Source organism: Salarias fasciatus, chromosome 2 (assembly GCF_902148845.1).
Source record: "Salarias fasciatus chromosome 2, fSalaFa1.1, whole genome shotgun sequence".
NCBI lineage: Eukaryota > Metazoa > Chordata > Actinopteri > Blenniiformes > Blenniidae > Salarias > Salarias fasciatus.
The window spans coordinates 15,768,018-15,840,106 of NC_043746.1; the positions used below are offsets into that span (position 1 = coordinate 15,768,018).

Consider the following 72,089-nt stretch of genomic DNA (forward strand, 5'->3'; position numbering starts at 1 on the left):
TCTAAATCAGATTGATGAGTTTGTTGCTCCTGTATTGAGTTTATTCAAATTGAGGTCACTGGCAGACTGGTGACCTGCTCAGCTGGGAGACACTCCGTCATCTGGACCCTGAACTGGACAAAGCGGAACAGAAGTTTACCTGTCAGTCTCCTGTGGATGGAGGCCTGAAACCTGGTTAAACACACTGAAATGTGAAAACGTGATGTATTGACTGAGTTCTTCACAGTATGAAGTGTACAGATTTACAGATCAGCAAACTATTTCACTCTTAATTCACAGCATAAGTTTGAATTTAACAACTAGTTATTAGCTGTTTGGCAAAAACTTGATTTCCATTTATGTGTGTCACCGAACTGTTACGAAATTTCGTCCTTTCCTGTTTTCGGACTTGAAAAGTGTCTGCTATGAGCGATCTTTTAAAACGGCTTTAACATTCTGTATTTATTTTATTACAAAAATTTCCTTTATTACAAACCATTTCCTTCACGTTTGTTTTTTTGTGTGTGCGTCAAAGTGCATGTCTCCAGTTTTACTGTTAAAGCCACAAAAACATCAGTGAGACGTCAATTGAGATTATGAAATAGGAATCGTGTGTGTGTGTGTGTGTATGAGCATATTGAAGCTGGAGATTACAGCTAATCTTGTGAGCTGGTTGCTCTTCCTGGATGGTATCTGCAGATCATCCCAGGAGAGCACTTGGAATGGGCTGGCGGTTTCCTCCTCTCTCGACGTCTGTCTGCATATCGGGGAAAGAGGCGAGGCGAAATAGGGCAAAGTCATCACGGAAACACACCCGAGGAAAAAGAGTTGCTCCCGGGGAAAACGCAAGTCGGGCTGTTTCTTTCCTCGGTCCACGCCTAGTTTCAGCAGTGTGACAGGGATGAGTTACTCACTCCCAGGATGGGCTATTTCGGGAGTAACTGGCTGAGTGGGGATGAGTCGAGTCCTTTCCTTTCATTCCTCACAACTCACTGTCATCAGCGGTGTTTGTGTCTCAGCTTGCTTTTATTGTCATGGCAACAACGGTTGAGGGAAACCCGTAATCGGCAGACGAAATATGACTAAGAAACTCCCTCAGTGCTCACGACAGCAGACCGGCGGCGTCCCGAAATAGATGCTCCCGAGCCTCGAGGCCCGGTTTTGGTCCCTCCTCTGCTGGAGCGCGGCGTGGGAAGGGCGCAAGGTGCGAAATGCGCGTAAAAAATAATGCTGTGATTATACGTGATCGGACATGAAACGCTTCGACGCGGGGCGTCGGCGGAGAGGGAAACCTTAAAAAGCGGCGATGGAAGTAGGTCACGCCCTGGTCAGCTGTAAAAATCTAACTCAGCACAGATGTGTGTCACCAGGAGTCCTGGCACAACTTCTTTCAAAAAGAAAAGCTGGACGGAGTTGATCCACGCTCGGTGCCTGGTGGCTATTGTCCAGAGTGTGTCGGTGAGGCCCGTGTTGGCGGCCAGAAACACTAATTCCACTTAGGCCCTTTGAAACAAGCAGATGGATTATTTCTGTTACTGCAACGGGCCCAGGATGAATTAAACCTGGCGCTTTTTGCAATCGCGTACTCGTTATGCAATCAACTCAGTGAGAGCGGTGGATTTATTTAATCTGATATAACCCCGGAGTGCGGTTGAGATCGGGCTGATGTGTGCAGCTGTATAAATAGCCGGAGAGGCCTCCAAGCAGTCAGGGACGTCAAACTCCCTCCGTGCGCCAATCTGGAAGAAACGTAGAAAGCAGCGGCCCGCCTGGGAAAAGACGCAGAATTCACTGCACAGCGTGGAGATGCAGCATCGTTTCTGCTTTATAGGAGCTCGAAGACAAACTACTGCAGATACGACTGACAATGACAGCCTGTGCGTCTGTGGCTTTGCAGACATGTTTTCTACGTCATCATTTTATGTCAGATGTGTCAATAAAACAAACAAAAAAACATGTATATTTGATTTGTAATTATTAAATGGCCAAAGCATTCCAGCTTTATCACAGCAGCATTTCAAAGTGCTTTACAATGGGAGAAAAAAAAATAAATATTAATGAGAATAAACTCAAAGCACTTAAAAAATATATTAAAACAAAAACATTAAGAGGAGAAGTACATGCCATCTCAGAGTTAAAGGAAGAATGCAGCATGAATAGCTTTCCTGAAAGGCAGTAGCAAACAGAAAAGTCAGCGATGTTTAAAAAAAAAAAAAAGAAAAGAAACAAAAACACAAAGTTGAAACCATCCCGCAGGTTCTGAATATTAACTAGACGCGGTTTGGTTCTGACTGTGGGAACAGAAAGCAGGTTTGATCCGGATGGCCTGAGAGGTCCGGACGTTTCATAACAGAGCAGAGGAGTCAGAACAGCACGCCGAGCCAAAACCATCCAGCCTCTGAATGACTGTGATCAGGAGGCATAAAGTCAGTTATATTGCACTTTTCAGCTTGTGTGTGTTTCGCAGGTGATCAACTAAGAACAAAACCTTGAACATTAAGTCCTGATTACACAAGAACAGTCTGCTGGAAACTTCATTGTTCCTAAACTTGTTTGTTTTCAGCCTCCATAGAGATAAGATGAAATGATGAGTCACGAAATGTGACAAAAAAAATGAGAATTTTTCAAAAAAAAAACCTGATTTGTTGTCAAAAGTGGGAAGAAGAGAAAAGGAAGATGTTCCAATAGAGTGCAAGAACTATAAAGAGGTACAACACAGAAAACACTGTACTTTATTCATTTGTCTGTTAATAAACTTAATTCCTCCCACTATCGCGTCTGATCTAAAGCACACAGTGGGTAATGTGCACATAAAATCAAAATTGTGCCCGTTTTTAAATGCAGGTCAGACTCTCAGAGCTTTGGAGACTGACGTCAATTGTCCGTGTGACTGAAAGCCGGTGCAAAGAACGTGGAACTGAAATAAAAACAAAAAGTAACTTTTCATTATAAGATAAGATCGAAAAGACGCTTCGAGCCATATATGCATGGAAAATAGCATTTAGAAGGGAGATCAAAGTCCAGACAGGTTTGTGTACACGTCTGTGCACTGTGCAATTTACTGCAGTGGTGTGACAGTACATGATTTCGGGGGCTGAAACGTCTCAAATTGTAAATAATCAAACTGTCACTCCTGTTTGGGCCACCAACATGCAAAAACACAAGTGACGTCTGGAAGGAGATGTTCTAAATTACAGACCCTCGCCTGCCTTAAGGGAACATTAATCCATGTTGGCTCAACAAACCGAAGCCCCGGAGGAAGCGCTGGACGCTCGCGTCTGCGCGGAATTATGAGATTTCCCTTAACTCCAGGCGAGCAGATGTTCCATCGGAGTGGCAGACGTGTGCCGACCGTGCACAGACTTTTATTATGTTACCTTCAAGAAAAGACAAAACAAACACAACATGCAGATCCCTCCGTGAGTTATTGAAAAAGAATTGCCGTGTTGTGGATTTTTTTTTTTTTAATTCTCTCACTCAAACGCATGGATTTATCATAAATAAACCAAACAATAGAAAGTATAGTCAAGACCAAGACCTCTGAATTTTAATTTGTTTATCTGGGTTCCAGCCACTTTATCCTCAGGGTATCTCTGTAACCTTTACACAATTATTTACAAAGTTAATTCAGGTTATTCAAATATTTCAGGCATTAGTCTTACATTTTCCCGTAACCCTAAACTGTTACAAAAGCTACATATAATAATGCGCTCTTGTTTGTTCACAGGTGTGGTTATACCAGCATGTTCCTCTCCAAAGCCACCCAGACCGATCTGGATCTGGCAGCCATCTTGAAGTGAAGCAGGTTAAGCTGATCCGCGGTCGGTTATGATGCAAGTTGTTCCTTCAAAGGCTGAAGACCAAAGCGCTAACACCCCAACACCACCAGCCGCTGACCAGCACGCCGCCGGTACAAGAACCAGTCCAGATTCGGCTAATCCTCCAGCTTCGGCTGCAGAAATAGCACCGGTTATATAACTAAACCTGGTCAATTCAGTGTTTCACACTGGAATATTTATAGGGGGACTTTTTCATACTCCTGCCCAAAGTTTACACTCTTCTCTGCCATGCTTCTCCAGTATATTGTGTGTTCTGTTTGTTTATTTGTTTGTCGAAACAAAGCTACATTTCACGCATAGTTAGTCGGTGACTCATCCCGGTTTTACGCGCCGAGGCCTGTTTCGCCGGCGTTCGACATTATCGGTGCGTGCCGATGATGCAGCCGCAGCCAGCGAGAACAAGAAGCGCCTCTGTTGGGTTATGAAAGCACTTCTACATGGGCGAAGTCCAACAACACGCAGTGCCATTTCCAACAAGGATGACATTCTGTGCCGTCGCTCTCTGTGACCACATTTGTTCTGCAGCAAATCGGCCGCATGATGTAGGTCGCAGACACTTTTTACTGGGACTCCGCTGCAGCCTGACTGTGTCAGAGCCGCCGCTTAACTTAAATGTGATAATTAGTTAAATGGGCGAGAATAAAGCAGCTCTGAAGCTGATGAGAAAATGCTCTTTGGGTACAGCTCAATCTAAAGCTGCACACAAACGCCCTCCCTCCGCACTCGCCGCGTCTCCGACTCATTAAAACCGCCTTCTGCCAGTTCAGCAGCGGTTTCCATTCACTGGCTTTATGGGTTCGTAAATGAGATCCACGTCGCCGTGTTTGGGATTCTGAAACTTTGAGGTTATTTGAGTTAAATCTAAAGGCATGGTATCATCTTTGAGCATCTGCTGTTTTATTTTCCCACAAGCAGTAAAAAAAAAAAAAAAATTTAAACAGAAGTATAAAACTGGCCATGCATTTTATGCTGAATTTAACAATAATGTTTCTCCTTCGCACGGTGACATTTGTTCTGCCTAAAACCAAAGGAAAAGTGTGAGAAAGTGAACAGGGTCACGTCATCAGCCATATTGGCGGTGCATACGGGGGCTGGGGAGGCCCACAGAGCGAGCGCCGCCCGGGGCTGTTTGTTAGCCTCATGGGAAAATGTCACAGTTATTTACAAACGAACTTATTAGCGCTGGTGATAAGCACATTTCACCGACTTAAAAGAAATAAACTTTCCTCTGATCCGCTTTCAAGTCTCAGATCAGATTACACACAGAAACACACAATATTGAAAATGGACTCCGGTGTGCCAGCTTGTAAAGATTCACCCCCAGTGGCAGCGGGGATATATTTTTCAGTCCGATGTGCTGCGATTTTGTCAAAAGTATAGAGTGAACACATTATAAAGATGGACAGGGGGAATGATTATATTTAGTTTGTCACTGATTATGTTGACAGAAAGACGTCTGACGTATGGAGGACATCACTTTCCCTGAAAAATAGTCACTTTCTTAGATTTGTACTCCGTCAGTACAGAGAAGAGAGGATTTCACTTCAATAGAACATCTACGTTGAAGAGTTCCATAGGCAAGTTTATTATTGACTGAAAAGGTTAGTATTCCATCGATAGAGAACATGCACCCCATACTCCCAGGAACTATGAGTCAAGAGAAAAACGTCCAGATTTTTCACTCGTGTTTCATCCATAACGTGTGGCGGGATAAAGACGAAACTGACCTCTGCTCTGAATGGATTATTGTCGTCTGGGGGCCGGCATTGAGCAAGCACAGACTCTAAATCCACAGATAAAGTTTGACCGGAGCTGTCGGCTGAGGAACTAACGGCGGGGCTCCACAGGAAGACGAGTGACGACAACTTATGAAACCATGACCTTAATCTGTCTATTGTAGTTGTGCCGTAGAGAAGAAATACGCTCGCACTGCATCGGCAGCCTTCAAACACATTCACCCCAACGATGGTCAGTAGGAATGTTCCGTCATCTGTGATCCGCGTGACCTAAAAAACAAACCGAGTGAGCCGGAGATTAGCATCGGGGTGAACAAATGTAGGTCAGAGTATCCAGCAACCCCAGCGAGCGGCACATGCCGAACCTTTAAGTTGAAGGGCAAAAGTTTATCTGGAGTGTTCCTGTTTGGAGTCATGCTTTCCAGATTTAACCTCAAGGCGCACGTGTCGCACGCTCACAGTGTCACTGACGCGACGCCGCGTCACACCGCCGCTCTTAGCCCTCCTTTGAATGTTGTATATGTTCAGTATGGCGATGCTATCAGCGCAGACATCTTAGAAATGACTTTTTCCAAGAACCACTTTCTTCCAGCGCAAGACTCTCAACCTTTAACATCTTGTTCCATCCATATTGATTCCTGGTGGATTGAACAATCACGATTATGTGTCTGCAAGATCAATATTTTTCTTATGTAAATTTGTATGATAACCTATGAACTCTTTAGTTTATAAGGCACAGTTTGTTTTGCTGTTGTTGTTTCACATTAGAAATAAGTTTGATTTTGCGTGGTTTAATTCAGCTTTGTTTGTTTGTTGCATCCAGTTTATTTTTTTTGTTGTTGTTTATCTTCTCTTGAGGAAGTGTACTGAAGAGCAGGTTATCACATACAGGAAGCAGCTGTCCCCCGAGCCTGGAGAGCTCTACCTTCACTTTATTGGGGAGTTAACCTACTCCTCACTGGCCGACCACTGCTTTCACAGCTGAAAGGAAATGACTGCGAAGTAGGCTACCGATCCTTCCTTTTTCCACGTTACGGGCCCATGAGTCCCTGTGGCCGCCGAGGAGAAAGAGAGCGAGCGTGTTTGTCTTGTCGGCGCGCCAGAACAGCCTTCCTCCAGGAAACTCCATGAAAATGCAAAGTCAGACCTGAATAGTGCTTTGAGAAGCACAGGCTGCAGCTGAAGCAGCAGCAGGACAAAAGCCTGGGGGGACGGGGGGGTCTTCAAATCTTTCCTCAGTTTATTTTAGCCTCACATCATTGTTAATAGATAGCTCTGATATGAGGAAGTGACGGGAATATTGCGCAACTGAAACCCCCTCGGTATGCTTTTGATGCCTGCGAGAAAGCATTTTAGTGAACTGTTGTTCTACCGTTCTTGTAAAAAACTGCCTCAGACGTATCTGGACCATCCAATCAAAGACCCTTAACATTTCATTTGACCTTGTTTGATGATTCCGTACAAACACGGGTCCTCTGGGGTTCTCCATTGTGTTTCTCCATATGCTGTTTTCGCTGCACAGCAAATAACTTCCTCTCTTTTTAAAAGCCTCACAAACATCACAACATGCCTCGGTTGTGTTTTTCTATGTGGAGACCAAGGTCAGCTCCGCAGAGACCAAAAAAAAAAAAATCTGAGTAAAGATCTGGCTCTACATCAGGGTTTTTTTTTTTTTTTCCCAACTGGCAGCCGAGCAGTGTTTCCAGTTTCGCTGAGATCGTTTGTAAATTTTGAGGAAAAAGATCCTCCACACTGCCGCCAGTGTGGAGGAGAGTGAGCCGTCTTCCACTTCCAAAATTCATGGTTTTATCCCTTTTTTCAGAAGTGTTACTTGGCAAGACACTGAAGCACCAAAAGTTGCTCCTAATAGGAGTCGGACTGCATGCATGGCGTCACCGATGGAGTGTGTGAAGGGATAATTCAGTGAAAGTGCTGTGAAGCAGTAGAAATGTTCCATATATAACCTCACAGGAATATTATTTAGAATTTTCTCTCTATTCTCGGGTCGAACCCAATCAAGATTGAAACCTCTCAGTGAAAAAAACTTGTTTATGTTGCCTTGTTGTGTTTCTTTAAAGTGTCCTTAACTGTCTCTTTTATCACTGCGTGGCATTGTTGATATCTGGCCTTCTGCTGTGTGTGATAAACAACTATCTGTATTTGTTGGATGAATTTCAGGGCTGGGTCTTGTCCCAAAACGCTGCGGAGTCACACGCAAGAGCTTTTGTATCAATAATGTATCACAAATGCACAGGCTTTAATGGCTGCAGAGGCCGGCCGGCAGAAAAGTGGAGCACATCCTGTGTGTGAGGCATTGATCAGTTCAGCCACAATAGTTGCTGCACTGATCTGTATCATATCCATTTAACTGAAAGACATTCAGTCCTGCAGAGCTGAGCACTTTTTTTTACTTTGTGTAACATTTGATAGTAAATATCAGAAAGTGTCCTGAAAAACTCGTACTCCAAGATGGAAAAACAATAAAATTTCACTGCAAATAAAGTGAAGCTGCTCTTCTTTAGTCTAAAATAACAAGTGATTACTATGTGGTTGTTGTGTTTCTGTGCTTCCTGCCTGCCCTGTGCTGTTTTGTCCCTATGTGCCCATTACAGCTCCCTCATCATGAATATGACCACCGGAGTCTCCTTAACTCCCCCCTCTCGTGTAATTTATTAGTCCAGGCTGTTTGTTTGCCAGTTCATTATGATGCCAGTCGAGTCGTAGCAGCTATTCCAGTTTTGATGGTTCAGTAATGTGTTTTGTGAGATGTTTACCTGCTCTCATTTTGTCCAATTCTTGAAGTCATCTCTTTTCTGAACATTTGTCTGCAGTTTTTTGTTATCAGTTGTAAGATTTTTCACAAAATCTGAGGTTTCTTGTTTGTTGTTCTTCAGAATTTTCAAGAAAAAAAAAGAATTAAAAACACATAAAAACACAGCATCATAAGCTCCTCTTGGAAGAGTAAATCTGTGGGACACATTACAGCAGCCAGACTTCCATTCTGCTGCTTTGATCCTGGACAGCCCAGGTTAAAAAAAAAAAAAAAAAAGTTAAAATAAACTTGGTCAAGCAATTTGAAACAGCTATTAAATGATCATGTGAAAAAAACAAACACACTGCATTTGGTGTTTTGACCCAGTTTTCCCCTCAAATCAAAGCAGAGCAGGTAGAACGTTAGAACACGTAAGCACACACACACACAAACACACACACACACACACACACACACACACACACACACACACGCACACACAGAGACTGTGTGTGCGCCACTGGTTGCTGCGTGTTGCGTGTGAAGGCTGTTGAGTCTGCAGAGCTAGACGGTCTCTGCTCTGGGCTCCGTCTGCCTCACAGTTACACAACACAGCCTCGACTCGCCACATGCTAACTTTTGATTGGTTTCCTAAACCCTCCTGATTTGAATATCTTTCCCCCCCCCCCGAAACGTCTCCAGTCTCCACTTCAAGCTGCCGAGGGGACGGCTGTTTTGAATGAATGTACTTCAATTACCAACATTTATAGAGCTGAAAATAATCCCCTCAAGAAGCCAGCCTTTTTTTTTTCATCTCTTTTTCGGGCAGCTGCACCAGAGGAGGATATCTTAAGCTTTTGAGCTTTCCTGTGAGTGAAGAAAGTGGGTGAGCTGTGAGGAGGATAATGTGGAGGAACTCGAAGCTAAAGCAACAGATTCGTCCTCCTCTGGCTGCTGCTTTTCCACATTGTAGTCAAACATGAGAGCGCTGAGCACCTCTGCGGCGTGACAAGTCAAAATTGGAAAAGCGTCTTATGTAAGATTCTGAATTCCAGGTATGCCTGCTTTGAGTTCCAAAGGTATTATTTTTCTTGTTTGGCCGAGAAAAAAAAAAAAAAAAGAGTTTCCAATGATGAATCCAGACTTGAACCCAGAGTTTCAGCAATATCTTCAACCCATAGAAAAACCCAACCTTTTCTCTGGTTCCAGGTAAAAAGTACAAAGTGATCACTCAAGTTTAAAAGATCTGCAATGCGCCTTTCAGACTGCATGTCTGCTGATGAATGGACTTCACTTACATTGCACATTTTCACCGTTTACTGGTGAAATTCTACCATTTACACAATAATATAAACGTCCGCCATGACAGGTGACGAGGACGAGGACTGGACGTCTGGCCCGAGACACTCCAACACATGGATAGGTGGGGCCGGGAATCAAACCGCTGATAAAGTGATTTGAGGACAAACCCACATTACTCCAGATATTTAATTTGACTTTCTAATTGTGACGCTGTTTATCAGGTCCAGACATTGTTCTGGTGTTTTGTGTTTTTTTCAAACAGTGGTTCGTTCCCTCTCACCTCAGACCAAGCTTTACAATATCAGTTTAAAATCCTGGAAAGCCACAAGACGCTGACACTGATTGTACGGACCCCGATGTATTGATTCCGCGTTCGGTGAAGTGTGAAGTCTTTCTTGCGAGCTTGCACTTTGTCACCTGGACGCCCAAGACCAGCAAGGCTTGATCACATGATGAATGGCTGCGTGTTACCAAGATTTCAAACAGCTTTTGTTTTACAAGTTCTCTCTCTGTTTGACAGATACACACACAGAAATCAATTCTAGTGAAGAACTGGATAAGAAAAAAAAAACAGATGTGACCTGATAACACACCTCTCTTCGATCTCATCTGATCTTCTATCCTTTCAAAGATCAGCATGCCAAAATAAATTAATAGCCCAAGGACACAAAATCAATCAGAAACTCTGATTTTCTCTGCTCCCGGTCCAGAGGTGAGTAACCGTGGAAAACAAATACAACAGAAGCCATCGGGGCATCGATGTGATGCCAAACACTGTATGTGATAAAGTCTGAGGCCAGCGACCGGCCTGGCATCACTCCTCGTACAGGATGTCTGCCGGTGAGTCCTTCTTCTTAGAAATAGCTGCAAAAATCAATCTCCAGCTCCTAAGATTTACAGCGTCAGCCATTCATTTCCCTGGAACCTTTCTCTGATCACAAGCCTGTCTCAAGATGTTCTGATCCAGTCGCCGTCGCGACACACAGGTCATAAAGCTGCCTTTTTTTCTTTCTTAATTTGTTTCCTTTGAAGCTTCTTTAGCTGCATTTTTGTGGAAAGTTAAAAAAAAAAGAAGTCAAAAGTTGTATTTTACAAGCAAATACCACCATGACAGAGTGATTGGAAATGAAGAATTTCTTCAAAAGCAGACTTGTTGCACAGAAACAAACTTCCTTCTTGAGGCGATCAGTCATGTGGAAGTTCGACTTGTACGTTTTCGTTACGACAGCTGTTTACAGGCCTTACATTTGCAATCACTGTAATCTTGTCAGCCACTGAAGTAAACATGCTGAGGTGGCACTCCGGCAGACCTAAAGAGGTCGAATCTGAATGCCGGGCGAGTGATTATAGAGGAATGCAAACAGAGTCATCTGCATCCACCTCCCTCCCTGTAAGCTGAGAGGTGGAACACTTCCCCTCTCCGGCAGCGTGCACACATCGTGTCAAGTCATATATCAAATGTTCAAGCGGTTTAATTTATTCGAAGCCAGAAGATATCTGAGTGAATGTAATTCTGACGCGGGACAATAAATTGACACGCTGAGAGACATTTTAAGGAGGACAAGTCAATCTGATTGATGGGCGACCCAGAGAGAAAGTTAGCCCAGACCTTCCTGTTGCACGAAATGGTTCTTTCATGTTTGCAGTCATGCCTGTGTTTGTGCATGTCTGTGTGTACATTGTGAGTATTGTTTGCTCTGAATTCTTTTTTTTTTTTTTTTTTTTTTTTTTTTTTGCACCTGTGACCCTCCAGCCTAAATATAGCCCCATCTGGCCCGTCACTGTACGTCCTGTACATTAGAGGCCGAGTCACATGCAGCACGGCAGAGTCCGGGTCGGCTGTATGTGCATGTGACGCTTCAATTTCTGTGTGTGTTTTCTGGACTGCGGGAAGGAAACCGACCTGCACGAAAGTAAAACATGCAAACTCCTCACAGATAAAAACGCCTTAGCAGTGGATGTTCTCAGAAAGAGGTGACCGTGCTGAACGCTGCACCACAACGTGGCCAGATGGACACAACAAAGCAGTGATATGCACCTTCTTGGAAAAGAAGGAATCATGAACTCGGCAGGAGAAAATTGCTGATCGAATAAAAAGTTTATCCTCTTTTCATTTTCATCACTTGTGGGTGGCCGTCTCTATCTGAACTCTGGGTAAACCCTGTGACACCACCACCAAGAAACTCTCCCCTTATCAGCCTCCGTGCACTCTTATCTGTGTGATTTTTTTTCATGTCACACCTTCGTCTCTTTTTCCTTTGCCAGTTGTTTTGTGCAGTTCTAGTAGTTCCTTGCATATAACTTTCCATTCAGCAGTGATCTGTGATTGCTGTCATGGCAAAACAGTGGAAGTGTGTTTTCAGTGCAAAATGCCTGAAATAGCTTTAAACGGTTGACACTAAAACTACTGTTTGACACGATGCCTGGGAAGGAAAGATGAACAGACACGGGGAAAAAAAAAAAGCCCCTGCAGCCACGCCACCTCTGAACGGTTCAACAATTGGTTGCAGTTCGTCAACGTCACTGAAAACGATGTGTGTGTGACGGCCGTTTGTCTTGCGTCCATTGTGCGTGACAGATTCCTGAGACTGACTGAGGGACTTGGAGGAAGCTGAGGTTTGACTCACAGACACCGTGACACAAATCCCCGCCGGCGAAACTCACAACTCCTGTTCCCAGTCGAAGCGATAATATGATGTTTTCTAAAGGTGTGAGAAATGTGCTGTAGGGGATCGTCTCCGCTTCACTGACACTCTCTAAACAAAGGCGTCTTTACAGCGTCTATATGATCATGCAGAGCGTGTGTACCGACCATGCAGAGTCGAACACAGACTTCTTGTTTGATGTTTTTCTGCTTTATCTGTAATTGGCGGCATAAAAAAAAGAGAGATGAGCATGTTCATGTTTGACAATCAATACTCACTGCCAGAGGTGAAAGTTAGTTCATGATGCAACAGATAAAGGAGCTGCAGCTCCGTCTGCATGAGCGACTGCTACATTAGGCATAACGAGTGCAGTGAAGACGGCTCAGCGGCCCTGTGCTTATCTGGAGTTTGGTGTATTTGCTCGGTTTCTTGTGTTTGGTTTGGGTGCAGTGGGACATTCTTGTTTACTTGTGTAGAGTGCACTTTTATTTACTTAACGTGAGTATGACTGCCCCCTGTTTTTCCCTCCATACCAGACTGATCGCACGTCCTCTCTCATTTATCTGCCCAGCGATGCAGCGGAGTGATATGCAGGGTGATAGTTTTGAATCCAAGCCAAGTTTTGTCTTGTCTTAAACTTAAATGATCATCTGTGACTGCATCGATGCCAGATATTGCATCACTTTTCAACACCTTTTCAATAGTAAAGATAAAGTTCTGGCCCTTATGCTGCTTTATTGAGCTATATAGCCCAACAATGATTATATTCTGTACTTTGCTGTATCTGTATCAATCACATGTCAACCTTTCTGGATCAATGAACATCAGCTGTGTGCAGATGAATTCCTGCTCACCTGGTAGTTATCTGTCGCCTTTGAAAGTCTTGCGCTCTGTTATGCAACAGACTTGATACGCCGGAGCATTCTTCTCTGGGATGGAGTGACCTGAAGCCAGCAGCTGGGAATGCCTCCTCCGCAAATCAACGCCTTGCTGCTTCAAAGCTCGCTGACATCCAGACAAATGATTTATACATCACAGAGGCTGTGCACACGCACTTGTCTTTATCATTAATAAGTTATATTGATAGACTCGGTGCAGGATTTGACTTCATTTTAATGTTCTTTGTGCTTTTCAAATGTCTCAAAAGCCCCAGTCTTTGCCACCTGACAATACTGTTTGTGTTCTTCAAATACTTCACATTGATTTTTTTTGCATGATTCCAAAAAAAAAAAAAAAAAGAAAATCAAGCCTGTGTATCCTTGCTGTATACACACAATGTTATTGAGCTATCTGTGCCTGGAAGTGCTCAGCAGGTCTAGTGTTTGTCTGTGAAATGATGGTGTAATTGCTCTGAAACTCCACAGTCGAATGGTACGATGTGAGCTGTTGCTCTTGCTCGTCGAGGTTGGAGGCTCAAAGCGTGAGTACATGTTCATGTTTGTGGTTGGCAATAAAACGTGTTATGTAATAAACCGGAGGTGTGAAGCGGTGCCTGTTGCGTTCACTTCAGCTGTCTGAAATCCAGTAATGACAAGTTCGCCGCCCTGCGTTTTCATTCTTCACCTGCTTTGTCATGTTTCACCAAATAGAGACATTATTGTAACCAAGAGAGGGTCAGGACTGTCCCTGAATGCATCATTTCAGACTCCGAAGTAACCACAAAGAGTATTTCGATGTCTGTTTGATTATGTCTTTGTTGTAGCAACGCTTCTTGGAAATGCATTGCATAGAACCTTTTTAAACTGCATGTGTGGGATGAGCAGCAGAGCTGAAAAGAATTGCCAAATTTCCACTGGAGGCATCAAACAACTTTTCTTCCCTCTCTTGTTTTGTGGATTGAATGAAATGCAGCCCGAGGAAAAGAATCATGTCGGTAATTTAACAATTCATTCATCCAGCAAACAGAAGCGTCGACAACCTGGCAGCTCCTCCTCTTGGCGTCTCTCGGCACTGAACGGCGTCCCCGTCCTCCGGCAGGTCAGACAATGTGGCCGTGTCGGTCTCTCTGGTATGATCAGCACGTCCAACCCGATCCCTCAAGTGCTCAACGAGGTGGAGGTCAGGACTGCAGGCACGGCGGTTAAACCTCTCCGCAGGTGGTCTCTGATCAGCCCGGCTCGGGGGGGAGGTGGACAGAGACCCACACGCTCTTCTGCTCATCCCACAAATGCATGCTCCATAAAAAATACATCACAGTTTTTCCAATAGTCTCAAAGTGTTGTTACAACAAAGAAATAATTGACCGAACACCATATCTGTCTCTCTTTGCCCATAGTTTGTCTGATTTCGTCCTGATCACGTGTCTCGTGTTATTTCGGTTACAAGCTGCAGTTCGCTTCTGGGACTGAATGTTAAATATCTGAGTCGTGGATGAAAAGTATCACGCAGCTTATGTCACAGCTGTGGGTGTCACAAAGAGGCTCAAAGGCACGACGGTGCAGCTCCTGCGTGTCAGTCGACCTGAGGGGGGACACAGACAGTCGCTGCTTCCATTACTGATTAACAAGCAGAGCTGGAGATTGTGTTAGCATAAGGTGATGGAGTGGACGGCCTCCGCACGTCAGGCCGGCCCTCACACTGCCTGCTTTTAAATCACATCTATACTCAGTTGTAATTTTAACTCAGTGTGTTTTTTATGTTAGCTGTGTGGGGTTTTTTTTTATTGAAATATTATACTTTACTGTTGTTAAATGTGCTCCAAATAAATTTGACTTGATTTGAACAGCAGCTATTTCTTTATTCTCTTTGGTCTCCGTGCATTAAAAAAAAAAAAAAATAATAAAACGCCAACTGACTTGTAAAATACAAATGTGAACTTATATTATTGAGCTTTGTTATGTGAGACAGATTAAATGTACTCTGCTAGAATGGATGTAATTGCATTTAATTACAGTGGTTTAAATCACAGTCTATTCTAATTATTTTCATTGGAAATAAACAATTACAGAGTGATTGTCTTGTTTTTAATGTGCTTTGAAGAGGGAGAAATAATTCAATCAGAGGATGAACACAAGGCTTGCTCCTCAAAATGAAGAAACTGTAGCAATAGGTGCTGGAATGTATCTGAGATGAGCCGAGAGGAGACCATGACTTGTAATTCCATGAAAAACATAATAACTCTCTGCAGCTGCCAATTCGTGAACATAAAGATGCGGCCCACAAACAATCCTCAGCAGCTCCACACAGCTGGGGATGCAGGTTAAACGGCCGTAAAGCAGTCCCCATAAAGTTCACAACCCCGGAAAACTGCAGGAAGGCCGTAAACCATCAGAGAACACGCTGTTCGCCATCCTGAAGGAGGCAGATTCCCAGCGCGGATGCAGAGCAGCTCAGGTGTGGTCTCTGTGCATTAACGCCGTACAATTATTCACCTAAATGGATATGTTTTGGACTTTTGAGGACATTCGTTAAGACATTATATTACATGATTTAAAGTGTGTCAGGAGGATGTTATTGATGGATTCCTCAGGTGTCATTGGGTCACACCTGCCTGAACATTATTTAGATCATTGTGTACGATCCTGTTGGTGAGGAGGTGTGACCGGCAGCGTTATGTAAGGCTGACAAGTCGACTCCTGTTCTGTTTTAGGGATTTCAGCTTGTCAGACACGTCTGAGGGAAGAGCGGAAAGTGGCGAGACATGTTTTTTTTTTGTCCTCTGTAACAGTTTCAATAATGAACTTTCTGCCTTCAGGGTGACTTTCTATCCATCTCACGCTATCACTTTGTTCTAATCTAAGCAGTGACAGGGCATGCTTTGTCAAAGCTGTGAAGTGTATTTTAAAAATATGACAAAAAAGATGAGTGATGTTTTCATTCAACCGTAGGATTTAATTAAGAAGCTGAGGCATCTTAAAAAGACCAGAGTTCACAGAACTACTCACTTTCTTTCAATAAATAAAGATATATGTGAAAAAAGACTTCAGTCATCATTGCATTTGATTCATTTTGAAGAGAAGCTGTGAAATGCATGTATGTTTATGCTTTAATAAATCTAAAATAAACACATACAGTGTGGTTATTTTTTGGGAAATCAGTGGCTTTTATGCCTTCTTTTTTGTTCACAATTTCCCATCTCAGTAGTGCGGACGTTTTGATCGAGATGAGGTGATTAAAATTGTCTTTTTCTGGTCTAGACAAAGTTTGTAAAGCATCTTGACTCTTTTTTCAGTGGTGAAAAATATTATTATTCTCACTGTAAAACCATCATGTTTGTCCTCATGGTCCTCTTGCATCAACTTGTATCATAGTTTAGAGTAAGAAACACAATTTTAGTAATAAAAGAGATAATTAAGTGGTTCGACTTTATAGTTTAAAAAGACAAACACAAGAAGTTTTGGCTTTCAACCATTATTGATGTCATCTATAAACTGCAACAGAAGTTTGAACAAGAGTGAAAAAAGTACATATAGATGTCAGGAATATGAATATTCAAGTAAAACACAGACAACTAAAAACTGTATTTCAGCCCAGTGATGAGATGGAAAGACATTGTTACTGTGCGCTTCTGAAAAACACAGTGATACAGTGAGAATAAAAGCTGTGGTGACACACATCTCCCTGGGGCTTTTCTTCTTGTTACACATCAGAAGAATCCATCAGACCGAGGAGTCGCTCCGAAGGTGTTTTATTGAAGTCCGGCCAGCAAAGAAAATATGTGACGGCGATAAAGGCTGGCAATAACTCTCCTGCAGCGACGTGTCTCGTGGCTTATTGTCTTTCTTTACAAAGTTTTTCACAGTGGAGATCCCACCTTTTAGCCTCACCGCTAACAGCACAGAAGTCTGATTTACAGTTGTTGGCTTGCTTTTAGGGTACATGAATGTGTCAGAGAGGCTCCAGCGTCGCTGATATCTGATACGTAACAGCAGGAAGAACAACACCAGAGCAGATTTGATTACAGTTTGCGTGAGCCGGTTTGCAGCTCTCCGCTGTGCTTCACTGACAGGTAATGAAATGAAGGCATCATTAGCCGTGTCAGTCACACCTGGGCTTTTCTTGCTTTGACAAGCCAGTATGTCAAAAGGTCACCGGCGCTGACGGCTCCACGTCAGGGAGAGCAGCTCACCGAACCGGCTCGCAATCAGCACCCTGCGGTTGATTCAGCCAGGAGGCTGCTCGTCCAATCACGGCTGGGAAAAAAAAAAAAGCAAAAATGTAAACAAAGAAGCATAGAAATGCACCTGATCTGCATTCTTTGAGAGCGTCTCATCCCCCATGCATCAGAAATATGAGTAAAAGTTGCATGGTTCAATGAGCTGGTACATACTGTTGATACTATAGCATTTTATGCTTAAAAGTTACATTGTTTTCATCCAGTTTTACAAAAACATGTATAATATTGATGACAATTATTTGTCTTCTTTCACTTTTTTGTACTCAAAACATCTGCTGTGGTGTTCCTATCGCTGTTCACTCAAGTGTCTCCAAAAGTTACTAAAGGTCTGAATACTGGTGCTTTTCAAAACAATCATAAAAGCAAAGGAAAAGTTTATTTTCCATATTATGTAACACAACACCTTCTGTCAATAATTTCAAGCTTTGCTTTGTGAGATCTCTGTTAATTGATCCACTCACACGTGGGAATAAATGTGAGTGTGTGACCCTGGGATTGATTAGAGCTCCTGCTTCCCTACATCGATCCGAACAGAAGATGGATGGATGGATATTGTTAAAGTAACAGATCATTTGTGTTCAGATATTTGTTCCCACCATGCAAGTTTGTCCCTTAAAATGAAGTTTGTCTTTTTCTCTTCAGTTCTGTCTTAAGGAAGACGATGTTAGCTTCTAACTACATCTTTTTACAGCGGATGTTTGTATCATGCTGTTCTGGAAATTGACCAGTTAACCTTTGCTAATGACAAGAACAGTAATGATCTTGACCCTTTTCCACTGCTCTGCTGTGTGTGTGTGTGTGTGTGTGTGTGTGTGTGTGTGTGTGTGTGTGTGTGTGTGTGTGTGACAAGCCAGATCTGACCATCCCATTAAAGCCTGTGCATTGTATTAAAAGTATTTTAAAAATTCCACGTTTCTCCAGCGTTATGGTGTAAGCTTCTTTCCAAATGTGAAAATAATTATTTTAAATGACGTGACTTAAAATAAACCCAACACTAATATCTTGACCGCTCTAATGCTTTTAACACCTTTTCAGTTTCCCGTGTCGTTTTCAAGGTTGTCTGGAGTTTTCTTCCATCTGTTCTGCACTTCCTGTTACCCAGTGACCGCTTCCTTTACACGAGCCCGAACTAGAACAGAGGATGAAGGATTTTTACCACACAAAAGGAACAGTCGCATATACTGTATGTGGCACAAGGCGGGAGACGCAGGGTTACATAATTCTGCCGAAAATGCTTGTTGCAGAAAGTAAGATCCTGCAACCTGTTTCATAAACTCAGCACTGGAAATAGTTTCTAACTGGCTTTAAACATTTGCAGGCATTCAATAATTTCTTTGGTATTCCCTCTCGCTGTTAAGTTAAAGTGAAGTTGTTAATTCCTCCCTCCTGCCCCAAAAACCACATTCATCCTCATGTTTGCATATATTCTTCCAGCTTGTGTCACCGCTGCACAGGGAACCTAAATATAGATGAAAGCCGGGCTTTTTCATAATTACAGCTGCATTCCACAGTATTTTTTTTTCCTGCTGTGCACTTCAGTGAACTTAATTTGTATTTACTGAACCTTTGATAAACTGTGCGTAAACACAACCCCACCCACCGCCTCATGCACACCAGGAAAACACAGACTTTCCAGGATTATTGAAAGTAATATTTTTTGCACAAACACCATCTTGCATCTTGCGGTCAGTCAGAAATTTACCCCTGCCCGTTTCCTATATTGTTGCTGTTACGCAACCATCCCTCATGAGCACTGCGCTGCATGTGTCATGTGCTGCAGCGGAGGGTTAGCGGGGGCTTTAAGCGAAGTTCAGGCTCCCGCTGTGCGGCGGTGCCATGAACGGCAGGATCACCGTGATTCGATGACTTCTGACCTTTTGTCTCTCTGAATAAGTTGTCCTGCCCCGGCCACATTCCTGGAGTGACTTTGATCAGCTGGAACAGTTGACATAAACGTGGCTGGAAACAAACAGGCCCGCATGCGATCGGTAAAAAGGCCCATAGTGTTTGCTGCAATGCATGTTGTTGTTTTTAATGTTAAACCAGCTATCAGAAACTAAAATGTAACAAGGTTTTTAGGAATGACTGAAAATTACAGCAAAAAATGACAACATTTAGTGACTTGCAATTTCTTTGAAAGTACTATATAGTACAAGAGTAAGAGTAGTGCTACATTAGTTTTTCTAATAATTTTATCATCTCCCTTCCTGTCAGAGCATCTGATTTGTGCATTCTCTCTGCAAACATAATCTCTGTTTTTAAAAGCATTCCTGCAGGTATATGCTGGAAGCTTCACTGTCAAAGACGGATGTCAAAGATCTACACAAGTTTCTAGTTTGTCATACAGAATGTGGCACTTTTCAGCCTTTCATCTCCACTCATCTCGGTTTCAGCTGTTTTTTCTGGGCCAGTGTCAACCCTCTGCACTGTGATGACAACTCTCTGCATTATTTTTCAACGCGATGATAGCACCCTGAGCTCCTGTCCCATAATAGTATAAAAGGTTTGTGTCTATATCGGAAAGATTATAGACCGGAAGGATAAAATGCCACTATAGCGCAAATCCTTCTGTTAGCAGCGGCGTGACGAGCAGGATGTCATTGAAGTTTGAACTTCACAGCACAAAGGCTAAACAATGGAAGATCCACGGTTACATAATTACAACATCCGGTTAAAACATTTTTTTTCAAAAGACCACATTTACATGGTCAGTGGGTTCTATTATTTAACCCCAGCCGCAATAATCTCATGTTTAGTTGTATCAATTTAAATCGCGAAATATCAAGCTTAACTGCTTCAATTTTAGTGATTATATATATATATATATATATATATATATATATATATATATATATATATATATATATATATATATATATATATATATATATATATGTATACATATTTCTAGCATTTCTATCAAAAGGACCCTCTCTTCATTTCTAATGATGACACCTTTGTGGATATTTCACTTTGCCCGTCGTGTCACAAGTTGATAAACACAACACCGGGTGTGAGAGGACGAACGTCACACACGCAGGGTCAAAGTTCGCACTATTCAAGGTGTAACCAACTAACTAACCCACCTGGCGTCCCGCCTGTCTGAGGTGAAATACCGTCCCTCTCTGGCGGTCTGGACTTTGTACTGAGGAGGTTGGCGCTTTGGGCAGAATGAAGGACTCTGAACAACGAGAGAAGCACGTAGTGACTCACTGTCAGACGACGGTAAACTGCACACACACACACACGTGTGTGTGTTTCTACAACATTACAAATCTTCACTACAACCCTTCAGTCACCAATAAACCCCTGAATGAACATGTGCTCTCTTTTTCCATGAGTGGCCTCCGTTTGGAACCGAGCGGTCAGCGGCACCTCCCACTTCTTAATAAGGTTACACCACTGTGTCATTGCAATAAAATGATTGAGAGGTCAGTGAAGTCATGTTTTCAAATATTCTGAAATTTGCCCTCGGTGCTTGTAAACAGTTTTGCTCTGCGAGAGACCTTTAGTGGCTCTTTGCCTCATCTTACATAACAATCTGTCATCTGCAGTTTGCAACTCATTTGAATCTTTTTCCCCTTTTGGATGAAGCGGAGGAACTTCTGGTTCATATAAATGGAAACAGGCAGTGCATGCTCCTGCATACCACCATCATATAATCCCAGAATCTGACATTTGTTTCTTTCAGCTCCAGCTCTAACGTTGGCACGCTGACATTAACCAGACTCGTAAGTTTGAAAATCAGCCGGACCAGATTGCTCCCCTGCATGCGAACCGAGCCACAGTCCCCCCGATCCCGGCGCAACACCCCCGAATTTCCATCTGAAACTGATCTTCCTCTTTTTTCCAGCATTGCTTTGGATTGCATAACACGCGTAATCCAACACAGGCGCTTGTTTTAGCCGCGCGGTTTCAGGGAGTCTGAGAACGAATCCCACACCGAAGGCTCTTTAATATTTAACTCCTGTTCAGGAAGTGATGTGGGACCGCTGGCGCTCTGACACAGACTTTCTGTGTTCCTGCATCGATTGAGAAAATATCTGGAGGAGGTCGGTCATGGATGTGAGCGCTCAGTCATTAACGAATGAGAGCATAGCTCAGATGTCAGCCAGTTGATTTTTACCGAGCCGAGATGAATCATTCGGAGTCGAGCTGTCTGGGTTAAAACCCTTTTATAACATAACGTTGCTTCCTCCATACAGTGTCGACGATGGGAGTGAATTTGACCCTAATCAATCTGATTAATTGTGCTATATAAATATTTCTAACCGATTAGACGGGCACTATTACAACGAAATGAGTCTGGGATTGGTGGATCGGAGCAATCCTCGCCGCTGCAGATAAGATGCTCCCAAACATGTTATCATCTGCCCTCGGCCGAGTGTGTTGCCGTTTTCATCCTCACCGGGCAGACTTTCAGATAAAGCTGCATGTGGGATCATGCGTGCACGTCACAAATGGCCAACACCACAGCGCACAGGATTATGGGATTGATCGTCTGTAGGAATCAGATCATATTCCCTGTATAATTCTGACTGGTTATTCAGAGTGAATGTAAATGGGTGAATTCACAGCTTCGGTTTTGTTGAGGTTTTTCCGTGTCAGCTTCTAGTTTTCCTTTGTGTGCAACAGTCAGTAACACGACCGAATAAACAGACGTTTCACTCTTATTGAACCCTGCAGTCTCTTTTCATCAAAGTATACAAGGATTAGGATTGAAACAACAAAACCTGACTGCAGCTATCTATCACTAAAGATCAATAGACACGTGTCTCTGTCCTCTTCAGTCAGTAACTTTCCAGTAATTAAAAGCAGAGTGCATTTCTGAGCCGTCAGCGTCACGCAGAATCGGCGTTTTGACGCAGAACACCGACAGAAAGCGGGTTTTCGAGTGTGAGAAGAAGCGTCGGGGTCGGTATCGTGTTGACCAGGGTGCCATTTGATCTGTGATCGTGGTTCTGAGCTGAGCTTCCTTGTTCTCAACAGTAGATGGATGTGAGCCTGGCCTGCGCGCCAGGGAAGCCACACACACATATCCAGTTACACACAGGCTGCGCCGACTGGCTGCCAACCCGTCTGGAGGAAAGAGCTACGAGGACAAACTGTTTTTTACTCCCCGCCAGATCCAGCACACAGGAAATCTTGCTCCCATTACTCGCTATCATTAGCGGTTGTGCTGTTTTTGACTTTGGGGGAAAAAAAAAAAAAACAAATTGTGGATGCAGTCAGTATTTTGAGGGAGACTTCGAGCTCGATCAAATCACACAGAGCTCATCAGATTGACCCTGTAAACACAAACATGGCCCCCGCAGAATACCCACAGACACTTTTAGGAAGTGGCTCAAACTTCCAGGAATATGAAGCTCGTGATGAGAACAAACTAAAGGTTTGAATGAAAATCCAAATGATGGGGATCTTCAGAACTTTTTCATGCCAGGTATTGCTGTTAAACACTTTATAATCCAAATTTCAAATGAATGACTCCCTTTATTTCCAATGCAATAAACCGATTCTGTCTAGACCTCCTAATAGAGGCTGCAATTTAATGAAAACTAACAGGAAAACACAAGGTTTCAGCTTTTAATGTCAAATTCGGTCGTGTATTTGAAATTTTCTGGAACCAGCTGCTGAGAGTAACATGGTTCTCATGTGCACCAGCCCTAAGTGACTCATGAAGAAAAGACCAAATGCCGACATGGTGTATTATGTAAACATAAGGTTTATTGCAAATGTGCAGTTGTATCCAAACACCATAGTGAACAACTGTTTTCAGGATACTTTACAGCAACAATACCATTATCTTTACAAAACATAGAAACTTTAGCGCTACCTACAAACACTTCTCCCTGTGAAGCTTTTACACATGGTCCTGATATTCTCAGCCTCTGTTGTGAGAAAAAGGAAAAAAAAAAGAAAAAGGAAAAAAAAAAAAGGCAAAGTCTTTGGTAGCTGGAAAACAACAGCAACATCTGAGCTCAGTGTGGAAAACGCGTTCCTCGGTTTCTTACAGGCACTGTTGTCATGCCATTGTTTTCAAGTTGGCGTCTGAGCGAACAAAAAAAATGAAAAAAAAAAAACGGACCAGAGGCTGGATGATGATGCCGAACCCAGGAGTGCATCTGCAGCAGGAAATGCAAGCGTCTGCTCACTAAGCGTCTCCATTAGGCTAACCTCAGGACATCTGCTGTCCTGTGAAGAGTCGGAGGCAAACGGCGAGGGGCAGATACGCCCCGTTACATAACAAACGCTGTACAGTGCTCTTATTTTCTTTACAAAACAACTGATTTTTGTTTAGAATCACTAACAAAAACAGAAGATATAGCACAATTAATTTTTCCCCCAAAAAAGCAGCAAGCCCCAACTGCAGAGCAATACAAGATTACATGTTTATGAATCATTACAGTATACTGATCAGTCTACTGCAGCGGTTCACCAGCTCCATTACTGTATTAACCTCCACCTCTGCTCATCCGGTTTGATTATTCTTGTTATGCTTTTAATGTACAAGAGCAATACACTGTAGGTACAAGAAGGTCCTTGTGACGTGGCTGAAACGTGCAGCTGGAAGTCCGTGAAGCTTGTATTTTGCGATGGGACAAATCCGCATGGAGGGGCTGTTCTCGTCGAGACTTGGAGGACCGTCTCGGATGGGTCTCCTCTGGGTCGGGCGGTGGGGGAGGAGCAAACTCCCCCCCGCTTTCCAAGTCAGCACCTGCAGGGCCAGCCCAATCAACACCTCCTCACCCCCTCTCTCTAGAGCGAAGGGCGTTTGCTTGAAGGGTTCGGCTAGGCAGGGAAAGCCCCCCCGCTGTCTGAAAGCGAGCGCTCGTCTGTGTCTAGTCGGCCTTCTCTCTAAATCGGAACACTTTAAGTCTACAGACACGGACTAGGACAAAGAGTTGGACGGCATCAGAGGACGGGGCCTGACGCGGCGCCGGTCGGAGTTCTGTTTTGTGCTTTTCAGTGTCAACAGTTCATTTGTGTCCCATCGGTCGTTTTCAGCCCTGAGGCGTCGCCTTCGTTGTTTCGAAGGGTTCTCAGCGGCGGCGATTTAGTAACGCTTACGTTTAATCGGAGGTCCATTACTGGAGAGAGATAGTGGCTCTGCCCGCCCCAAGGCAGAGCCACTTATACAGCAGAGCCAGCGGTGCAGGTCTGCTGCTGTTGGTGCTGGTCCGGGGTCATCTGGTGGCCTTGATTGTCCAGAGGTAGCAGCACATCTGTGGGGATGCGAGACTGGAACTTCTCCAGTTGCTCTGGACTGGCCAGGTTCTTCAGCAGGTAGTTCTCCCTCTCCAGCTGGTTGTTCTTCTCCGCCAGCTCTTTGATCTGCTCTTTGAGGATCTCCACCTCCTCGCGCACCGCGTACATCAGGTGGTTCTTCACAAGGTCCTGTTACGGCACAGAGGGAGACATAAAACCATGAGGGCAATGTTTGGACGTGCAGGGCTCACCTGGCCCGCTGCTCACCAGCCAAGTTTTTATTTTATTGTCTGTTGTGTAATTGCAGAAGTATTTATCTAGATCTCTTGTGAAATGAGAACATGCTCACATGTCACAAACGTAGCCTGTTTGTAACCTTTCTGTTTCTTATAAATGAGTCTGTTTATCAGAACTGTGGAAATCTTCCATGCACTTGACATAAAAACTTCCCAGCGCACTAACTGAACAGGTTATGTGCAGGTTACAAAGGAGGAAGTTATAATGGAGGCAACCAGCTGAACTACTACATGCTGTTAAATAAGGGCAGAAACATAAACAAACTACTTCTGCAATAATAAGCAAGCTTCTATTCTCACTTCATGAGACACCAGTGTTTCACATGTCGTCTGCTTGTTCCTTATTATTTGTGAACATTTGGTTTCTGTTTAGGTAATCCTAGCAGTGAAGTTAATTTTTTTGAGTGTATTTATATATAATAAGCATTTATTTGGCTACAGCAGTGTTACAGCGAGTTACTGTGACCTGTATCATATACTTGTTTAGTTTTCTGGCTGAAACTGGGGTTCAAACCCCAGTGCCACACACGTCTGCATACAAACTGAAGTAAACTGAACAGATGAGATATGAACATTGTGTTCTTGAATTGCAGTCTGCAGCAGGAAGCTGTGGTGTGTTTGTTATGTCAGCTTACCATTGCCTGTTCAATCTTGTTGTCAATGGCCACCACGCTAGCACCAGAGGCACTGCAGAGGAGGAGAAGAAGAACCCATAAATCAAAAGTGCACTGCAATAACAACTCTGAACTCGTCACACACTTTCTGAATGATCAGCGAGAGAAACACTTTGGAGCTGCAGAAACAGAAAGGAAAACTCTTCACTCTTTTGTTATCTGGTGTGTTTGCGCAGTGTAAATGATGTGGGTTTTCTTTTTCTTTTTCTTAAGTAAACAGAGCTGAGTGTACAAGGCGTCAATAAACAGCCGTCAAAGTACAAAAACAGAACAGTGCAGAAAAGACCAGCAGGCCAGAAAAGCACTTGAACGCATCACTACATCAAGATAAAGTGTATGCATTTTCAATCGAAAGGCCCGAACAACAATAAAAACCCGAGCATTCAAAGCTGAAAACATTAAACAAGCGGAAAAAAATACTATTGTTGACTGTATCGCAAGGTTACCTGTTGTCAAGTTTGACGGATACGACGTCTCCTCCGAGTAGCGAGGAGAAGAAAGAGATCGAGAAGTTATGCAACTGGTAGACGGCAACCTCCATTGGCGTTTTAGCGAACATCTCCGTGCTCATGTTGAGTACCAGACTCGTTTGGATTATGCTTCTCGCCACCGTTGCGACGTGGTTGATCACCGAGTATGTAGATCCGGGTTGGTTTGGTCTTTTAGCAGCGATGCACTAATTCCTAGTGCTGTGTCAGAGTGTGTGTGTGAGCTTCGCCGTTAGTAACGAGCGACTGTCTGATGCTATTTCTGCCACTGCCGCCTATTTCAATCGTTCTCGAATGACGTCACATGACGCGCGCATATATTATGCAAATGCGCAGAGGGGGCGGGGACTTCAGGTTTCGGATGGTGCCTTCAGTGTCATGGGACAAACTAGAGTGGTATTGTGCAGGCTACTGATTGAAAAAAAAACCCGCTTCTGTTGACAAAATAAACATAGACCCGGAAAAAGAGTGAGGTGCGTCAGATTACTATAACTTCTCAAAAATCTACTGATACCTTTAGATTTATATTACTATATTTTATGTATTTGTATTCCAATTCTGCACTGTACAAATTAAGATGAAAAAAAAGCACGTTTCAGTTTATTTTGTTACGCCTTATTTTGGCATGAATTCCTACTGACCACGTTTAAGCTCATTACCTTTATTTTTATGGCTTAAGTCAAAGCAATTGTGCCAAATCAATCACCTTTTTTAAGTATGATTGTATTCATGTCAAGATATGCAAACACAAAATGCAGATTACATTTACTTGTGGCTTTCTGTGGTGCACATGTGCCATTAAACATGATGGTACGACTCTCCAATTGATCAATATAAGCGGTGGAGGTTCTGGCCGTTTTTCTTTTTTGTTTTTGTTTTTTCTCTGGTATTTGTCATTTTCATTTTGGTTGGCCAATTCCCACTTTTAATAAAGATACTTTTTTTCTGTATTCACCAACAACTATATTTCTGTTACTGATAAATATAATGCACCTCCTCATTCAAACAAAGTAAAGTAGAAAACAATACATGCCATCAACAACAGTGAAACTCAAACTAACGAGTTAAGGAATGATCCTGAATGCATCACTGCCTCTGCCCTGTTTGTGAACTCCTCTTCTGCTTTATTCTGCAGTTAACCCACAAACCGAAATCTAGAGAAACTGTGACAAACACTAGAAAACAGCGAAACACGTCTTACAAAACTGGATGCAGAAATTGCATTTTGTCATTCATAAACACTCGTGTAGGTCAGGCTCCACAAATGATCTGATTTTTATCTGAATCATGCATTGGGGTGGTGTAGGTGTTTGCCATTGTCTTCAGAGTGTGAATTCTTTGATGCGGTTTGATCTCATACTTAATTCATTCCTGTATCAGATGAGTCAAACACAAACCTGTAAAGTGGTCTGCACGTGTTCTTGTTTGCTTGCACTGATAACAGACAACAACCGCATTCTGTAATCGTAGGTAAAGCTGTTTATCGCGGTATATGTGACAAAGTGTCCCGCACCACAGTACACATGAACATGTGCACAGAAAAGGTGTTTTTCCATCTTCCATCCTGGTAAATTTCCCTTCAGTAGACATGTGAACTCTAGTGGTCTCTAGTGGTGAAAAGGTACAATTAGCCACTACAGGGTCCCCATGAACAACATGGATCCTTTGTTTGGGTGGGAATTTTCCACACACTCCTCCTGGGAACTCCAGGTTGTTTTCCCGAGTTTGCACACGATTGTTCACGAATACATCTTATCACATAACTCATTCCATTATTATTTCCTATATGCCACTCATATAGTTTTAATTGCTTTGTGCTCTGTGCCGTTTGTGGACTTTAAAACACAGCCTGTTTTAATGTGAAGTAAATCTGTAGCCTAGCTCTCCACTACCCAAATAAACTATCACGATTGCCTCAGAATAGCTCCAGGAAAGAGGCACTGTTCAGCTGGAGTATGACCCCCTGCACTCCAGGTAGTCTTTTGGACTTGCACATTCCTACTTGTGACGCAATCGTACCGACTCTCCCGCAAAGTGCAATAAACAATTGGTGGTAAAAGCCAACTGCAGAAGATAAACAGAAAGCACACTTGCAGCAATTGCTCCCCAACCAGAATTTTCCACTGAGCAACAGAATGTTTTTTTTTTTTTTTGTAGCATGTGTGCAGGTTTATTGACTTTAGTGTGATTGCCCATGCACGACTCCTGTACGATCACATCATGTTTCACATTCTGTTCCTGATAACTGATATCAACGACTCAATAACATTTATGAAAATTTGTTGCAGAGCTTGGTCTTACATCTGATTATATCGTATTACATAATTCCACAATTACAGTGATGCCTTTGAAAAGATACGTTTGATTTGATTAATAATATAAAACATGCAAACAAATATATTGTTTGAATGTAAAAAATCTAAAGGTTTATAAACTCTAAGCATCAGTGCAGGTGAACTTCCTGTAAGCTTGGGTTGCATTGGGATATTGGAGTTGCATTCAAATCAACAAATGTCCGTCAGCGTTCAGATCGCTGTGTTATAAACTGGATTCCCCGATAAAGTGGGGGGGGGGGTTCTGTTATGTAACCAAACAATTAGAGTGGACGGGCTGACTTTTGCTTGGCCTAATACGGCTAAGCAGAGAGCACATTGACGGGGTATTAGGGCCCATAGTGCCTGTCGGCTCAGATTTTGTGCTGTGACAGTGCAACTGCCAGGTTTAATATCAAGCTCTGTTCCAGCTATGAGAGGCAGGTGAATTACCTTGTCCTGCTGTGATAGTCCCATTTTAGAGGCGAGAGTCACAGCAATTGCCTTTGGTTGGGCTGAGGAGCACAGAGGAGGTCCAGACAGCGGGGTGCCTCCATGCTCTGTTTCAGTAAAGCATACTCAATGAGCCTCACGCAGTAAAGCGGCGGCTTTGTATACGATCGTTTCCGCATTTCCCGCTTCATTCACAGATTCAAAATTGCTTTGATACAAATTGACGGTGAAAGACTTTTACACACAATCGTATACGTTTCCCTATTAAATATAAATTTCACAGATTTCTTCCGTCTCCAAAAATTGAATCCTTCGTTCTGTGGAATGTTTTAATGCCTGACCATGTTTGCCATTTGCCAAACCCAGTGAGTCACTCCGAAGCTCGGCGATGGGGCCGCAGTTTCCATCTGATGTCCCTTGTGCAACGGCCAACCACGTTATATAATGCTGTGATTCATCTGCGCCATTGGCTGTGGAAGAATGAACCGTGGAAACGCCGCCAAACACCAAACTTCTGTCATGGGCGTGATTTTGGGGTTGACACACCAAATTTATCCAATGAAAAAAAATCAAATTCATCGACTTGTTTTAAGTCCAAAGTGGTGTGTTTTCCTCTTCCAGCTGCGCTCGGGCAATTAGAAATGCATGGCTTATGAGTGCGGCCTGCAAATCCGTATGCCTGTCATGGGCTGCAGCCAGAGGCGATCTGAGAGGAGGCTGTCCGCGTGGGCAACACGAATGGCTACATCCTATGAATACTGAGCCCTCTGCATACACCAGGACACCCAGAGGTAGTCATTATTATCACATCACCTCCAGTATTCCTCGTCTATGAATAGCAACGAGGTGGATGGCCTTGGCCTTTCTCAAGAGATGTTCGAATGAATTTACCAGGCTGTCAATTTCTGTCCCTAGATTGCATATAATGTTTCTTTATGCGATCTCCTCCGTTAAATATGCAGTGCATGCAGCGGATTATGACAAGACTGACATTGTCATCTGAGGGCTGCTGAAGATGTCACTTTTTTTGCCTCCTTTCAATTCTGCAAGTATAACAGAACAAACATGCGATATTGGTTTTCTGACTTAAGGAATACAAATATTCAAAAAGCAGTTTCAGGCTCATGATTACAGCAGGGAAATTAACACGTGCTACAACAGCATACAACCTCATTTAATGCTTTATATGTATAAAATAGCACACAAGCACAGGGAAACCATGCAAACCCTACACAGAACGGAGTGGAAACTAAACCACCGCTTCTCCCGCAGCCAGCTATCCCCTCAGCGGTGTTTATTGATGTCAACAGCCCCGTATCTTCATCATGTGGGATGTTCTCTCACTCGCAAGCCAAGTTCCGCGCTGATCCCCACTTACCGCCGATCTGGCCTCTTGAACAGACTCGGTGAGTAAGGTGGCGAGTAGCTCACAGCCCTCTCGGGATAGATGAAGTGCTGGTGGTGACAGCAGAGTCTCTGGGAGGGTTCGGCCAGGCGGAGGGCGCACACCGTCCTGGGGGACGGCGGCACGGCCCCGAGCCGGGCCGCTCGCGCCGGACACGAATGAGACTGACCCATGTCGGCTCACGAATGAAGGAGGGCTGTGCCCGAAAAGCGCCGACCCTTGTACTGTCCGCCGCTCACTGTTCTGCCGTTGTTTGCTCTCGACGACCGTGTTCTCAGAGCACAAAGGGACAATTGAAATCCCAACAATCCGTCTGGACGTGGAGGGACAACTGTGAGTGCCATGCCCGGCCTGACACTGCTCAGAATGACGGCTTCCTGGAGCGGCGCCACCATTCTCACCTGTTTGTTTCTGCCTCACAAAGGAAAACATCTCTTTCTAGCGTAGCTTTCAAGGTCGGTGTGATGACTGTTCCGCTCAGCCACTCGGCCAGTTAATCACTGGTAATAAGGCTCATAAAAGTCATAACTCAAACGTTGCTTCACGGTGTGAAAGTAGCACAGCGACAAACTCCTCGTGGTGTTTGACGCACCTAAACAAGAGCGAATGCTTTATAAAACTGCTGCACCTTGAGAAAAATTCAATTATCAGCTGTTGTAGTTTTTTAAAAAACTTTGGTTTTTCCTTTCTTGGCATCAAGCTGGCGCTGAGCGTGAATCAACGATACTGAGCGGCTCCTGCCGTGATTAATTACACCCTTCAACTCCAGTTTTGTCTGACGTCTCCTGTCTGGCTTTCATCTTGTCTGCTGGCAAGTGGAGAGTTTCTGACATTTGATATTGTATTCAGATTGTGACGCACAGACAACTGTGGTTTTACATGACGGACAGCTGAACCAGTTTGTGTATACAGATTTACAACAAAGATAAACTGTACTGGGGACACGAAAATACAATCGATAATTGAGATTTAGATAAAAAGCAGCGTACTGCTGGGATAATTAGTTAACCTGAGTTTTACGGCACACCCTTTAAGTCAACAAAATCCCCGTCAGGTTCACTAGATCCGTGTCTGACAATCATTGATCAGAATGATTGTTCTCTGGGATTTTCGTGGGACAGCATGTTCCTCAAATGGCCTAAAGTGTTTTCACTCATCATGTCAGGATTTTAATGAAACAGCATTAATCCAGGCTCAGGTAGATGTTTTCTGTTTTTCTGGAGGATCCGGAATCATTTGAAATGGGAGCATGCAAACTGATAAATAATCATAAAAATTCAAGTCTAAATGTTTCCATTCGTTTTAGAACAAAGCCACTTGTTGCAGAGAGCCGTTTAGTTCTGGGTCTCAGCGTTGTGGCCTGTTGGCTATTTTCACTTAAATAGTGGACACAGTTACAACAGCAGTTACTTTTTCTGGAAGAATAATCCTCTTTGGGGTCTTAACACATTGTGAGAGTCTCCCGTTTGCTGGATTTGGCCCAAAGGCTGCATGATTGTTGCCTCTGTTCTGGACTTTTGTGAGGCTTTTTATTGGTGAAGAAAATACATTAAACTATACTGTCATCTCAATTATTTCTAGTTTCAGTGTAATATTAGGTTATATATCTGTTTTAAATTCATGCTGATCAGTTTTCGTAGCAGACATTTTCAATTATGTTAATTTTTAAATTGGATTTATTAATTTATGTTCCTTAAATATATCTAATTCAACAAATCATTCATCATTTGTCTATTCTGACTCATAATATTTGTTATATTATAAACTATTATATATTTTTATACCTGCTTAACCTGCTGGGAACATGAAAACTTATGCAGGTTCACATTTCTGAGACCTAAACCATGCCGAGTCTCTTGTTTGTTGCTTTTCTGCCACGCATGCGGTGCCATGTAATTATACGTCTTCTGATTGTGATCTGTTCACAGACCAGACAAACACTTGTCTGTACAAACACTGTCAGACGCTCACAAACAAGCAGGACAACGTTTAAGTGTGACGATCAGAAAATCTTTCAACACGCATCATGAGGTAAACAACATAAATCTCTCTTCCTCAACTTGAAAAAAAAAGCGCTGATGAGAGCAGAGATGCTCGAAATCTGAGTATGAACAAGTATGAATCCTCTCCTGCAAAAAAATACAAACTAAAAATCCACCTCTGATATGTAAATGCCAGGGCTGAGTTGCTGTGTTTGGCACTTTTACTGAGCAGTTAGAGGAACCAAAATATGAGCATAATGGGGTTACATCCGAACTTAGTTGCAGTAGACATAGGCTTATTTCTTCTCTTTTCTTTTTTCCAAAGGCAGCTTTTACAAAGTCAAATTACAAAGAGGTGTGTGTGATTGTTGATATGTAAACTCCTTCAAATGCAGCCGGATTCATCCAATCAGTCCCTTTATGGAGAATTTCCTTTGAACAATACGTTAATTTTAGTTCATTATCCTCATGGACGAGAGGTTAAAACAATAGGAGCCTCCTCTAATCGTTTAAAACTACCTCTACCTTCAGGTCATATGAAATCATCTACAGTTCATTTGCTGTAGAAACTAACAGCAGGACGAGCAGCGCTGCTGCTTCCCACTGTACATCGCCGTTAACAAGCTCGGGGACTTCACAGCATCTGGCACCAGCCTGCAGTTCAGCAGGAGTCGGTCAGCTTTGGGCCATAATGCAAAGATTTACCTTGCGCTGTAACGGGGGCAGGATGCTGGTGCTAAATTTACTCTGAAAACACCGAGGCGAGGTGGAGACCCCGAGGAAACGTTGAGGGAACCTTTGTCAGGCCATGTTTCTGCTGCAACAACAACATCTCCTTGAAATAAAAGATTAATAAATACATTAAAAGCGACTGTTTATTCTGGTCCGTAGGAGTCCCGTCTGTATCTCAGCACAAGCATGGCCATGTGGGAAGATGTGCACATGGTAGTGTCCACCCTGACAGATGAGGGATGAGACTCCCTCAGCTGTTTGGATGCAATTAAGTGATCTCGCTAATTGCTGCACGGAGGCTCTATGAAAGGTCAAAAGTCGTGGACTCAATTAGCCGTGCAGCGTTAAATAGCAGTGAACTTTGGCATCCGCTGTGTCTCTGCCTGTTGATTTACTCTGAGTTATAAACTATACATCAAACACTGCGAGAACAGCTTTTGGTCGGCTCAATATTTCAAGGTGCATGTGTCAGACTCCAGATTTCCTCCAGCTTTAATTATTTTCAAGGTGGAAATATACTTTGCGACACCTGAGAAAAATGCCATTTGGAAAAAAAAAAAACCCATTTCCTGCCGATGAAGCGTTGTGTGTTTGGTCAGTGGAAGGCCTGAATAATGACACTCAAAAGCCGGATCCAAAATACACGGAGTTGCGATGGCTGACGCTTTGCGTGGCTGGATCATGTCCCGGAACAAAAGGTTACAGAGTTCAGCGCCATCTGTGCATATTCATCCGACTATGGTTACTTTAGTGTCCCGTATACCTCAGCTGTCTGGGTTGGTGTGGTTATGAGTATCTATGTCTAATCTGAGTTGACTTCGACGACGGCATGCTGACATTATACTAATGGGTACATACTGCTCTGAAATCCATCGCCGGGACGTGCGGCGAAGATAACCGACTCACGCTGAGCAACACGGAAGGAACCGGGGCGAGACGCCAGGCGGCGGTGGGATCCTCTCCTATTGGAGACGCTAATCTGTTGGAGCAACACGCGACTGGAGTTTGTGTTTATCATACTCAGAGTAGCACTCGCATGAAAATTGCATAAAATGTTTGCTAAATGAATGAGTCTTCAGGCAGTACTTAATTTTAGGGTTTTTTTTTTCTTTTTTTGGTCCCCAATTAGTGAGCAAACGTTTTTTAAACGGGTGCACAATGAAGAAAATAAAAATGTATAAATAAATAACAGCTTCTCTGTGACGATTATCTAACAAGTAATTTTTGATATTCGGTGGTGGAAACATGACTTGAATATTTTCCTCTCATCTCTGAGCCCACTCTTTATATCCAAATGATCACATAATGCTTCAAAACACATTTCTTTTTGCCACAATTTCCATCTTCTGTAAAGCATCTCTCTGGTCCATTGTCATCGCTTTTTATTTGAAATCAGTTTTTCACTTTCATCTGTCCGTCGCCTCGTTTTTCACACGAGTATCAGGCTGTGAGCGCAGCTGCGTGACCCAAGTCACCGACAACTGGGCCGCCGCCGTGGAGGGATCTTGGCCCTCGACGAGCGGCCTCCCGTCGCGTGTTTGTGTGCTCGCTCGTGTTTTTCGCTTGCTTCGCGAGCACGCCGGTGCGTGCGGTTGGCCGCGCCGCTCCGCCTGCGTGCGTCCGGCCTCGTCAGCGCGATCTGGATTTAACCGGACGGCCGGCACCCTGCTTACTCGCCCTGTCGGTGTCGTCCAAACAATGAGTCGTTCCCACAGACTCCAGCAGGCTTTTCCACTGAGCATTAAAGCTAATCCTTTGTCACCTGCGAGATGGCGGGCGGAGCGGTGACTAAGTTCCCATGGATCATTTCGGACGAGGCACTGACGGTCAACAACTTCTGCGGTCTCAGAATGTTCAACAAAAACAATGTTCGCGAACAAGATACGTGCATATATAAAGATGCCTTCAGCTGGTGTTTGCAATAAATAATGAGGTAAATCTGATATGTAGTCCTCATTAGCTTGGAAAATTACTTGAAATCGAAACATTTTTATGGCCTCCGGGTCACTGATGACAGCGATCAGGGCTGTGGGATACTGACTTATTCATAGTAGCCCGAGGAACTTTCATTAGCTTGCATTTTACTGATTCCTACAAGCTGAACAAAGAATATAAATCTCCTTCAATACGACCGCAGGAACGGCTCAGATCAAAGAAAAGCGCTCTGAGCTGTACATTAAAAAAGAATCACACGCATATAGGAACTTTGTTTATAAAACCAGACTGCGACGTGCACTCGAGACATTACAGCACATTACGATATCTCAATTACAGCAGAAACTGGGTCATGCATGTGTGGAACAATGTATCATGGATCGGCACACAAACAGAATACTTGATACTGTTCTAAGTGTTTCAAGCAGGAACAGGAATATAAACAGAGACAGGATGAGGACCGCTTTTCCACTAGGAGCGAATGTACCCTGCAGATCTCTTAACGCTCACTTCAGGGATCTTGAGTGAGGGAGTTACTATTGAGGACTCTGATTGATAGCTGCAGAAACAGAGTTTCACATCGCATTGTGTTCATATGTAAATGCTCCTATAAATTTACCCAAACCTTTCACTGAGATGCCGCCTTTACTGTCTCTCAAAGGGGAGCCCGATGGAACCCAAAGCTCTATTGTGAAGTGGTGCAAATATCTTAGGCGCCTCATACATCTCCCCGCTTTCAAAAGATTAAAGCCATTCAGGTTTGGAGCTGGAAGACGCATCGGGGCGATAGGTCTCTACAGTCCCACAGAGGTACAGTGTGAAGAGCACGGGCGGGAGAGCCGAGGCCTCCAAGGACATGGCGTACAGAGTATTTCCTCAGCCTGTCTACGTGGTGAGAGCGAGAGTCCCCCACCGACGGGAGACGGCCTGAGACGGACGAGGACAGGGCCAGATGTTCTGGCCCCCGTCTCACCCGGTCTCGAAAGGAAATATGTTGCAGACGAGGAGAAAAGAAACAGAAAGACAAGTTTTATATGCCAGCCTTTAAGCACACATCAGCCCCAAAATATGAATAGTTCATGAGTACAATTTCTCTTATAATCCTCTAATAAAAACTGCAGTCTCTGAAGACATAATCATGTTCGTGAAATATCCGATAAGATGTTTATCTCTCAAATTACTGAACATATTAAATGGGTGAATAATGTAATGATGGTATATTAGAGCACATCATCAATATTGCACTGATGATGCAACAATCGCACGGCTTGTGCAATGTTGGTGATTAATAGTATGTGCATGTGTCTCAAACACTTTAAAGAACAGTGAATTCCTATAGAAAATTGACATATTTTCTATCCAAGTTGCAAGAATGAACTTCTGTTTAATATCAGCCAACATAAAAACATGTTCTTATCATCAGACATGCCCCACTGCTGCAGATATCAGCATATTTCTATGTTATTTTTCCTCATTTGACACAGCCCTTCAAGCTTTTCCTCCATATCTGCTCCGGATCTGTGCTCTTTGCTGACCGAACCATCCGAGACTAATTACATTCTGTTACACAACAGACTATAAGGTACCCATGCAATTGTATACCGGCCGTGGCGCAGACTGGTTATATAAGTCTGACTGCACGGTGGAGATGCCTATGCATGGCCACTGATTAATGAATCGCCTCCTCTATGCTGCGCTGCTCAGCTGTGTTGGGACTTGCATCTGTTAAAGTCATCTGAAGAGCAGTTAGTCGAACTGCTTGCAGCTTTGTATCCTTTGAAGCACAAATAGGCTTTTAAGACAAAAAAAAAAAAAAAAAAAAAAAAAAAAACAAGCCTGTCCTCCACCGTTCTTTACGTCAGACATCACAACTCTTTGAATGGAGGAACATCGCAGGCTTTACAGAAAATGTTGATCAGTCAGATTGACGCACATCTTTAAACATCCTCAAATATCAAACTCTCCCTTCATTCTGAGATCCGACAGCAGTGTTTATAATGGAAAACCAGATTCGCAGTATTTCAGGTAGTGACTCATACGAGGAGGAGGATCTGCATTAACCCTGCTGTGTGATTAAAAATATTCAGGGAGAACTGAGATATCCAGCAGTTTCAAAGGTTTTGACTTGAAAGGCCGTTGTTTAGATGTCCTGAAACACTGTTTGGGAGAGAACAGGAACTCCGGCCTATCCTGCTCTCTGCTATCAGAAGACCAGCCGCTTTGAAAAAGACCTCAGTCAAGATAAAACCTTCACTTCAGGGTGTTTGGTTACATTAACTGATGTAAATGAATGTGTTGTGAGATGACGACTTGTTATTGACAATCTGCAGCTCAGAAATGCATTTCTTTACTGCGGCAACTGAAACGTCAAAGCTATTCTTTAAATTCCAGGGATCTTTTTTCAGCAAACAACTGATTGGCAGGTTCAGGGCTCTTTTTCAGAAAAAAAACAACAACAAACAAACAAGCAATGCTTCAAGTGACTCTTAAACTTGGAGTCTCTCAGAGTACACAATATGAATTGTCTTTCTGAGATGTCGTTTTCCTGGTTTCGGAGCGACACAGAAGAGCGAGTAAACACGATCCGCCACCCCAGTCATTGTATAACAGCTCAGGTAAACAATATAGGCTAAGTTGGCCTGCCTCCAGCGTGTATTTAGTGGGTCTAAAGTTCACTTATGAAACCGGAGAACACTCTTGTATCTGTTCTGCACACACACACACACACACACACACACACACACACACACACACACACACACACACACACACACACACACACACACACACTGCACAGTTTCGCTGGCTGGTCAGACTCCCATGCAAGTGAACGTGTGCATTCAAGGATGGCTGCCCGACTCTTATCAACGCACCGTAATGAATGTGAATCAGGACAAACAGGAACACATTCCCAGAAAAACAAGACGCGTATGTACACAGAGTGGAGGTCACCGATGTACGCAGACCGAGCTCAGACAAACACGCACGCATCCCGACACACAGACACGCGCTCACGTAGCACCCGCTCACCCTCCGTCTCTGTCCTGACACGCAGATTTATCGTATTTGGCAGGCAACCTCTCACATTCTTGAGACACTGAAATGGAGAACTCTTCAACAACTTGGCACCTTTCAAATCTCTTTCTCTCTCTCTCTCTTTCCTCAAACTGGATTAAAAACACAGTGGGAAGAAATGTCACCTGAAGTATCGAGACTGAAAATGCCAGAGGCTGAGATCTAGCAAAAATGTCAAAGTCAGGTTTGAAAATGCCACTCTCTGACATCCGTCAAAATAAGAGCCCGTTTGAAACGTGCGTGACGAAGAGAGCAAGCAGATGGCGACGATGGCTCCGCTCAAGAGCTATTGCGACGAATGCTGAGCCTGACGTCAAATCGCTATCAGATCTGGCCTATCAGCGAGGAGGAGTGCGTAGAGGCCTTTTATTGTTGTGTCAACGGGCAGATTTGCCCACGTTAGCGGCATTCCGGAGCCAGAAAGCCGTCACCTTATCTTCACGCTTCTGTCGGATTGAAGCCACTGATGTGTGAGTTTCCCACCAAAATGGAAGCGTCTGAGCTTCACGCGAAAACAGCAGCTTCAGAGTAAAACGAAACAAACTACGAAGCACAGTTTGCTTTCACTTCAGCTCCGTATTGACCGAGTCTCGTATGTTTACTGTACATTCATCTAGCTGTGGACTCAATTGAAGCAATCCATAGAAAAGGTGTTTCGGTGGAAGAGACGGCGAGATATCAGCGAGGTCAGTCACTGATGTGAAGCACTCTGGGAAAGCGCACTGACTCAGGGTTGTCTTTGGCCTGAACCCTGCAAAAACACAAAGGCAGGCTGCAGGAGAAATATGTCAACATTCGCTTTCATGTTAAAGATTTATCGCCTCCAAAAGAAGATATGAGTCAACATGACAGATTTTTACACACGTGTAGGGATGCGAGACGAGTGGTGAATCATTTTTACTGAAGGTCACAATTCCATCAGATTTGGAAAAAGGACCTCTCAATCATGTGGCAAGACCTGTTTTAGAATAGAAAAGAAATACTTTTTAGCTCCTGCTGCTGACTAGAACATCATGGAGGAGCCGAGAAGCTCCAGATCTCAGTTTGAACCCCAGCTTGGAGTTTTGGAGAGAATATTTGCACAGCATGTAAGAAAAAAAAATTGTTTACTGAGAAGAAAAAAGTTATTTTTGTTATTTAAAGATTGATGAGGTTTGACAAACGGCGGGTATTTTTCAATTTCACGTCAGTGTGTGTCAGCTTGACTGTGTGTCAGTCATCCACTCCAGAGGAAAGACCATCAGCTCAGTAAGCCAAGCTGTTTTTAAATGGTGACTGCATGCAGGCTGCTCTGTCCTGATCTGCCCCTCTGACTCCGAGGTGGCCTTCCTGCCCCTCCTGCTCCTCCTGCTCCTCCTGCTCCTCCCCTCGTCCGCTTTAGAATGGCAGAAATCGCCATAGCAGCCATGTGCAGCAGATGATTGGCTGACACATATTATTTCTCAATCGGACATTTGATCTAACGTTGGTGGAGAGCACTTCCAATGTATTTAGAGATTTCTTCTGTTGATACATCTGGATAAATCTACAAGTACGATGTGACATTTTGCATTGGCTCTTAAAGAGGATGAGTAGAGTTGTGGCAGTTAAACTGCAGACGCTTTATTTGAGGAACTATTTATGGATTTGCAGAACTGAAAAAAAAAATCACTTCTTTCACAAGTTCTCGTGACAACACACACTCTCTCTCACACACACACACACACACACACACACCAAGCGACATGTCATTATCTTTGTTTTCCAGCAGACGTAACTGATTGTCATCGTCACGCTCGTTTAATGACCGTGGCGTTCTTTCTTGTTAACAACTGTAATTACAGTCCGGCCACAAAGCGAGGCGTGTTACCAGAGAGCCTGCAAGGTTCCCGCCAACCTCTAGGAATGCAAACACTCCTAGAGTGATCAAAGTCTTGACATATACTTGTATCTTTATCTGAAACCGCCACATATTGGTCCTTGCTGCTATCTTGTGTCTCGTCTGCCACCTTGTGCACAGTCTTTTGTCCTGCTGCTGCTGTCATCTGACTCTTTGTTGGGGCTTCTCTCGCTCCTCCTCCTCTTCTCCATGCGCACCGTGCACCTCCAACTCCAACAGCTATTGTTATTCGTGACCTTTCACACTTTCTGTGAGCGGTAAATCCCGTCTGACTGGCACGCTTCAGAAGAGCCTGACCCTGACGGGATAATCACCCTGCCTCTGACCCGTCCAGTCATATTCCTGGTTGTCTGGGACAGACGGGCCTATTTTTGGCTCAGGTGTTATCATGACACCGCGAGAGGACAAGCGAGCCTCAGGTATGTATGCGCAACTGCCAGCAGACACAGGGTGGGAGGGGCCACGGTGGAGCCGCTTCGGCCTTGTGCACGGCGACGATGAACTTGGGTATTTGTGTTTGCTCTGCAAGTGTACCATGTCTGGCCTGCGCCTCTGAAAAAACATTAAGCGCCCCGTCCTGCTGTCAGGCACGTAAAGCAACAGCGTTGCAGACATCTGGGCCCATTACCGAAATCAAAACACCATGCAGCAACTTGTGCTTTTATTCTTCTTTGGAGAAACGGGCTGCACACGGCCCATTTCTTCACACACATTATGTAAATATTCTGATTTATTATGCACATATTAGAAATAAAATACATCATGTAGAAGAAGAGCTTATTTTTGACGAATAATGTTGTTGACATATTTGTATTCGCTGTATTATATTATATTCATACATTGATAACTGGGATACCTTGTTGCTCCAATATGCTATGAAAAACATAATTTGAGGTCTGCAAAAAAAACATTACCAGAAATGTAAGTTCTTGTTTCAGCGTGCATTATCTGTGAACAGGAGAGAGAAGCAGGGCCGTGGAGCAGACAGGCTCGCAAACTGGCAGAATAACAACAATCCGCGGTATCACCTTTCGTCGGAGCGCGGCTCACCAGATACTGTTTGTCTGCTCGGTGCAGCCTGAGGACAGCGCCTCGCTTTGTGCTGCAGACTGAGCGCAGCGCTGCCAAACACCAAAACAGGAAAATGCAAAAATGAGGAAGAGAAAAGGAGAGGAGGAGAGCGAGGGAGGGAGAGAGGAGAGGGCTTTTACAGCTGTTGTTAAGCAGCGTTTCCTCTGATAGGAGCTACTGGCTGTACTCCCAGTTCTTTAGGTAAACTGTCAAAAAACAAAATTACCTTGGGATGAAAGGGAAGCTGACTTTAAAACTATGATTTAGAAAAGCGGTGCGTTTCTCAAATCCGTGATGAATTTAGAATTACAGCATCAAATACATTATATAGTGCAACTTCTTGCCTGGAGTTGTTGTAAAATACACCACTGTCAAGGTGAAATACACATTTTGATCAATAGAAAATGTTTACAAAACACTTAGGTTACAGTAGGTAAAGTGGATGATCTGTGGCTTCCGAACACATTGTTCAGAGGAACTTTGTGCGGGAGTAACGGTGCCGACATCTGCAAAATCCGTTAGCCTATTATCAGGGGATCAAGATGATCAGAACAATGTAAGTCTTTAATCTGTCCTCGTGCACGTCTCTCTGTGCCTGGAGCCCTGAGGGTGTCCGGACAGGCCGACATTGAGAAGAACTTCTTGATTCTGTTGTTCACACCATCATTGGTCTGTAGCTATAGGATCTGACACACATGGGCCACTGGTCGAGGCTGAACGCAGCTGCTGTTAATACTTCATTCTCTGGGATATCGGAATGTTTCAGGGAGAGCAGCAGAGAGATCTGAGAGGCAGCAGCGAAGCAGTATTTGCATCTGTGATGGTGAACGTGTGAACACGTGCATGCTGCATCCTGCTGGCATGATGTGTCCAACTGGATCAACAGGGATTTGTCAATCTTAGCATGAATTGAAACCTTGTGGAAGTTAGGATTTCAGATGATAACACCAGCACTGCGCCTTTAAACCGTCTGTTTCATTTCTACATCCTTAAAAACATTACTTAAAGTAATAGTAGTAGCAAATCTCCTGACCTAAAAATAGCAGTATAACGGGGACAAAAACATCCAAAAAGACAAACGCAGGACTACTATTCTCTCATTTCACAGCTCCAAATCCCTAAAGATTAAATTGCTACCAATGATTTGGTAAGTTTGTCACCCCAGGACTCCACAACGTGGAGATTTGCAAAAAAGAGAAATGTATTGGCTTCAAAACAAAAAAAAAACTTTTTGTTTTTAAGGTAAGAGTATTTTGGGGTTGTTTTTTTAAGCACAGATCTTAAAGTAAGGCGTCCCAGAAGATTGATCGGGAGGAATTCACAATGCTCGAGAAACCTAACGAGAGTGTTTGTTTCCCTCTGCTTCAATGAGATGCAAATACGAGTAAATATGCCGACGTGAGAGGGAAATGAGACTCACACACAACAGGGATTCCCAGGAGAGGCGCTCAGTGAGGCTGTTTTCCATGTGATGGCCTACATATTATCACCGCTTAATATTGCAAAAATAAAAAAAAACGCAAGACAAAAACAGCCTTGTCTGAATCTAATATCTCTTGAAAAAGTCAATTTGAATATGAATCGAAGGAAGTGTCTTTTTTCTCTCCCTTTCTCTCTTCTTTGTATCCCCTCCCTCTGCTGGCCGTCAAAGAAAAACAGTAGGATCGCTTTTGTTTTTTTTTGTTTTTTTTTTTTATCAGGGTGTTTCTCCAAATTTCCCACTGATACGAGCCACAATAGCTTCCGTTCCCTTCAGATCGCTGGGAAGCGGGAACAAAAAGAGCTCCAGAAAAACAGCAAAGCTCCCAGTCGGACCACCGAGTGGCTCAGATCGCGACACATTCATTCAAGCTCATAATTCTGCTGACAGCAGGTGAAGAGGGGTCTTCCTCACTCAACTGAAGCAGAGTTTTTCTACTTGGGTATTTTTTCTGAGGACGGTTTCCTTTTACTGCATTTTCACATAAATCTCTATACTTTTCACTAATTCAATTATTAAAACGGGTTTCATATTAATCTTCATGAGAACAATTCAGGATAAAGAAAGGTGATAAATTAAAGAGTGATCGAGCTTCATCAATTTAAAAGTTCGTATAACAAAAGCTGTATAAATGAAGCCATCTATAGATCGAAGACAGGAAGATGGAGAGGCCAATGTCATGCCAGACATTTTCACACTGTTGTGTCTGTTTGTTATGTAACCTCGGTTGAGAACAGGAAGCTGTCTCCAGTCGCGGTACTTGCCCATATTTGTGCACCAGCAGATGTTTGAGGTTGAACAACATTCACCGACGAGCAGAATAATTGGCTTCAATACAGACTTCTATCGCGCAGGCAGTCACTGCAGGAGAACTGACCACAGCGCTGCCATTTGTTTCTAATATTAATTTATTTCAGACATACCTGAGTAGAAAATGTGCATTTTGATAGATATAGACATGTATTTAATGGGGTCTTTTAAGTGTTGTTTTAGTTTGCATGTAAACTAGTTGACAACTTGTTTTCGGTGAACAGATTTTTGTTTTTTGGGGGGTTTTTTTCCTATTCAGCACTTTATTTAGCATGTCCACACAAACCACACAGCTGTTGTTTGCTAAGTGAGATGTGACAGTTTCCTTTTTTTTTTTTTTTTTTTGAGTTTTTTATCCTGGCTCAAGAAATCAGACACTCAAGACAAAAAGAAAAAAAAAAAGAAAAAGGCAAGTTTCGTAACAGCCTCTTGTGGATGTGTGCTGTTTCCGCCCACATGCGACCTGTGGGACCCGGCATATGAAAATAGCCCACAGTAAAGCAGTGCTTAAATGATGCTAAACAAGCCTCAGGGTGATGGACCAGTGAAAACATTCAGGTCAGGCGGTGCAAGCGAGCGGCGCTGACTGATGGCTGTGTGTAGGAGAAGGAAGGAAAAAGTCATGCATCACTCGGGTGACTGCGCTATCCTGTTGGATTCCTGATATCGCAGCGAAATGACGACGAACAGAACTGCTCCTTGAAAGTAACACTGTACCAGTTTGGTGAAAGTAGCTGTGAAGGATCCCTCCCCTTGGAAATACTTAAAAAACTATCGACCGTGCAGCTGCAATTTGAATTCAGGTAAACTTTTACAGTTATAGGAAAGCAAGAGCAGCTTTAGATCCTCTTGTTTTGCAGAACTCTTCCACAAAAGTAAGAAAAAACACCCTTCCTGATTCAATAAAACCTCCTGACACTGTTCAACTTCCACACCGTGGATTTTTGAGCACTCAAAGGTTTTGACCTCCGCTGTTACATAAACCCTTCTCTCTTCTCTCTTTTTCGGCGGAGCGGCGCAGGCTTCACTTCCACTTGTGTGACACCTTGCATTCAGTCTGGTGATAAATAGGTCTTTGTGCGCGCCGCAGCCCAGTGAAAGACTTGTGTCGGGGATGTGGATGGCAGCCCTGATGGAATCCGAGTGCGTGCGGCGTGCGCGAGTCCGTGCCAGGGAGAGATAATTGAAAGGAACAGACGAAGAAGGAGGGGAATGAAAGGAAAGCGAGTCTCAGAACTCGGGTGACATTCCTCCCGCTCCGAACGCCGAACTCCGTCGAAAGCTTGATTACTTTGCTGCGGAGGGGCCTGGATGCGTTCGGGAGCCTAATGCGGCGCTGTGTAAACAACAGCAAAGCGAGCACAACAATGAATCAGTGAGTCACTCCTGTCCGTGACGCCACACTGGAAGGAATGCGAGAGGAGGTCGTTTAATGTCACTGCTGCTAATTACCCCCACCGTGGCACTGCGGAGCAAGGCACGGGGGCTTCATCTGCCTCTTTTACACACGGCGACACAAAAGACGAGGCGCTCTTGGACGGGATGCGCCTTGCTGTTCTCGCCGGTGTGAGCTGCTGCTGGTGGCTCGCTCTCCGCCGGGGTGAAGCCAGGAACCATCACGACTCCATGTAACTCGGCACGCCAGTGGGCTTTTCACCCCGCTCGCCGCCTTTCATCTGCCAGAGACGCATCCAGAGAGAGAAAGAGGGCCTGGCAGAGGAGGTCCGACTCTTCAGGCCGCAGCAGTGATCTGGCAGCGGACTGCAGCCGCTCCTCCAGGCAGACTCACAGAAACAAGTGTTTCGTCAGGATTTACCGAGCCAGCTGTGTTGTCTTCACATCCACACAACAAAAAAAGGACATGACAGAGTCTCTGTTGCGTCAAGCCACTTTGTTTTCTTGGTTTTCGGTTTTTTTCGTTCCTATTTTTTCCATTTCTTTCTCTTTTTTCAGTCACACTGGAAAACCCGAAGCCACAGATTTTGGAAAAAAAAAAAAGAAAAAAAAAAAGAATTGGAAGCACTAGAAACAAACAGGAAGTCAGATTTATTACAGTAAAGTCAGAGTTTGATGGTTCACGGAGTTTAGTTTGTGCACTTAATTCGCAGTGTCAAGAAAATTATGCTTCACGTCTGCCAAGCCCTGGGTTAACATTTGCAGGAAAAAACAAGAAGACTGAAGACATTACTCAGTTAGCTCCACCTGATGAAACTTTTCAGAGTGTGTTGCCCAACGCCGTCTCCACACACCGCTCATGCGGCAGCTGTGCTAAAAGTCTCAGTTGTTTATTTCCTTCGGTGTCCTCTCAGTGTTCTGCAAAAGCTGCACTGTTTTTTTTTTTTCTCCACGGTTACAGATGACAGGATGACACAGGAGTTCCCAGATGTGAAGTGGGTGTTGTTTGTGTGAAACATCTTTCAAAACGAAGAAAACACTTAGGAAAGCCGCGGCGATTGAGAAAGCAGATGTCAGAGAACTGAGTGCAGATTTAATTAACATTTATTTTTAGACACCTCTGTTACATACCTGCTCGAAGTGCCAGGACGACAAAGTGCTCGCTCGATTAAATGAGTTTGACATTAACTCCGAGGGCGATTATGGATGTTTATGCTTCTGATTACCAATAAACTCTGAGCCATTTCTGCCGTCGCATGACCTCAGCGTCCTGTTTTGGGAAAATCTGAGCTCTGAGGTTACGCCAAGTGTTTACTGGAGAACACAGAAGTTCAGTCAGCGGAGAAAATGTCGTGAAACAGAAATAGACCATGTGATCGGTCCTGGCGCTGCAACCTGCTGCAGCCCAGAGTCGTCTTTCCCACAAACTCTGAGCACATTTCTCAGCAATTACTCGAGGCAACACCTCTGCTTAAAAATGTCAGACACTCGCTGCAGGTTCGAGCCTCGGAGCAGAACAGAGGCGTCAATTCTGACGGACTAATAAATCAAATGAAATCCAAAATGTATTTTCATTTGGAGGAATTTGGTGTGTTTGTGCCTGAAACGCTGCACTCAGGTTACAGCATGTACCCTGATGTGTGTGTACTGTGTGTGTGTGAATAAAGCCCACGAAGAATAAGATAGGATAATGATAGGCCTGGCTCAGATCCACTCCACAAAAGAAATGTCTGGCAGCATTGTGTAGCAGACCATTGTGGCAAGAAAAAAAAAAAAAGACTACAAAAATTGGGATTATGAAACAGTCTTCAGGAGAGAAAAATATTTAAAAAAAAACAGCAAATACATTGTTTCAGTAGTTTTTCTCTTCACTGACACAGACTTCAAAGGGACAATTTCAATGAAGATCAACATATAAAACTACATGCTGAGTAAATCTGAATCTTTTAGCGATATAGAGTGTTTCTCATTCACTACAGAAGGGACAGATACCTGTTCGCCTCTGGATCTGGTGACGGCGGCACAATGCTCATCAAAACTATTTGCTTCCATTGTGGATCAACTATGGCTTTCCAGCAACATTATACTTAAATTTGGCCCCCAGTAGCAGGGTGGGTTACCACATCTTCACTTCCCGGTCAGAAACCAGAGCGGGACCGCCACGCTAATGAAAACAGAGGAGAGGTCAGACTTTACTGCCCTCCGGCCGCAGCCTCACCACTCAGACTGGGCGGTGCGGAGAAGCCCGTGTCCAACAGCGTCATCGCTCCAGCGGAGAAAGAGACGTTCTGTGTCAAAGAATCATCTTGAATTTAAATTCCGATGTTATCTGAGTAATGTTAAAGCCCCGAATTACCAATATGTAAGTTATGTTTTCACTTTCTGAGGAATGAAGACTAATTGATGAGAGCAAAAAATTCGAAACCGATAGGCTGAACCATATTTTATTTATTAGTCCAAACATGGGACGGTGGTCTTACAGTTTGTGTCCCACGAGCCAGTTTTCATCCGGGTTCACAGCTGTTTTGGAGGAGAGACGTCATTTAAACCAAATTTGAACAAATTTGCATTTGAAACAATCTCTTATTACTTTATTAAAAAAAATAGAAGTATAAATGCTTCATCGTATGCAGCTTGATTTATTACATTTTTTTTTTATTTGTTTAAAGCTGAATGAGAAGTTTATGTAGGTACAAAGATGAACAGAGTATATTCTTCAATTAGGGTATCAAAAATGGAGTTTTGTATTTTGGGTTTTTCTTAAGTTTTTCTTGACTCTAAAATCTTGTTTATTGATTTTAAGCACTCAAATCTGCACAAAATGTGAAATTCTTGCCTTTTTTCATATTTCATTTAATTTTTTTGTAATATCTTTTAGCACTTGAAAAAAATGAAATGCTGAAATCCAAATACTTTTTAGCAGAGCTCATTTTCTGCTGGACTCATTCTCTGAAGGCTCTTTTTTTTGTATCACTTCACATAATTTAAAGAGAATTTGTCGCTGCTGCTGTTGTTCTTAAATCAAGTCATTTTGGTTGTGGGAGTTAAAATCCGATAAGATCAAACCACCACGAGTATCAATTGTTGTTTGCAGTCTAATGTGTGTTTAAACGGGGTAATAATTGGTGTAATGAGCGCTCGCCGTCCTCCTCACGCTGGCTGTGTGTGTGTGACGGAATGTGAGTGATGGCGAGTGTTGACAGGCGTCCTTATTATCTAATTAGGCGCCATGGTCATGGTCCAAACAGATAAGGCAGTGAGCGCGAGCCATGGCCGCCCCCCACCCCTCCACACACACTTACATAATCCCAAATCCTGCCAACTTGGAAAACAGAGATGAAGAGATGAGGAATAAGAGAGTGTGGAAAGAGACAGAGGAAAAACAAGGAGAGAGAGGAATAGCGGAGTGATGTGGCACTTTTTAAAAAGGAATAGGAACAAAGACAGTTATGAAACCATGGAAGCTGATAAAAGGAATGATTTTATTGTGTTTTGAAGTATTTTGGGATTTGAAGAATGTTTCCTCTGTTTTCTTGGTGAAATAATTCACTTTTTTTCAAGTCATTATATGGATACCAGAGTTCAGCTGTTGTAATGGAGTTTCTCCTATTTTGCTTCTAATTTTGTTCCCGATTTGTTTTTATAGACCTAACAAAATCCATTCCTCACTCCGTCTCCAGTCTTTTCACACGGCTGTGTTCAGCCTCGTGGGCTTTGCTGGAAAGAGTTTGCAACGGAAACTCACAAAATTCACTATAAACTTTCTTTTACAGGATTGTTCCTTATGTTAGATGTATTTAATAATTAATTGCTACACCATGAGGTTGGCATAAAAGAACTTTCCGACCTGTAAATATTGTCCCTACCACTGACGGGCTATTTCATAAACATTGACAGTAACTCCGTGACTTTAAAACTGTGGATTTCCACATTTCCTGATCACTCCAGTTCAGTCAGCTATCAAGAACCTTCCCATGGTTCAAACTGGCCAGTGTGCTGTCGCTCTCCTGGGATGACTGAAGTCTTAGTAGGAAGAAATAACTTTAATCTATCTGGAGGAAGAAGGAAGTAACTCCTCAAAGTTCCAAGTTGAGATAAAATTCTATCAGTAATCGATAGCACATTGATTTTGAGGATTTGACTCAGGTGACAATGCGTGGTACTTATAGATCTGTAATCCAGCTCTGGGACATACTGTGTCTGCACTGTTGATCAGGACAAAAGAGCTTATGGACTCTGCTGTGGTGATGTGTCAACAGCGGCGAAGCGCTCTGGGTCACCTTCCCGCGTCTGGATCCCCCAAGAGCGTCTGCGTCTGTGTTATTGGAAAAACTCACGACTTCGTATCTGATGTAACCGTGAAATGAGAACTTGAAAAGACACTAAAACTCTCTGACAATGAGTTTAAGTATTCACATCAATTACTATTTGCTGTTTTTAGAGAAATACATGAATTGAGATCATTATTTTTTTAATAAAGGAATTGGTTTTAAGGTGTACAGGTCTGCGTTAACAAGGTTATTTTTCACTAGAATCATAAAATGCTGCAAAGCCAGGTGTAATCTTTACTTCTTAAAGAAAGAGTCAGCATTTTTTAAGAATTAAGCTGCTACTTCCTATTGAAGTAAATGGTCTCCAGTTACAGCAGTGTGGCTTATTCTTGTGTTGTGATGCTTTAAAATAACAGTGAGGTCAATTGTACAGCTACATAACGAACAGCTATGTCAGGTTTTAGAAGAACAATATAAAAGGAGCTTGATGATTTTTATATTTTAATAAATAGATAAAGCTATAAGCTTTTTATGACAATGTAAAAATTTGAGGATATACAGTTTTGATTCTTAAGGCAACATTTGTGTATATTTCTTTTCAAATATTTTAGTTTGAATTTCATTTGTGTGGTGTAAATGTAAATTTGTTGCTGTTTTAAAAACAAAGTAGCATTAAAAAGTAGCCATGAAATGTAAAATGAAGTGAGCGACACCAGCTTTAGGCAGTTTACAGCCATCAGCAGCAGCTCTTGGTCAGTTCCTGGAGTTGCTCGGACCAGCTGACGCTCAGCAGCATTGGTAAAGAAAGCGTCCTGCTTTGGTGGTTGCATCAACCTGCGGTTCAGGGTGTGTCTGTGGATCCCTGGGTCGACATACGCTGATCTCCGTCTGCCGGGGACTTTGGCAATAAAGGCGTTCATTGTGCGCGGAAGTAAATGTGTGCATAGTAAAGCGTGCGTTCCCCTCGGGGATGAGCGCGTTCGCTGTCGACTCGCAGACGGCGTCGACTGACGGACAAACGCGTTCACCTGCACACGAGGCGTTCGGCCCTGGTGCCAGACGTCTCCTGGCGTCTCACCAAGGCCGGCCCCGTCCACACAGTCACAACACAACCCAGGACCGAGTCAAGGGGTCCATTAAAAAGCTATTATTGTTCATCTTTCTGTACCGAGTCCTTCAGTAATAGAATTAAATCGCAGCTTTTAATTTGCAGAAAACTAATCGTAGGCCGATGTGTTCGAACGCCTGAGCGGTTTGTAACACGGTGAATCAGCCCTTTGCTCCCAGAATGTCTTGTTTTTAACACAGGAGTGTTACAGGTTAAACTCATAAAAAAAAGACTGTAAAGCACCTTTCATGAGCTCGGGCTTCCTGCAGCGATAGAAAATGGATATCCACACAGCTGCAGCCCTCTTATATCTCGCCTCAAATAAACGTCAACAGCATGGCATTTTTAGCAAGCCCTGACTATGTTGTGTCTCAGCAGCAGCGGCGGCAGCAGCCTCGTGTCTGCAGCCTCCCCGAGTCTCGCCGCCACAGCGCCTCCCGCCACCTCAGACCTCGCCCCATCCGCCTTTGTTTGTGAGGTTTGGTTCTTTAAACCTGCCTGGCCATGAAGCTGCTCTTCTCTTTTGCCTCCTCACCCAATTACTCAGTTTTTTTTTTTGTTTACCTCTGTCTCCTCTCCCACCTGTGTTCCATTAAGTTACAACGCTTTTTCAGACTTCCACAGGACAAGTTTTTTTTTTTTCCCCCTTTTTCACCAAAGACACCAATTTGCCGCGCACTTTTGTTTTGTTGTTAAAATGAGAGCTCGGAAAACGAATGTAATTAGATACAGCTCCTTTCTAAGAAATGATGTGTTTGACATTCATAAGCCTGTTTCTGTGGGCTACAGAGGGGTACTTAATAACAGCAATGAGACAAGCATTTCTCCTCCCTTTCGGTGTATTGTCTCCTCTTTATGCATGACTTTAGATTACACTGCTCTCTCAGGAATTTCTTTGGAGAAATGGAGAAGAGATGAAATTTGAATTTTAACACTGGCGCAGCGGTTTGTTCCACTCTGATCCGAACGCTCGTTACGGCTCGTCGCGGCTTATGATAATTCATAGACAATGAAGCTGTAATTGCCTAATTTGTGATGAACGCGCGCTATACTGTGAGAACGTCTTTTTACATGATGCAACACTGATCTCGCAAATGAAAGCAATTATGCCAGAATGTAGAATGACGGGGAAAACAATGTTTTGCTTATATCATCTTCCATTGTTACATTCCTGACTGTTTTGATGACTTTGCAGCGCAATCTGCAAAAAAACAGGCCCGAACATTTACAGGGAGACACTCACCAGATGTCCTTCAAACATCAGGAAATATGTGATTTGTCTTACTGGATTATGGAAGTAAACTTCAAATCGTTTCATGTGTTTGCTTGAATGAGATCAAATTAGGGGAGAAAACAATATTGTGAGTGAACGTCAATCTGATAAAGTAAATAAACATGAGGAAAAAAAAAGGTCTGGGATGAAACCAATGCAAATCATTACTCCTCAAGCACCGAGCAGACAGTTCTGCCCTGTCGACGGCTTTGCTCTGATAAAACAGCTTTTTTTTTCTGCTGTGACTTGCATGTAAATGAATTGCAAAGGTCTTTCTTCGGGCACACCCAGGATTAAAGTGGTATTTGCTCCTTATTCACTGGCATTACACTAAATTCTTTGCCGAGAACGAAAAGTAAAGTATAAAACCAGGTTATTATGTAACGACGGAGTCCTTTCTTTGGCCGTTTATCAGGAGTTTTGTCGCCACGCCCTGGTTTGGAGAATGTTAAGGGCTATTAAATGTACATTTGTTTGGATTCTTGAATGGAGTGCACATGGCTGAGAGACTTTCCATAACCACCATCACTGAATGCAGGCCTCCGCTCCAAAAACCCAGAGTTCTTGTAGCATAGCTACTTTGCGGTTTATATTTGGATCACAGAGTGGAGCTTTAAAGCTCAGCGGGGAATCGCACAGCCGGATTCTGTCTCCAGCCCATTGTGGGAGGGTGAGGATATGCTCGGCAGTCACCTGGACCCGCGCCAAAACCCAGTGGTCACCTCAGGCCACAGCTAGGAGTGGCCACCACTGTTATGAGGTTTCATTTATGAAGGCAGCGAAAATGTCAGGGGGGGGTAAACTGTTGAGTCCGAGCAGGAAATCTAACTCAGTCGGAGGTTAAAGGTCTTTTGTCTGAATGATTTCAGTTTTCCACAAAGCAAAGGGGATGCTGTCTCTGAGACGTCCTCGGCACCGTCACATTACTCTGAAAGAGGAAGTTGCAGCCTTTCCCAACCGGCCTGCAAAGTCCTTTTTTCGGCGAACAGGCCAAACTGTCAACATGAAAGTTTTTCCATTCTTACATGGACAATGCTGCTCTTCTTCCAGTAAATGCATTTCACACTCGCATCAAAGTAACTGCAGCAGGAACATTAGTCTGCATGCCTTTACCTGATGGCAGGATTTAATAGAAAGATGAGTTATTCCGTCTCTAAATTCCAATTGAAGAATGCAATCTTCTGCTCAGTCTTTCTTTCTGCAGCAGCATTAAATATGTCAGTGGAGAAAGTCTCTTCAGAAAGGTCTTTGACACAAAGTGAAGTGTTCTGAGCCAAGGAGCTAGCTCAGAAGTTATTTTCCCTTGAGTCAGGTTTTGACTGCTTACCAGCTGCCTGACTGGTCACAGACCTGAAGTTTTGCGATAAAAATGTTTGCAATCGCCGCAGGCTCTTCACCTTGCTTCACCCCGGCGTGCGATGGCGTTTAGTGGCTGTTAAGTGCCGACTGACTGCCCGCGGTGAAGGTGTGCGAGAGTACCTTTCTCGTTCCGTCCAGCTGTGGCCCCTTTCAGCCTTAAAAAAAGTAAATCAACACATTTCCTTTGGACTTATCCTGTGGAAATCACAGATCCTGCTTCCCCCTGTCAGCACTGTCTGGCTCAGGCTCTAACAGCAAATGGGACTTATCTCTCCAGATTCTCCTTTCAGCGCATTTCTGTGACCCTTGAATCATTTACATAACACATTTTTTTTGGCTGTTGCTCCTGCCGGTATTCGACAAGTCCAAAAGATGTCCTGGCATGCTCCTTCAGGCAACACTGGACATTTTATTCTGCTCGCAAGAGGCAAATGAGAGAGATAGCTGCTCGGCAGACTGGCCACCCAGGGTGAGGTCAGTGGGTAAATCTCAGCCGGGCTTTCATCAGCAGCCAGGCCCGGTCACACTGAATACTTGAAAAAAATGCACGAATCTGTGCAAACCTCAGCTCAGCGTGCAGCTTTCTTGTTTCAACTGACAGGATTAGTTTTTAGCACATGTGCGAATGAATGGCCGCGTTTGTGTTCCCCGCATGAAAAACTTGCAAGGGTACAACGTTGGAAAATGGTGTTTTAATCCTGTCAGAAAGTATATCCATGAAAAGCACATGATCCACATCCACGATTCCCTCCTGAGACGGGGAACGGTTCAGGGACAAAGTGTTCTGGCTGGAGATTGTTTGTCAGGCAAACAGAGGGGCTGGCGCAGACGGGCGTACGGCCGCGCCGGCCGCTGGCACAGGTGAACGCTTTGAATCCGAGCCAGAAATGTCAAAAACACTGGCAGTCATATTCTACTTCATATTGTACTTCCTGTGCATCCTGAAATTCCCTCAAGTCCAGTAAGGCACAGATTACTGAATAGATTAGTAATCGATATTTGAACATGCTATAATTTTACCACTTATGTTCAGTCGATGTGGGTTTTCTGACACACTGTACTGGAATAAAAGTTTAACGCCTGAGTCAGTAAGTAGAGTCTTTATGCAACACAACGTTTGTGTAACACTTTTGACAGGCGGTCATTATTCAACGTATGAAAGAGTAAACACTGCACACAGTGAATAATGATCCATCGGAGCTTATCCAAGAAGTTTAGAAGCACAATGAAGGAAACATTCACTATTCAAAAAGTCACTTTATTTTTAAACCCAGAAGGAGCACCAGCTGGGGGGGAGGGGGCTTCTGCCATCAGACCAAAGTTCCTGCATTAATCCAGCATTTTCAGAAAGACACACCCCAACAATCAAACATGAGTTCGGAACAGATTGTTCTCTTTGAGTTATGCAGCTCAGCAGCCAAAACAAAATCTATGGCAGGAATGATACTGACCTGAGACTAATGAGCATTTAGAAATCTTTACTTTAACTTCGCAAAACAAAATCCCGAACAGTTTGAGACACCAAAACAGTTTCCTCAAACACTGATACACAGTGTGTGTTTGGAGCCTATTATCGTGTCAGTCGACGTTAAAGTTAGTTTACTGCACAGTGGTGCAGTGGTTTGCACTCTTGTTTCAAAGCAACAGGGTCCCTGGTTGGAGTCGGGGGTTTGGGTGGAGTTTGCATGTTTTCTTAGATACTCTGATTCCCTCCCACAGTCCAGAAACAGGCATTTGAGGTTAATTGTTGACTCAGGATTGTCTATAGGTACAAATGTGAGAGAGCATGTGTGTGTGCGTGTGTGTGTGTGTCCTTGTGTTTGTCCAGCGATGAACCAGTGACCTGTCGTCAGTGTGTACTCTGCCTTCACTTCTAGGCATCTTTGATGGATGTCACCGGCCACGCTGCGGCCAGACGACAATGTAAACACTTTCACTCATTATCTGTCCTCATGCTGTGTAAATATTCAAACCAGGAGAAAAGAACACTTGTAAAGTGTGCGCGAAAATAAAAACAGGTTAAAATGTAACTAAATCTAACCTGCCGAAGGCAGCCCGGCTTCTGTGGGAGTTCGATAAAATGCTGATAATGTGTCTCTTCGCCAAGGAACATTACTGATATGATAACACCTGCAAATAACTCAATCAATGGTAATAATTACCTTTGTTGTGAACATTTCCAGTGAACTAGAACAGAAGAGACATGGCCGCTTTATCTGTGTAAGATGCACAGATAATATAAGTTTTCCTGGTGTACATTAAAGCCATTTAAAATGTAATTTGTGTCAGGATTCACATTCTGTAGGACGACTGAACGGCTGTATGTGTACTTCTGGCTTATTTAATTTAGAAAATGAAATTAACACTAATGTAAAGCAATGGGCTTCAGGTTTTTCTTTGTTTCTGCTAGATTGATTTAACAAAAAATGGGTTATTTCATAACTGAGGCTTAAAGATTTAACCTAGAAAAGCATAATTAATACTCATATTTTTTTTCAGTCTGAAAAATATTTTAAAAAAAATCACCAATAAGGCAAATGAAGGAAAAGCTAAGAGAAGGGACAAATGCCTCTTTCCACTGAGAGTAACTAAATGTGAGTTCAAGGATTATCAGACATCATACATGTCTGACAAATGTGTCAAGGTGCTTAACATATATCTCCGATTTACTGACACACATGACGGCGACTTCGCCCATAAACCGCACTCAAAGGTGACTTTTACTGCGATAACATGTTCACTGCTCTTCCCCTGCAGGGCTTTTCTTCCTCCTCCGATAAGCAGACAGACCATATGTAATGGCATACGGCTGGCTCCAGTTCAGAAGTGCAGCAACAGTCTAATCAGTGGCGAACTGGAAAGATGGGAACTGTTAATTTGGGGCTGAAGTCATCTGACAGTAGCTGCCAAACCAACTCTCCCACCGCGAGGAAGGACACGCTCCTCCTCGCAATAAGCACCAGCCAAACTTTGTTCCATAAACACTGTTTGGCAGAGACAGGAAAAGTGTCAAGCAGGTATCAATTGACCTCTAAAAATAAAAGATTATATTAATTGAATGTGCTTCAGAACAAGTTTGCCGTTTCCTTTCTTTTCAACTTGTTGAAATAACACGTGCAGCCTTGCATGAGGGAAATACATTACAGTCTACATACTGTACATACATATATATATATATATACAAAGAATCATTTCCAACTTTGTCATGTGTTATATGCTGCTAAAAAAAAGTGGATGTCGATGCTGATTGACACTTGAAGTGTTATGTAAAATGCTCAGCTTTCAATTCCTCAAAGAAGAACACAATGTAATTGCAGTTAAAGATGTTAAACCCTTCTTTATATGTTTCGTCACTTTGTTTTGAAGCTTATATACACCCCTCGCGGCCGGACAGCCTATTCTTAATCCACGGTTATAAATACATGTGTCAGCATTTTTGGAGATCCAAGAAACCTGATTAGTTTCCTCTCACCATCTGCTTCATTTGCCCCAAACATGCTTCTCACGCTTAGATTTGAATTAGAGAAGGTAATTAATGCATTTCAAAATGTTGACTTGGAACTAAAATGTGCATAAAAAGAGGAGAACTTGAAAGTTCACAGTGTACTGAAAGACCGCTTGGACTGATGTGAAACACACGTACCTGTGAAAGTAGAGCAGTATGGACAGCATGGTCTGGTCGATGTTGCTGTTGCAGATGCCCTCGTTGAGCAGGAAGCAGGGGTCCCTCACCACCGACTCCAGGGAGTCCTGCCTCATGATGTTGTTCAGCTTGTCCGTGTTCAGGTTCTGGTACATCAGCTGATTGCGTAGCTGTCGGAAGTGGCTGACGCTGGGGCTGGTGGGGCTGCCGGGCGGGCCTCCCGTCGGACCCAGGCCCGGGGCCGGACTGCCGGACAGGGAGTCGTCGCAGCCGTTGGCCAGGTCCAGGCAGCAGCTGCAGCAGTCCAGGCCGATGGGCGAGCGGCAGTCATCATCTGACATGTTGGAGGCCAGGTGGATGAGGGGGAGCAGACGCCCCGGGCAGGTGCTGGGGTTTCACAGAGCAGACCGTCAGCAACAGGGTGTGTTCCTCAGCTGTGACGGGGCAGGCGGCCGGGGCCGGCCCGGTGTGGCGTCCCGTCTGGAACTCCCGAGCAGGGAGCAGCGCTACACGGCAGGTTGAGTTCCTCCCTGAGAAGTTGAAGTCACGCTGAGCCTGTCCCTGAGTTTCCCCCTCCTGTGGCTCTGCTGCGTTAAGCCTTTTGTTCGGGCCGCCGCCGCCGCACTGTGTTGCTACTGTGGCGGGAGAACGAGTGAAGAGATCACACACACACACATGCACACACACTCACACCATTACAGCGGGAGTCCGCTTTAAAGCAAAACCCAGAAGCTGCTTGCTGCTTATCACTACTTTTTCCCCTGGACTTTTTTTTTTTCTTTTTTTTTTTTTCCCTTTGGTTGGCGTGCCTAGAGACAGAGGGAGGGAGCAAGAGAGGAGAGAGGGAGGGCGAGAGGAAGCAGGGAGGGAGGGGAAACCCTTGTGATTGGTAAAAAGCACTGCTGGCTGCGTGCGGTAGGCCCTCCCTTCTCACCGCCTGGCTGTTCGGTACATTGTGGATAGGAAAGAGAAAGACGGCGAGGGCGGGGGAGCAGCCCCGGAGCATGCTGGAAACATGTGCGGCTCGGCCGGCTCCACCCTGCCGTACTGACAGCACAAGGAGTGGCTGAAGAGACGGAGGCTGCAGCCGCGATAACGTGTCTGCGTGATAATTTGTCAAAAGATGAAAGGACCTAATGTTTCCAGTTGATGCGATGTGCCTGAGCGACTTTTAAAATGCAGAACTTCACTTGTTCCTTTGAAGACTTTTCCTGCTTTAATTTTTTTTTTTTTTTTTTTTTTTTTTGCCGCCCTCCGATTAATTTGCATGCATTCAGCAGGGTTTTTCTTTTCATTACACAACAAAGCGTGTTTGAGATTCCAGTGGGCAGAAAGCACGATCCCAGAAAGTCACAGCAATTACTTTAACGAGACTTTGTTTGAAAAAACTTTTCTTCATATTATCTCTGTGATTATCAGTTTTTTTTATCTTGTGGATGTTGCCTGTATTGTCCAAACGTGCACGTTCTAAATCTGTAAAACTTGCTAAATGAGAGAGTTTAAAGTCATCAAATGCGAGACAAACACAGATAAACAGGACATTAATAGAAAGTAGGTCTGAAGAGTTACGCAAAAGTTAAAGTTCAGAGTAAAACTCAGGAAATGCACATTTCTAAAGTACTAATACTGTGCATGTGCTTGGGTGGGACTGTGTGTGTTTTTCGGGGACGACGAGGGAGTGCACGAGACATAAACACCGTCTTATCAGCCCTCTCCGTGTTTGATCACGGTTTTGCCAATTTCCGTATCTGTTCCCAAATAGTTCAGGGTTGTGCAAGAGAGTGCCGTTTCTGTCCTCCAGACGAGTGTTTCATAAGATCGGGACAATGTCATCAAACCGCCGTGCAGGCGCTCGGGGAGGACGGCCGAGTCTCTGACCTCAGCCGCCGACCAACAAGTGTACGGCATGCTGTCTACAGATGGCCGGTCACCCAAGATCACAACAAGACAATTAGAAATAACATGTTTCACTCTGAGGCATGCTGCTGCTGTTTGCACTGCAATAAAAAAATGTCACACCACCTATTGTTGAGCAGCAGAGGGATCAATTAAGCAGAGAAAATGACTGACTATTGCTTTATTGAGTGTGTAATGATGTCCTCGGGCAACAGGGCTGCTGCAGTTTGTCTGGTGGAGGAACTGAGGGGGAACCAGTCTGGATCAAGACTGACATCTAGTGGACAAAGAGTGATACAGACCCGGAAAAGCACAGGCGCGAATATTACTGTCCTCGGTCCTGGTTAAACTCGTCCTTTTTTATATTTACTATTAATAATATTTTATTGAAAAAAAAATTCCACAAACTTTCATTTTCGCCCGTTTTAGTCTAACATTTGATTTTTTGATTTCACTTCTGGTTGTTCCACCCTGCACAAGAGCAAACAGTAAATTTTGCAAGAGGACACACGAAAAGATGAACACATTTTCTAATTCAGTAAGAACAATTTAAATTACAATCTACTGTCCCTGCTCTTAATCTGTCAGGCTTTTGTGTATCTCTCCATGTTGTGCCAATTACACTACTGGGCAGAAAATCCAAAGTCCTCACTTCTCAACCTGGATAGATGAAAGATTTTGACCATTATGATGTTCAACCATATTTTGTGTCTTTGGTGAAGAAACAGCTGATTTTTAGGTGAAACTCAGAATTTTTGCAGCTTTGGATGCACTAATTAGCTGCAGGCAGCAAACAAATGACTTAAATTAGCTCAGTTAAAAAGGCAAAACTAGAGCTTTCCTATATACTTCTAACACAAGTAAACAGGCAAAAACATTTTCAACCCAGAAACAGACGAAACTAAAGTTTAAATTCTGTCTTGTATTGACGGTAATTAATATTTACGATGTATTTCAGAATAAACAAAGCATTTGGATTGAATAGACTGAGTTCCTGGTAATCCCCTCAAGGGACACCAGAGCACCGTGCATTACCAGATCTATAGCAGATCAATATGATCATTTTAATGTTCTCACACGTTAACTACAGTTATGCTGTGCAGTAATCGCACCTTTAGTCAAAGCTAAAAGCAGCAGTGAAGTCAAGAGACCCTCTGCAAACACGAAATAATGAACACAATCAGGTTTAAAATGTTAAAAACAGCGAAAAAAGAGAAGTCAACAAAGGAAACATGTTGGGAAAAGGTTAGAATCATTTCATGTTGACTTTACTCTTAATATTTTGATTTTTGAAAAGCTGAAAATGGGAAAGGTTCTAGCTACTCAGCTAACTAAGTTAAGATTAACCATATTCATTTACTACAAATATACACAATGAAACATTGCAGAATTTCTTTTGTAATGAAAAATGTAAATCACTGAAAAATAGAAAGTTACTTAAAAGGAAACCATCACGGGAATTTAATGGTACTGGGCTCCAAACAACAAATAAGACAGATGCACAAACTTGTGCACAATTGAGAAACAAATAATTGCTTCTTGTATTTAAAGACCTCATTTAATACAACATACACTGGCAGTAAACGCAGACTGAAGTGTTTTTAAAGGGAAATGCATCAAATGCATTAAAGATGTGCCACTAACAATAATTTAGCAGGAAAACAAACTCTACAAATCCACAGTTAGCACTGAGTACTTCTAGAAATCCTAATGTTCTCATAAGAGAGTCTTAGAAGTGAACAAACAGTATATTAAACTGGACTGAATGTCTTCCAGTAAACTTCCTGCTGAGTCCGGTGATTCTGAGAAAACTCGTGTTTACGGCACCTTAAATGTCTCACACTATGTGACTGTGAATCAACACACTCAATGTCTTAAAGGGCGTTTAAATTGAACTATATTCACTGGATAAACAGTTTTTTTTTGTGTAAATTCTGAGGCCACCTGCAAATCTGGAATAGTTCTCGGTTTTCTGCAAGCTGGTGAAAAGCTGTGCTTCCTCAAGTATGGACTGCACTGGACTAAATGATGTGGACAGTCAGTATGAAATATTAATTTGAGGAGAATCGCCTCGTACAGACAAGACTCCCACAGCTGTCTAAACTGGGTCAGTGAAACTAGGCTATTCGGGGGCTCTTCGGTATCAGCAGCACATTCCCAAAATCTGTTCAAATAACACAGATAAGTGGAGCCGGGACAGGAGACACTTGACCACAGTTTGCTGTCAGGTGCAATTCTAAGGTACACAAACTGTAAGGATTGTCATCATGTTGGTCAAGTCTGTTACAAACTGTTCATTCAGACTTTAGTAACATATTCTCACCTTTAAAATAAACAAAAAAAAAAGGTTAAATGTAGATTATTCTCAGAACCGCAATGACATTATAGCTTTTGAAGACAGACATGTGGGATGAATTAATGTCATCTCATATTAGTATATTTTCACCGGTTTGTTTCGGTGACCATTTATTATTTTAAAGACTGTTTGTACTGTACGACAAACTTCCTCTGCTTAAATCTCTTCCAGGAACCCCATGAAGCGCTGCCAGTGTGCTTAAACTCAAACCTTCAAACCTCACACACACACACACACACACATACACACACATATTGGCCCTAAAGTGGTAAAAGCTCCCTCAATCCAGGCAGAGTTGTGTTTGGTTCATTTCCCAGCAGCTAAGAGTTATGAGAAGTGTAATTACAGATGATTTATTGTATTTATTTATTTGTGGGGGTTAGCACATGATCGTCTGGAAACTCAGAGAAAGAGAAAAACTATTTTTTTTTACTTGCACTGTGTTAAAAATGTTATGTTTAGGCCTTATTCTAATAAATTCTTTTTACTTTGGCCCTGAGGGACCTTTACCAAAACTTTAAGAATTAATTTTTTTTTTAAAAGTCAGCGTCTTTTTTCTTATTCCAGTTCCTTGCTCTTACTGTTTTTTTTTTTATCTTCAAATGAAAAAAATAAGAATCACTTAAAGGTGCTGCAGGCAGGATTCTGCATCTCCGCCATCTTGCTTAGGGTTACCTAAGCAAGATGGCGATTTGACCCATCTAAGATGGCCATTTGAAACCCAGCACAGCCAATCCTGTCCTGTTTTCTCTGACATCATGCCCTTACGCAAGTTAAGCCCCTCCCACAAGAACATGCGACAAACGCCCCTCGACCAATCACTGTTAGAGTCTCATGGGCTCTTCTCATTGGTCAAACATACCTGGAGCTGTCGAGATTCCTTTTCAGCTCAGAACAGAGACAGATGGAAACGCAGCGCCCTAGCGGTAGTGCAATTATGCAACACTCCTAAAGGATTATCAATGGATACTCTAACATTTAATCCAAAGAAAACACAGAAAAATTAGCATTGACTAGCAAAATCCTGCCTACAGCACCTTTAATTTGATCCTAATTCTAAACACATTTATAACAGAAGCTTCAGTAGCGTGCAGCGTATAAAAGTTATGTCTAATGTTTACATGAAGACCTTAAACCAGCTTCTATCATTATTTACGCAACATCAGAAACTACATAGAAATGTTGACCATCCATCCAAGATAAATCTGTTATCCAACTTAGGGCAAACACAGAGAGACAGACAATTTAACACATTTACATTTCAATGTACGGGTGCGTGTTTTTGGACTGTGAGAGGAAATCAGAGAACCTGGAGAAAACAGATGATGCCCAGAAAACATGCAACGCCCCTTTAAAAAGTCTAACCTGGGATTTTCTCACTATTAATTGAGCGTGACATTTTTGAATTTATTACATGTTATGCATTTCATATTTCATCCCAGTAAACATGCTTTGACTCAATACTCCATGAACAGCTGACACGCTGTTTCCAGATGTTTGTGCTCATTCGTTTAAATTAATCCTGCAACAGATGTCATGACTCACATCCACAGCATGGTGGTGTGAGCTAATCTCATCTGTTCCTAAGAAACGGCTCCTATGGACATTATGTGAGGACTTAAGATAATGAGAGGAGTCCAGGAGGTCCTGCAGGCAAACAGAGAGAAATGCTTAATGTCTCCAATTGCTGCAGAAAATTGCACAATACGGGCTCAAAATTACAGACCTCTACCTCTCAGATCTCTCCCAACAGGAGCAAGAGCACGGAGGCTAAAGATGGAAGAGCTGAGAATATAGATGTTTTCGCTGGAAGTGAGCACAATGGACAGAATTAGGAATGAATGCAGTAGAAAGATGTCATATGATGGACAGTATGTTGGGGAAGTAAGAGAGAGAGGATGTTTTGATCATGTCTGCAAGAGACTGAGTATCAAAAGAAGATTAACCTTTAATTTAATGTCAAAAGAACAGAAACACAACTCAAAAAACAAAAAACAAAACATTATTGTAAAATCTTAAATCTATGGGTTGGATGAGAATAAAGGCCTGGTGCACCTGAGAGAAATCTGTTGGTGTGAATACAGTTCAATCACTGTTTGGTTCTACTTCAAGTGGTGCTTAGCCCACCTACCTATTGGGTGATGGGTGCAATCTACTGATTGCTCAAATAACTGATCTGCAAGTACAAACCTGGGCGATTGACAAATTGCAACCATTATGCTAATTTGCATTGGTAACGTGTGTATCAGATCGACGGACCTTTGCACAAATAACGGTTTCATTCATTTGTTTCATTACGTCATTCAGATGTAGCTCTTTCTATCAACATTTCATCTCCTCTCGTTTCTGTGGAGCAGGATGTTCAAAGTTTTTATCACAAATTCTAATGTATTTAAAATAGGCTAAAGTTTTATTGTTTTGAGCAAAAAATAGTGAACGTGAACCTTGGCTAACACTAGCAAAAATATTAAAAACTGTTTTCACTGAGTTTCACGTTTTTTCCCTTATTTTTTTTTAACTTTCATGTCTGTTTTTCCTTCCATTGCTTTGTTAAAAAAGAACGTTCAGCTGTACAGAAGTCACAGCGAGGCACTTCACATGCAGCTGGAGTTAAATAAGAACAACATGTCGTGTTTCTTCCGTCTTGTCTTTCTTGTCTCTTGTCTGTACCTGTGTCCAGCCGTGACCTCTAATTGGTCCCACGCTGCCTGTGATCGTCAGTGTGCCTCGAGCTCAGCTGAGTGAACGTGCTTCTCGTCACGAGCGCGCGGAGTCTGGATGAACGTCTCGTTCACAGGAAGCCGAGGCAGCGCGAGGTGAGGACGAGGTGAGGTCATTAATGGGGTCACGGTCTGTAAAATGCAACCAGACTATTCTTTTTTTCCCCCCCCCACAAAGCAAACTTTATTTGTAAATCACACTTTCCTCAGGTAGCTAATTAAAGTTCACTCAGCTGATTAATTGTATTTTTAAGAAAGACACTTTTTGCGCTTTTATCCTTAATGCATGTACAAACTGCTGAGGTGACCCAGTTTGTAGCTGAGAAGCTCCACCTCCCTGCCAGTGGACAGAACATTATATCCTCAATCTATAGCTAGAGTTGCATGTACTCTCCTTTGTTTGCGTTTCTTCTCTTATCACTTGCTCTTCAAACAAAATGTTGTTTGGGGTTTCGTTAATCTTATCAATGTTAGATTAGATCAATTATTAATAAGCATCAATGTTTTTGCCAGTTGCGTGTCTGACCCAGTGATATATTTATAGTAATTATGGGAGCAAACGGTTCAAATAAGGTTACTGGAAGTCGGACTTCTCTAGTTCTGAGAACTAAATTAAAAACTATTAATAATTCCAGATCTTCATGAGAAGATCCCTCGTGATGCCACAGCTAATAAACAGCAGTTATATCGGTGATCAACCACTAGAGCGCAGTGAGCTCAAATAAAAGAATCTGAAGGGCCATGTGCTTTTTGTTTCTCTCATGAAAACGTTTTTCAGTAACTTCATTACGTTCTATTTTGATCACTTTTTGTGTTATTGGTTTTTTTTTATTTGGTTTGTAATATCAAACATCTCCTAATGCAGTAAAGTGATTTAAGTGTCCCTAAATAATCCTCAGTGACCTGGACATCCCCATTTTCAGTTTAGAACTGTTATATGTTATATAAAATAAAATTAAAAAAAATTTGCAGTGCTCTACAGTGCTATATTGTAGTGTAGCACAAGTCTAAAATTGGAAAAAAAATCTTAAAATAATTAATATTATAGTGAAAACGGTGTGATGCACAATATGGCAACACAATGGGATTAAATCAAAAAGTTTGTACGGTACAAAAATTAAAACTGAATAAAAGTCATCGTTATTGACCAAAACCAGACTGTGAAGCAGTTAATATTTCATTTTTGATTTTAAAAAATTTATTTTTAAAAAATGACACTAGCCTTTTCTGGAAAAAAAAGGGTGTTTTATGGGGTGAAATTCTGAAAAATTGTGAAATTGTTTTTTAATGATTAAGACTAAAGTTAGAAAAAAGCAAGAAAAAAAATAGAAAGCATATTCATTGTATTTGTGTTAATATGTAAGCTCCAAAATGTGTATGAAGGCCTGGAAAGGGGGTCAAATTTTGAATATGTAGTAAGTGTTAATATACTCAGCCAAAGAAAAGGAAATGGTATTTGGTTCATCGAGTTATGCATTTTTTTTTTTTTTTAAACAAGTGCAATTTTTAGGTTTCCGGAACTAACCTCACAAGAACTAAAATCTACTTTTTTTTTTTTTTTTTTTTTTATGTTTACAATTTTTGGGACTAAAACGTGAGACAGCATTCAGTTGATGTGATACTGAAATGTTAGCTTTAAAGTACCATGTCTTATAATGAGTCTGTCCTTATCACTTCTGTTTAAGTCAGTGAAACTAAATATATCCGATTAGTTGAAGGTATTATAGGAGCAGATATCTAATGTATCAAATTATTAGTCTTTGCTCTTTGGATATGTGTTTATGGAGCTGTATTGCTGTCATTTGTTGCTGCTTTTTTAAAATTAGACTTACAGTTAAGCACAGTGGTGAAGTCCAGCTTCTTCCACCATAGAAAGATTCCAACAGTGAAGCTAATTCCTGCACACTTTGAAACAGTGATTCATTCTTTTATTACATCTCGGCTGGATTACTGTATTGCACTCTATGTTGGCTGTGAGGCTTTTCCTGTTGTCGCCCCTAAGTTGTGGAATGAGCTGCTTTGCATCAGAAAGAAACTTCACTGTCTTTTTCTAAAACTAATTCTAAGACACATTTTTACTGCTTGGTTTTCAACCTGGTGTTTATTAGTGTCACCATTTCATTGTTTTCATGGTTCATTTATCATGTTATTTCTCACACCTTCTGCTTTACACCGTCATGAGACAGTCTAGGTTCAAGGCCTACTTGTATTCCAAAAGGAAACAGAACAAAGTTCACTTCCTGATATCAGCCATGAGCTGAAAAAAATGTGTTTCAGAAAGGACATTTCCTCCTGCCAGAAGAACTCTGAGGCCACGCCCCCTTCAGATGATACAGCCAGAAGATGTGACAGTGGCAGAGAGCAGTGAAGGACTTGATGAAAGAAGAAAAGGAGGCAGAAAATCAGATGTTTGAAGCTGCTGAGGAGGGAGATTTAGTACTGAGACATTTAAAGTCGAGCAAATGAATAAGAAAAGGTAACAGAGGTGAAAAAAATGACGTCACTTGTTCGCTCACTCCGAGCGTCACGTTTTTTTTATCCTTCTCCTGGAGTATAAACAGACCTTGACCCTGCTGATGATGTGTTGTTCCTCTCATAAGGTTTTTATGTCTACTTACGTGCAGCGCTGTGGTGGTTGTTTTTAAAGCGCTTTATAAATAAAGTGGAGTTGAGATGAGTTGAGTTGAGTTTCATGTGCGTTTGATCCTTTTGCCTCGGGCTGTGATTGGCCGACACGTTCAGACTCACATCCCGTCATTGGTTGGCGAGATATGGCACATAAGCTTCTCTCGCCCTCTGAGGATTAAATTTGCTGTCCGGTCTTCTTTAAGAAATTGGCCCCACTGGTTAGGCTTGGATTGGGGAAAAGTAAAGCTCAAACTCTTTCCAGGCGATCTCTCATAATGGGAGCGTGCAGCAGCAGCCCGAGTGGCGAGCTTTAGTTGGCTGTGAAGAAGAATCAGACCCGGAGTTAAGCCAGGGAAGTAATTACCGTTGTCAGGAAACGGAGGTCTGAACTCTCCACTGTCAAAGCTCGGTCTCACGCACTCCTCACTTCGCCCCTATTCAGCTTTAATTTCACTTTTTCCTCCTTTTTCTTTAACATATTTTCCGCTCCGCCTCAGTCCGCCTTCCTGTCTGAGGAAACCTGTATAGACTTTCTGTCAGCTCCGACCGTTTCTCACCCTCATTGTCTTGTCCAGCTTTCTGTCAGATGCCTGGACTTTAGTGGCCACATATCTTCTCTTTCTTTGCGGTAGCATTTCCAGAAAGTATTGTTCGAGAATAACTTAATTACCCTTTTTTTCTGCAGCTGCCCACATAAACCCGGGGTGATTAAAGTCAGGCTGCAGACTGTTAGCTTTCACACTCGTCTCGGTGACAGATGCCAGGAAAAACCTTTGAGCTCAGAATAAGAAAAACATGTGAGCTAAATATGTCAGACGCATTATGTAAGAGTGATGAGGAGAATCTCTGAGGGCATGATTGATTTTTGCCAATGAATCATGATTTCTACAGAGCCACGATATTGATTTTATATTCATATACAGCATGCTCAGCGCTGCGCCGCTGTGCACCTCCACACGAGCAATGAAAAATATAGCTGGGGAGAGAATAAAGAGACTTGAATAAAAAAAAACAACATCTTCTAAGAAGCCAACATATGTATGTAAGCATTCCCATTTATGATTCACTTGTCCCTGTAGTCAGTGTTTGAAGTGCTGCTACTTTGATTTATATGCTTGACTTTCCCACTACGTTTGTCTCCAGCTTGTTTGAAGTTCAAACGGATTTCTGCTTCGCAGGCGATGTACTTCCAACCGCAGCATTTAGATATCATCTCTAATAATCTCTCCGCACTGGCATTTTTTCATTAGGCTCCTGCCATCTTCTGGGAGACATTACCACTAAACAGGAATTGGGTTGCAGCCGACATAAACATAATTGGCGATGCAGTTGGCGCTTAAAAAAAGCATATGTTAGCTTTTTTAACACTTAGAGCTTCAACTCCAGCATGCCATGCCTGTTTCAGAAAGAGGCAGGAAAAAAAAAAAAACCTCAGGTTTCCACAAATGGCAGCGTGTGGGATGAGAGGTTTCACCAAAGACTAATCTTGTTTCTCACCCCGAATGCACTGCTCTCACCTTAATTGGGAATTTAACCTAAACCTGCATGTCATTTTGGGCTGACAAATATATTTATACTCCAGGAGACGTGGAGAAAAGCAGGTGTGATGGCAGTGAAATCCAAAGCAGTTTAACCACACTCAGATCGACGTCTGCACTTAATCAGTGAGCTGCGAATGTGCTGCCGGCGTGATCATGGACAAGAGCAGCGCACGAAATGGAGCAAAATGGCAATAGAAATCAATACAGTATTGATTAACCTTAATGGAGGAAAACTAAATGAAGCAGTCGAAGATGAAAGGATGTTATAAAGTAAATTTAAATTTGTCTTAGGTAGTTCAGTTCCAAATCAAGGCCGAGGTGTTCTCCACCTGATATCTTGTGTCTTTGATTAGCCAGTGCTCACTACACACACACACCCACATACACACACACATCGACAGCATCATTTAGTCGTGCTGCTTGTCAGGCGTTGTCAGATGAAAAGGTTGAGCCGTCACACGGTGAGGCGTAGCGAAACAAGATACAGCTACAAAGCAGGACTCGTTTTAGGTGCTGAAATCTAAAACACAGCAAAACTGATTTGGTTTGTTAAGTGAGACGATATGAAACCCGCTCACAGGACAAAACGAGAGCATAGCAAACATAGAGCGTACCCTCCGTCTTCTCCGAATCTTTAATGTGGAGCTGCGTTTCAGGCAGCAGCACTCTCCCTGATTGAGCTGCCTGTGTTCAACTGGAGCTCCTGACGCTCTCTGTCCTGCATTGATTGGCCATCTCGAGCTTTTTATTTCCACCTCCCCTTCGTTAATTACAGCCCAGAGCTTTCAAGTGCACTAGAACAATGGAAACGTGCATACAAAATTGAATAATTAGACGTACTTCATAAAAACGCACATTTTAAGTCTGAATGCAAAGTAAAGGCAGAGAAGATGAATTACAGTCATAAAATACCCTTCTCTGTAGGCTGTTGCAGGTGCTGCACCTTCCTCCTACGGTCCAGAAACACATTAGAAGTTAATTGTTGACACCACGTTGCCCGCAGGCGTGTGTACAGTTATCTATCAGTGATTGCCCTGTGATTGAACTGTACAGGCTCGCCTCCAGCCCCCGCCTGACCCTAATTTGGACAAAGTGGATGAGTGGATGAATTAAACCAGAAGTATCACAGGTCCAGTGGTTGATGGGTTTTTCCTGTGAGGGTGTATTTGGCATTTTACTGTAACAACCTGAGCTTCATTCAGTCCTTCCTAGTTCTATCCACAGGACTCCTGATCCCAATTCTGAGGAGGCGACCTTCAGGAAACGTATTCCAGAAGAGAGCCAAAGCAGAGCAAATAGGCTGAATTCAGATGAGGAAGTGTATGGGCTGTGTTCGTCTCAACAAGGAACATGAGGAACTTGTTTTAGGGGTAGGGCTGAAGGCCTTCAGACTTCCTGTGTTAAACAGGCTGAAAGGGCTGAAAGTGGAGAGCAGTGATGGGGCGTATAAAGAAGACTGGCAGGAGTTACTTTTCCTTTAGTTTTTCGGAATTGTTTTGCAAATTTGACAGTTTAATTTACATTTCATTGGAGTTTTGTTTTTTTCACGGTCTCCTACTGAAGCATCATTAAATTGCAGAGTGCGCTTTAAGTGTTTGTATTTAACTGATTTCAAGTTCCACTTGTATTCTGCTGATCGGCGAGGCAGAAATCCTGTGAACCACTTGTGAAAAGAAACAATTCAACTCTGAAAGCTGTAATGTGAAAAGTTAATGACTCCTTGTACCATCAGTCAGGGGAGGAAGCGTGTCTTCAGTGGACTGAATGTCCTGAAATCAATGAAAGAGTTCTTCACCTGCAGCTTTAAGTCCCCTACATGATGAGTCATCAACATTCAGCAGTTATAAAAACATTCATATTCATATTCGGTGTGACTCACCAGCCCACAGTCAGCTCTGACTTATTAATATGGGACACTAGACTGTGTTTGGTCATTCTACACTTTAAAAAACTGCTTCAGGTAATTCCCACAAGCCAGAACCGACAAGCCTCCTGTGCCAGGCTGCCGAGTTATATCTTGCATGATGGAATTCGTGGGGGGAAGAAAATGACGTGGTCGCTCCTCGGCCTGTCACTCACTGTTAATTAAGTCCCATCGGTGGTTCCACGGAGAGGTTCTTATCTTTTTTTTTTGGACAAACACCATTAGTTAAAGCACATCATCAACAGCAGGTGGCCTGGATTCCAGATATGTGTACAGTACCACCGAGGTAAATCAGTGGAACTCATTTCTCTTTCCTCATGAGCTTTGATGAATGAAATGACAGGCGATTGGAGAGAAGAACTCTTCCTGGCTGAGGATTTTTTTTTAATAATTACTTTGCATTTAAATCTCATCACAATACTATCTGTCAAAGTGTGTGTGTGCGCGTGATTTCTCAGCAGTATCTTGGAATGACCAAAGAAGAGGATAAGAAATAGTTGAATAATCAGGCTTCTTTGAGCATTTTTGCCTTGAAGGGAATTTTATTAAGCAAATTGCCAATTACTGGGAAAACTCCAGTCATAAAATTCTAATTAAATAAATGTGTTCTATATCCTATGAGCCCTGAGTGAAGTTATTTTGTGGGAAAAGGAAAAAAAAAAAAAGAAATTGCGCAAAATTCTGCCTTCACATAATGCCGGAGGTGGTTTAGTATCCACAATGACTAAATGTTTAATAATCTAAGCTTGTGATCAATAATGTGTATTTTCTATCTCAGACATCATATCGGTGTGCTATAATTAGCTTGGAAGGCATTAGAAACAAATTAAATCCCTATCTTGTGTATGGTTCGGATATAAATGCCCTCAAGCAGGTTTTCCAGAATTATCAGCTTTATCAGCCTGTGCGCACGTTCTTCTTCACTTGAGTCTGAAGCGCTGAGTTAACCATCCGCCTCTGAAACGTCCTCCCTCCGTGTGATTTGTTTTCTAACTATAGCCACAAACACACTGGTGTGCGTTCCCTCAGATCCCACACAAGAAGCCGGGGCGCCGCAGTGAGCCCGGCGGAGTCGGACGGGGACGGGCGACCAGGTTTCAGTGACCTCCGGATCAAAGGTCAAGACAACTGCGGCACATTCCTCCCTCCTGCTGGGTGCGTTGACTGTGGAAGTACATAAAAGGCCACTTCCTCGAGAGCAGGGCAACACGGGTTAATGATGGCATCTAATTGCATCATGTGTACAGGAGCAATGTGTTTGTGTGTGTGTGTGTGTGTGTGTGTGTGTGTGTGTGTGCATGGGTTTTCTGTTTATCAACCGGTCAGTGTACATATGGAGGGAGCGCAGTGCTGCTGGGTCACACAGTGTGATGGATCAAAAACCTGAAGCCTCTGTCTTTGATGTGAGTCCAGCGACACAGCACGCCCTTCATCTGCGAGCTCAGGGATCACCGACGGTCTGGTGGCGGCGCACGCTCCTCGCCATCTCATCCAAACTGTGACTCACTCCAAAATGGCACTCTTGCTTTTTCATCAGGACATAAAAAAAAAAAAAAATGCACACTCAGTTGATCTACTTGCCTCATCATGTGAAAGTGTGGAAATAAAGACATGTTTCCTTGTTTCCTCCCCACAGCTTGGAGCCCGGTCGTCCAGTGACCCTGCGGTCTCCCGGAGGACTGACGGTCAGGAGCGGCCCGGACTCCGAGGTTTCTACAGATGGTCGTTTATGAAGGTAACTCCACATGCATGCAGTGAGATCCAAAGGTTTCACTCCTCCATGAGTTTCCATCGCGTGCTTACAGAGCCGTCGTTCTCTCAGATACGGTAGTTTAAGACTGTATCTTTGTGTCGAGTGTAGCTCGGCATTTTCAGCCTTTTTCAAGCACATGTTGTGTTTTCAGAGAAATAGCTGTGCCTGTTTGGGAACAGAGGCTAAAATCAGGACGACATATGCAGCAGGCATCAAAGCTGGTCACGAATCAAACGGCGTCGCTTCAGAAGCTTCGCTTTTATTTCTGGAAGGAGGTTTCGAGTGTGATATTTAGAAAGGAAAACACAGCTTGTCGCCAGCTTTCAAGAGTCACCTGTGGTTTGACATGTTTGCCCAGTTGATTTGAATAAAAGAAAGTTAAAGAGCTTAAAAATAAAACCGCTTCTGCATTTGCTCTGTTCACCAAGGGCTGAAATAATTCTCTGATTTTGAAGGCAATGCTTCTGTCGTTTTTAATGTTTCACAGATACGCTTTCTCACAAATTAGCGTGAAGTTATTCTCCTTCTTAGCATAAAAATATGGAATCAGTTCAATTCAGTTTAATGGAAAATTCATCAATTACAAAAAAATGTACATTCACTTAAAATACCAAAAACAAATCTGCTACGTGTGTATAATGCCACAGCAGAGAGGAGAAGCTCTCCTTTACTGGGAAGAAGCGTAGAATTAAGTGATTGTAGGAGGAAAAGGACAGAAAGCAACAAACGGGCGAATGGACGAGCTGCTGATTCAGTGGCTCCGTTCACAAACCTGCAGCTCCGCAGTCAGACACACACAGCGAATTCGACATTAATGAAACTGGGAGCTACTTTAAAGGGGCTGTATCATGCTTTTTTTTTAGCTAGTCCAAACCCTAGAAATGGCATTAACATGGTAATAGTTTATTTTTGGCGCTAAGGAAAAGTCATTTTGTGTGAAATAAAAGATTTTCTGCGGCTAATTCTGAAACCCGGAAGAGAAAACGCTCTGTTTCACTGAAAATCCCGCCGCTCCCCCTGTGGACTTTGACTGACAGCGTACTTTAGCCAATCAG

At 43.0% G+C, this 72,089-nt stretch overlaps 1 protein-coding gene across 2 annotated transcripts; it reads right to left on the bottom strand.

Moving 5' to 3' along the window:
* Positions 1–23,073: 23,073 nt before the first annotated feature.
* Positions 23,074–56,968, bottom strand: tsc22d3 (TSC22 domain family, member 3). 2 transcript variants are annotated; one of them, XM_030104658.1, is made up of 3 exons: positions 56,217–56,968; positions 25,507–25,558; positions 23,074–24,764 (listed from the first exon to the last, which is right to left on the bottom strand). In XM_030104658.1, the coding sequence occupies exons 1-3, from the start codon at positions 56,555–56,557 to the stop codon at positions 24,501–24,503; spliced, it is 657 nt and encodes a 218-aa protein (XP_029960518.1). In that variant the 5' UTR covers positions 56,558–56,968; the 3' UTR covers positions 23,074–24,500. The 2 variants fall into 2 exon arrangements, with proteins under 2 accessions (XP_029960518.1, XP_029960526.1); XM_030104666.1 differs by lacking the exon at positions 56,217–56,968 and adding an exon at positions 25,992–26,300.
* Between the last annotated feature and the right edge of the window lie 15,121 nt (positions 56,969–72,089).

Excerpts from the sequence above, each read along its gene's own strand:
- tsc22d3 (XM_030104658.1), bottom strand. The coding sequence starts at position 56,557 with ATGTCAGATGATGACTGCCGCTCGCCCATCGGCCTGGACTGCTGCAGC. Across the intron at positions 25,559-56,216 it reads ATACTGCTCTACTTTCACAG|TGCCTCTGGTGCTAGCGTGG; the intron begins GTACGTGTGTTT and ends CCTCCTCTGCAG. Across the intron at positions 24,765-25,506 it reads ACAAGATTGAACAGGCAATG|GACCTTGTGAAGAACCACCT; the intron begins GTAAGCTGACAT and ends GTGCCGTAACAG.